This window comes from Rosa chinensis, chromosome 3 (assembly GCF_002994745.2).
Source record: "Rosa chinensis cultivar Old Blush chromosome 3, RchiOBHm-V2, whole genome shotgun sequence".
Lineage (NCBI taxonomy): Eukaryota > Viridiplantae > Streptophyta > Magnoliopsida > Rosales > Rosaceae > Rosa > Rosa chinensis.
In genome coordinates, this window is record NC_037090.1 from 7,563,771 (window position 1) to 7,628,927 (window position 65,157).

The 65,157-nt window shown below is 39.9% G+C and overlaps 6 protein-coding genes across 7 annotated transcripts in view; 1 reads left to right on the forward strand and 5 right to left on the reverse strand.

Moving 5' to 3' along the window:
- The window catches only part of LOC112194942 (phytochrome A-2), a 6,007-nt gene extending 2,133 nt beyond the window's left edge, over positions 1-3,874 (reverse strand). The window contains exons 1-4 of one of the 2 annotated variants that reach the window (XM_024335211.2): positions 3,376-3,874; positions 2,617-2,728; positions 422-2,494; positions 1-101 (exon numbers count right to left, since the gene is read on the reverse strand). The exon at positions 1-101 is cut by the window's left edge and continues 716 nt beyond it. In XM_024335211.2, the coding sequence (XP_024190979.1) occupies positions 1-101; positions 422-2,483 (2,163 nt within the window). In that variant the 5' untranslated portion in view covers positions 2,484-2,494; positions 2,617-2,728; positions 3,376-3,874. The remainder of the gene's footprint in view (positions 102-421; positions 2,495-2,616; positions 2,729-3,375) is intronic. The other variant, XM_024335209.2, reaches the window with a different exon arrangement.
- A 24,537-nt stretch (positions 3,875-28,411) lies between these two features.
- LOC112192761 lies at positions 28,412-29,179 on the reverse strand. The gene has a single exon (XM_024332628.2). It carries the CDS (start codon positions 28,909-28,911, stop codon positions 28,519-28,521), a length of 393 nt encoding a protein of 130 aa, XP_024188396.1. The 5' UTR covers positions 28,912-29,179; the 3' UTR covers positions 28,412-28,518.
- A 1,573-nt stretch (positions 29,180-30,752) lies between these two features.
- On the reverse strand, positions 30,753-36,383 carry LOC112192741 (transmembrane protein 184B). The gene is made up of 8 exons (XM_024332604.2): positions 36,069-36,383; positions 35,844-35,951; positions 35,592-35,762; positions 34,960-35,033; positions 34,154-34,303; positions 32,669-32,954; positions 31,709-31,942; positions 30,753-31,607 (listed from the first exon to the last, which is right to left on the reverse strand). Exons 3-8 carry the CDS (start codon positions 35,751-35,753, stop codon positions 31,236-31,238), a joined length of 1,278 nt encoding a protein of 425 aa, XP_024188372.1. The 5' UTR covers positions 35,754-35,762; positions 35,844-35,951; positions 36,069-36,383; the 3' UTR covers positions 30,753-31,235.
- Positions 36,384-38,047: 1,664 nt separating this feature from the next.
- LOC112192594 (DEAD-box ATP-dependent RNA helicase 3, chloroplastic) lies at positions 38,048-43,366 on the forward strand. The gene is given in 9 exon segments (XM_024332392.2): positions 38,048-38,707; positions 38,972-39,105; positions 39,187-39,601; positions 39,859-39,957; positions 40,531-40,755; positions 40,877-41,254; positions 41,400-41,687; positions 41,893-42,200; positions 42,872-43,366. Coding segments are annotated over 9 exon segments (2,346 nt in total). The 5' UTR covers positions 38,048-38,287; the 3' UTR covers positions 42,951-43,366.
- A 77-nt stretch (positions 43,367-43,443) lies between these two features.
- On the reverse strand, positions 43,444-45,014 carry LOC112192595. Its single transcript, XM_024332393.2, has 2 exons — positions 44,391-45,014; positions 43,444-43,887 (listed from the first exon to the last, which is right to left on the reverse strand). Exons 1-2 carry the CDS (start codon positions 44,605-44,607, stop codon positions 43,694-43,696), a joined length of 411 nt encoding a protein of 136 aa, XP_024188161.1. The 5' UTR covers positions 44,608-45,014; the 3' UTR covers positions 43,444-43,693.
- Positions 45,015-56,581: 11,567 nt separating this feature from the next.
- LOC112195412 (pentatricopeptide repeat-containing protein At5g65560) lies at positions 56,582-58,518 on the reverse strand. Its single transcript, XM_024335844.2, has 2 exons — positions 57,820-58,518; positions 56,582-57,430 (listed from the first exon to the last, which is right to left on the reverse strand). Exons 1-2 carry the CDS (start codon positions 58,469-58,471, stop codon positions 56,850-56,852), a joined length of 1,233 nt encoding a protein of 410 aa, XP_024191612.1. The 5' UTR covers positions 58,472-58,518; the 3' UTR covers positions 56,582-56,849.
- Positions 58,519-65,157: the final 6,639 nt, after the last annotated feature.

Genomic DNA, 65,157 nt, shown 5'->3' on the forward strand with positions numbered 1-65,157 from the left:
ATCTCTGCTTGCACAAGCATTCACAACTAACCTGATGGGACCAAAGTCAGTCCTATCACCGTGTGTTTTTATCTCGAATTGGATGTTTTGTTCCTCTTTGCCTACCAGAAGCAGAAGAAAAAGAATGAACTTAGCAGATCCAATGGGCAACAAAAAAATAAAAAAGAACATCTCTGTTGCAAGATCGGTGAATGAGTCCCCATTTCCACTCTTCACACCCACACGAAAGAGGGTGGAGAAGGGCGAAGGGAGAGGGGGTTGTCTCATGTGTGGAAGATATCTGTGATACTCATGGCAAGGCATATACAGGTGTGCTTGGTTCACACATGAACATTTATAAATACCAATGCATGCAGATGGTCATTGCTAGTAAGCATTGACATTTAAGATACCTAAATTTCAAACAGGGTTCATGACATACCTTGCAATGCCAACTCCAGCATCCTTTCCACCATGCTAGTTGAAGATTCTTCCACAAGTGTGAGTAAATTCTTTCCAATTGCTTCATCAACAGGAAGACCAGTTAACTCGGAAATTTTTGTGTTCCACCCATTAACTGACCCATCAACATCAACTGCCAAAATTGGCACTGTTGCTGTTTCAATCAACCGGACCATCTCACCTGTCACTGCTTCCAGTTCTTGCATACCATCAACTTTCAAGTCACTAAGCCTCATCTGGATTCCACTGTTGTTTACATCCATGGTTCCCACATCCTTGAATGCATTCCTCAGAATAAGCTGCAAAGAATGAATTGCATCCATTTCATAGTCCTTCCAAGGTAAGCTCCTTGTCTTCACAACTTCAAGGAAAGCCTTGAATGATGATCTGGGGTGCATTTTCCAGCCATCGTCCTTCTCATCCGGATCATGTTTTGCACCACCCCATCGGATTTCTGCAGCAGTGTGGGATCGGAACCAAAAAATTGTGTCCTTGGAAGTTATCTTCACAGCTGCCATTCCACACACTACATCACCAAGAGCAAGAGCCCCAGGGAACCCCGCGTCATACAAGCTATCTGTACTCAAACCTGTGGAATCCATATGGCTCTCAGTGAGCCACAAGGATATGTCCTGAATCTGGTAGTCACTTGGAGTTAATCCAAGTCTCCATATCTTGTTCTTGTATAGCAGGGCAGCCCCATCACATTTCACTAGATCCATAATATTAGGGGTTTGTGACACTATACCCAAAGGAGCATCGCGCAAAAGCATATCACACAACAGCGTTTGGGTACGCAGGATGTTCTTTTCAATAATCTGATCCTCCAACTCTAATTCCTTATTCACATGGATGGCAAACACTTGAGCTAGAAACTCACAGGCATATCTGAGAGGGAAAGGGACAAACCTTGGAGTTGTGTTATGACATACTACTAAACCCCACAGTCTCTTTCTCTTTTGAGTCTGCGCAGCATCAGGACCGGCAACCTCATCATCCCCTTCCCCTTCATTGACCACTACTGCCATAACAAGAGAAGCAATGGAATTCATGTTCTCCATATATTGCAAATGGCAACTATGTGGGGCTCTGAGGGTTGAACCACACAATGTTAGATCCAAAGGAAGCTTCTCATCTTGAAGGACCTTGACATTTTTAGCACGACAGTCAACAATCATACGGACCTTATTCTTCATAAACAGGAACCGTGAAGCTTGAGGTATATCAGTGGATGGATAATGCAAACCCAGATATGGCTCCAGGCCAGGCTTCGTAAGCTCTGCAATAACTTCCCCATGATCATCATCATGAAATTTATAGGCCATCACCCTGTCATAACCAGTGAGCTCAAAAACCTCTTGAACCATTGTATCACAAAGCCTCTCCAGGCTCCCACTAGGCAAAGACTGCAATCGTGCAATTGCTTTGGCTGCAAGTTTGTATGATTGCAGAGCTCCAGCAGCAGTCATGGGGACTTCATAAGGCTTCACCGGTTCAAAATCAATGACCAGGCTACCTGTTACCCGGTGGACTATAGCATAGAAAGGCTTTCCAGATGACTTGCAATGGACTAAGATGGGATTTAAGAGAGAAACCTCCCCGAACCCGAGGGCCTTATGCAATGCAGAGGCACTAGGGCCTGTGAAAATTGTTCTCACATCTGTTCCTATGCCAAGAACTGGGTGGTCCCCAACACTTGGGACGGCATGACTAACCATAGTCAGCATTTCAGGGGCATTCTCACTGTATGCAATGACCCTGAAAGTTTTGTCATCTAAGGCTAGCAAGCAGCCAAATGGCTGGATCAACTTCCCTTTCTGTATGTGATGGAGATAAGCAGTGGTCACTTTGTCAGACCTAGGTTGTTGATCCCCAGCAACTGAACTGCTAACACGCACTGAGCTCGAGTAGTCAAAGGAACTGCCCGACTCCTCAAAATCTGCATGAAGCTTTGCATCTACAGTTGTCTGAGCAATAACTCTAGCAGTGTGCCTTGATCTCCCTGAATTGCTGGATGAGTGACTGGGTCTTGAAGACGACATTCTCACATAAACTGCACAGCGGAAACAAAAGTACCAATAATCAAACTAAAGGAAAACATCACTAGAATTAATTCCATAAAACATCGGCTACTGACTGATGTTTGATATTAGTTTGCTCATAACTATTACGTACCACTGCAATCATCATAGTACTAAAAGTAAGAATCAGGAGTAGAGGCAGCGACAGTTTTGCGAATTTCATGATTCTTATAATGTCAATATCCATAAAGCTTAATGTAAAACTCCTGCAGTGAGGAAAACTCACATAACAATTACAATGAAAAGCTCTTGAACGACACCAATTAGCATAACACTAATACAGAAACGAATCGAAACTTTTTCCTGGACGAAGCTCTAGAATCCGTTCTCTTCAAGGAATAACAATCTTACAGGCTACCAAAATCACTAAAACTTCTCCAGAAATGATTATTGCTTTATCTCACTTGTGACTACTCACAAGTCAGTAACACAACCACTAACTAAACTGACAACAATTTCTCAACTAACTCCACCAAACTACAGCTTGCCCACTTGGCAACTCTGACTTGCATAACTCGTGATCAAAGGTTTAAAAGATCGAAAGACAGACATATGGGCACTCAAATTTAGGGATCCTTGGCCTGTTCACCACTATTGACAGAAAGCAATTGAACAACATGAACATGGAGTCAGAAACTTAACTGAAGCCTGGGAAGAAGAAAAAAATCCTAGTTACTCTGATTCTTACACAGCTAATAACGAATCAATTAGTTCATCAATGGAATCCCAGAGAAGAAAAGCTGCTGAGGTTAAAACAACTAGCAAGTATAACAAGAATAACAACTTGGCATAAAAAAAGAACAGAACTTTCAAAAAGAAAAATTGATGAGCAAAGAAATGAAGGCAGACCAACCTTTTTGAGCTGCAGTAAGCAGAAAACTTCAGTAGCTCTCAGATGCAAAAGTGACCTTCACTTATAGAGACTGATACAGCAAAACTTGGTCGTAGCTAAAAATGCAAAGATGGGTCCTCCTCCAAAGTCTCAAACTTCAAAACAGAGCCCCCACTAATCTCGATCACCGTCTCCTCTGTCTCTGCTCACACCCGAGCTTTCAGTACTTACCAGTGTTTGAAGGAACCGCCTTTGCTATTAAATAATGAAGGATAATCCAAATTTAGAAAGCAAAATTCCCAACTGGGTCCACCCAACGACATCCAAGAAATGGATCCAAAGGGAGATGTAGCTGGAAGGGACAAGTGGGTTGGCTCCGATTGGGCTCCTGCTCCTTTCCCTATATAGCAAGATCTTGATGGGTGTGTAAACCCAACACAATATAAAAAAATGGAAGTGGGTAAGCTAATCATGGTTTTACTTTAGAGATTAAACTAATGGGGAAACTGGGTCACAGAGGGGGGACTGTGAGACACAAGCGTTGGGGAATGATGAAGACCATGCCTCTTTGTTTTTTGAAGGATACCAACAAAAGAAGGTGTAAGATAACTTATGGGGGTCACGTGGGGGGGGGGAACCCAATCCTGTTTGCTGTGTATATCAGATTTTCTCAGTCTGGTGTTGGCTGGTCAGATGACGCAGATCCCATGTTTTAAGGGTCAGATCTCCTAGTAAAGGGCATAGAACGCGTACTACTCTATTTGGCCCATACCTTGCACCTAGGATTTTTGCCTTTTTTTTTATCCCCCCGCCCCCTCCCCCTTTTATTTTTATTAGAAGTATCTTATGATCTTATCCTAGACTGTGATGGTCAATTACGAGCAACTCTTTTCCGCAGAACCAGTCAATGACTTGGCTGAAAATTGATATGGATGGCATCACATTCAGCGCCTCGTTTTCAGTTGGAGGGTACTATGAACTTTATAACAAAGCAACTCCACTGCATCTACAGTTTGCTTGAGACCGAAGGTCTCAAAGATGGGAGTATGTTCGCCTCTCGTTTTCACAGAGTATTCGATCATATATTCGCTGTCGATAATAGCGTAAAGATGTACTAATGATCACATTGCTGACCTATTCAATAATCACATTATTGACTGCATCATCTTTCAGTAAGGTGAAAACCGCTTACCTAGGTTAATAACATCTCCGATTATTCAATATTATACCGGTTCATGAAGCAACAGGGATTGCATGTTCTACAGTAACATTCTTATGTAACATTCCCGTATATTCATGGATGTGTCACCTGGGATAGAATCTATAATTTCAAAGTTGCTTACAACTAAGAAGGGAACAAATTTTCATCCATGATGCAATAAATTTCACCATCACTCATTCCATGCTGGGCACGTTCCATGATTTTAGTATCGCTCCTACTTGTCATCTGTATTTTAGTGTATTGGGTTTGACATAATCACACAGATATTTTCTTGAAGCTCGCTACGTATGCTTTTCAGTAATCTAAAATTGTTTTTGCAACAAAGCAGCAATTTGGTTTCTCTTCTTTATAGTTTGATAAGAAACAATACATACAACTACAAGGGAAACCTCCAGGAAACATGACCTAAAGAACTAAAAGTTTAAAGCATGAAGGACATTCAGGGGAGGCCTCTCCCAACTCCTACTCTCACGAAAATCATGGCCAGACATTCAATTCACGAATCATGAGCTTGAAAGAGAAGGTAAACGCTTTTATATCTCTCACAATGGTTTTCAATCTCCATAGAGTGCAACAGAATGAGAAGCTAGCCATTGAAATATGTCACCGTTAAACACAACTGCTCGGCTTTGCCTAGCAATCTAACCAGAATGAAATCATGCCTGTGAACTATGAATTACCTACCAGAAATAAAAATAAGTCTAGTTTCCATGGATTGCCAACCTAGTGATGCACCAAGGAAAATGTACTCATAAGCTGGAAGCCAATACATCCATAATATCAGTCTAGCTAGGATAATTCGTATCTGAATCTCACTTAAGGGTCTAATTCACAAGAAAGATCTTCTATGTGAGGAATTCTAATAAGCATATAGCATTGGAGAAGTCAAGAAGAGGTATTACTTAAAAAGATGGCCCTGTTACTGGAATTGATTAAAAAGATAAATCCTCCAAACTTCAATATGCTTTAAGAGATGATGTAAGATGATATTTTCAGACACTCTTGCAAAGATTTTACAATTCAAAACCCTTTCTGAGAGCAAAATCGCAATCCAGTCTATCACTTGGGAGATAACAAAACCATAAACATATGCATCTTCAATACAAAACCGAATGATCCAAAACTTGACGTGTGGAAAGAGCAAAGACCAGTGTTTCTTTCTTTTCTTTTCTTTTTTCAAAACTTACTCCACTGCTTAACTGCCTGACTTAACTTTAGGTTCCAAATCATTTAGGTGTTTGAAGAAGCATGAAAAAACATGACATTTCAAAAGAGTTCCAGCTCACCACCTCATTTTTGCAGTTTAAATCTGAATTGATGAAGTCCATTCAGAGGACCAAACGCCTATAAAGAAGTAAAGCCAGATATTTCTAGAAAAAAGTCCTCATTGGAGCAAATTTACAATTCTGTACATTCACCAGGAGATTTTTCATAGAAGTATGAATATAAATCTAAAGATTACTTGACAAGTAGATATATTAAGATAGTGGTTTATCAAAGAACATAACTAAGAGCCTAAAATAGTTTCCTGTCCAAACAATAAGCAGCTGCTTGATTCAAGTTTATGCTAAGAACCAGTTAAGTGTTTAGAGAAGCGTATAGAAAAGGAAATGTAGATATAGTCGAAAAGATTCAGCTCCACTCTTCATCATTGCAGTACAGAAGAGATGCACTCACAGGATCCGAGGAATATAAAAGAAAGTAAAGTCAGAAAAATGCATACCGTAGATGATAATTAGGATGACTGCAACATCTTATCCAAGATGCCTCTATGAGGAACTTTGCTCATTAATTCGATTGAGAAAGTTTTAAACTCTATTCTCCACACAATATCAGAAAAGAATACTGCATGTAACTAGGTGCCAATGAATTTACAAATTCGAAAGATTGAAATTTTTTTAACTGTCTTGCACTCCTACAAGTGATCAAAGTAGTCTTTTCATATGTAAATCCTAGTTCACCCCCAAACACACTTGGAGAAAGTTTTGAACTTAGCCACAGAACATCACAAAACAATACCACATAAACCAAAAGGTATGAATGAATTCATAAATTGAAAGAATACAAAGGTTTCAACCTCTTCCACTCCTACAGTTGTTCAATGTAGTATTCATCAGAGGTACATCAAACAAACACTTCAACTTCTCCACTAAGCAATGTAATACTGCATATTTTTACTGAAAAATGTCACAATGCAAACGGTTTTCCATAGACATTGAGTCATATGACAGGCTCAGATTTCTGAAGCATAGTATGACAATAAAAATATGGTATCTGAATTCCCAAAATGAAGAATGGAGATCTTGGTTTCCCATCCATTGTCCAAGGCTTGTTTAGCATACATTCTTGAAACTGACCTGCACTAAATGACTGAACATCTATCACCAGCATTGTCTCAGACTCTCATTCTCACACTGAAACACAAGACAACCAAAACGCCGCAAAAATCTTCATATTCTACTTCAAAAGAATGACTCTTTTTCTTATAAATGCAAGTTCTACAACCTCTTCCATTTGCTCTTGGGAAAATCCTGTAAGGATCACTTCCACACAACAAGAACAACAACAGCATTATCCATTGTGCAAATCAACAACAATATCCTTCAATCTCTAGCATGGCGATTTAGGATCAAAATCCAAATGGTAATTGCACTCTCTAGAATAGAAATCATTCTTTTCAATTAAACTCCTCAACTTCCCATAAGTAAAATTCGGGCTATTCGGATCGCTGGACGGAGACTCAGCAGATGAATCCACAGTTAATGGTTGCATGAAACATAAGTAACAGCCTTGATTACCTCCACTAACTCCAAGCCTCTTACCTGAAGAAAACGGTGAACAAGAAGAAGAAGAACCAGCAGTCCTGTTTCTTCTGGGTAATTGCTTCTTGGCTTTTGTGAATGGAGACAGGACCACCTGTTTGGCCTTTCCCAAATTTCTTGAAAACCTAATTCCACTACTCTGCTTCTTTGCATCCTTGGCTCTGCATCTACATCTGCCATTGACCCCACCACCATTTTCATCCTCGTCCTCATTACCATCATCGTCCCCACAATCTCTACCACTGCTTGATATCTCTTTATCAAGCACAGACATCAATTTTAGACAGATATGTTTGTACAACGGCTAGAAGCAAAAACCCAGAAAGCACCAATAAGAATCATTAAAGATTCGATTTTGATCAGAACTATTGGACCAGAGAACAAAAGGAAACAAACCCAGAAATGAAAGTTTAAATTGAATCAGAGTTCAACACAGGTCTCTATATTGATATAATGACTAGAAGCAAAACCGGAAAAAAAGCACCAACAGGAATCATTAAAATTGCGTTTTGGATAAGAAATGTTGGACCAGAGAAGGAAAAGAAGAAGACCCAGATGAGAATAAGAGTTGGAAGTTAGACTTTATGTGAAGAAAATTGAGATAAGAGACTAATACAGATGAAGGGAAGGTCGGGTTCTCCGGCGAGGTTGTAGGAGAAGGAGTGAAAGTGAAACTCCGTGTTGTGTCGGGTCAGAACTTTCCTCCCCAACTTCTTCTACAGTCCACCAACTGTAGGAATGGGAATTAAAATTTAAAATTAATTTCTCAAATGTCTCTGATTCTTATGTGACTACGTAGAGAACTACGTGTTGGTTTTGTGATGGCTGATAATGGAAAGGTAACGTCTCGTATTTGTATTAGTGTGTAAGTTTAGTAGGCCTAAAGCGCTCTTTACACAGAAGTATGGAGGCTAAGTGCGTTTCTCTAGTCTTCTAACGCCAGAGCCAATGAATGTGAGATCTGTGTAACTTTGTTGATAGTGAAGGGCTAATCTTCCTTAATCATTGATGCCTTTGTTTTCTCTTCAATCTTCGAAAGGGTAGCACGTGCCTCTCATTCAAAATGCTGGATGAAATTGTCCCTGGATTTAGCCAAGCAGTGAGGGAGAGGGTTGCAAAATGAGAATTGAGTAGGAATTATAATAAGGGAAAATAGTATGTACGGTACCTGAATTTTTCCTCCTCATAACTTTTGGTACCTGAACTTGAAAGAATATCAATACGGTACCTGAAGTTCTTTGCCCGACTGAGGATTGGTACATATGTCCGTTAGCTTCGTTACGGAGATTGTCAGGGGGCAATTTTAAATTTAAAATGACCAATTTACCCTTTACTCCCCCCTCCCTCTCTTTCTCTCTCTCTGGTCCTGTGACTCATGTCGCCTTCAACCAGAAAGCCCAAAGCTTGAACTACAAGAACATGAAGAAAAAGAAAAAGAAGAAGAAGAGTCTATGGACAACAAGCCCCAAAACTTAACGACCATTAATTTAGTTGAAATTTTGCAGAGATGATCTATACATTAGTAGTTAAAAATTGAACGGTCGAAATGTAGAAATGCGACCGAAAAGTGACCATAAACCCTAACCTCGCTCTGAAATTTCAGAGCGAGGCATCGCTCTATATATATATATATATATATATATATATAAACACACACACACACTTAATGAAAATACAAGTAAAACAATGCTTTCCTATAAGACTTTAAGTTCATGTTTGAGATTTTGAGGTTACAAATGATGTTTTTAAATAAAACAAATAAATCTCTTTATTTTACTACATAGTCGTTTTTTATTTGTACCATCTAATTCTATATGTGAAACTATCTGTTACGGGTTTCAAATAGACATGGAGCTCCAAATCAAAGGGTTACAAATTTTAGCATTTTTAGATATATTTGTGTTTACTTAACCATTGAAGGTTTACTCAAAAACAGGAAATTAGGCTCTTTCTCTCTCTCTCTCGGAAAACCCTAGAGGACGCCGTTATCTACACCAGTACCTGTCCGGCCGCACCTCGACACCGGCGATGGCCTCTGGCCTAGCCGGCGCATAGTGGGTGAGACCGAACATGTGATTTGTTTCAGGGCTGGGTCTCAAGCTCGAAGGTTTGGATCAAAAGGTGTTTTGTTTCACTCTGTGTCGAAAGGAATGGCTGAGTCGGGGAAGCGAGCTGGGATCAGAGATGGAATAAGCTTCTACTGGGTGGGAGCAACGTTTATTGGCGGTCTAAGGTCGATCGACCGGATTCGAGCAGATCGAAGTTTGGTTGGGATTGATGGCCTATTGATACGATCGATACGGATCCAATTGCAGAAGTTCCAGGTACCGACTGGTGTTGGGTGGTCTGAGATGCTTGCAGTCGTCTGCTGTTGGTTGGAGGCGTGAAGGTGGCCCAACGCCGGTGGTGGGAAGGCAGTCTTGGTGGAGGGGCAACGCAACTATTGTTTTGGGCCGGGGAGGCTGGGCTCTCTGTTGGTGTGGTTGGTGTGGCCTTTTGGGCTTGGATTTTGCTAGTGGGCCCATTTTGGGCTCACTTTGTGGGCCACGCCTAAGCTGTTATTTCTTTTACTGTTTTTACTGTTTTAGTTTATTTAATTGTTTTGCGCATTAAAGTCTCAACGTTTATTGTGTAGGGCTAGTCAGGCTTTTTGCCTGTGTGTGCACTCAAAGTGCCTTGTCTGCTCTAGTGTCAAGGTGAGACTAAGTGTCGTCGGATTAATCCTCCCGGCGGCAACATAGTAGGAAAGTTGTGCGTATGGTAATTATGTTAAGTTGTAATCAGGTTATATCGATCAAGTTATCTTTCTGTTATGTCATTGCTATGTCAAAACAAATAGAGTCGCCAATAGAGCGCTCTTTGCTAGTTGCTGCCTAGTTGAATGCAGTTATTTGGTAGAGACGCATGATAGTATTTTAGGACGTTCTCTAGATGCTTATTGTAATCAGGGGTTTAGGCTTAATGTCCCCCCCCCCCTTGTATTCAATAGTTTCATTAATCAAGGCTTGAGGGCAGCTGTACCAGCCCTTTATTAAAAAAAACCATTGAAGAAACTTTTGGTCGTCTCTTTTTATCAATCATGCAAAGAAACCCAAAAGAGCTAGAAATTATGTGCTTTAGCAACGCATTTAGACAAGTAAATTTCAAGCTAGCAAAAAGTTGTTTTCTTTCATTTTCGTGTCACAAGAAGGATGCTTTTTTTTTTTTGGTATAAAAGAAGGTGACTCATCTAGGACATTTAGAAGATGATCCATCCATGTGTACCAGATCTATTCTAGTGTGCGGATTTATAATTTTTGATATTTTGACATAGCATATATGGGGTGAGCTTTTAATGAATATCTTATAATAAAGACTAAGTGAGGACTTTTTAATGAGCGGTTGAATGACTGTTTTAAACTTTAGTTGATATTTTAAAATCTCAACATGCATGCCATCCAACTGTTCATTCAAAAGTCCTCACTTGGCCCTTATTATAAAGTCTTCATTAGAAGTTTTCCCAACATGTATGTATATATATTTGCAGTGTTCGACAATTGGTTTCTTTAAGGTTAGACATTTTTCTTAGTATCGAGCAGAACAACTCATGAAATTCTACTCCCAACATAATAACTTCATTCTTCATTACCAAATCATTACTAGTATTAGCGTGCATGAGCTTAAGGGTCTCTTGCAAGCCTAGATGTGCTCCACAAATTTTTGAAGTGAATTGGTTTCCTCCTTTAATTGGATGGGTAAAAATGAACACTAATGGAACTTGGAAAAGTGCATCGGGTCAAGTTGGTTATGGTGGTGTATTTTGGGATTATCAAGGTATTTTTCTTAGTTTTTTTTCTTCTAATTTGATATTCCAAGTTCAGGGGCAGCAGAAATAATGGCGGTGATTAAAGCAATTGAAATAACTTGGGTTTGTGATTAGACACATGTGTGGTTTTTTTTTTTTGGGTCTAAATAATAATACTTCATTAATATGCCCAAAGGGATAAACCCAATGAGGGAGCCCAAAGCACCAAAATAAAAGATAAACTTGAATATGTACATCTCTAACCTAATACCACATGGATCAGGACAAAAGAGAGCAACCCTAAAAATTAAAAAGAAAATATCCTAAATCTAAACCACTGTTGCCACCACCCCAGCAATATTGCACAACCATGAACTGCCGCACTATTACCGACCAAGATTTAGCCAGAAGACCCAAATTTGAGGGATATAATCTGTGAAACCGATGCCAATAGAACCCCATAAATCATATCTAATCATACCTAAAATACGCGTTGATACGGAAGGAGAACCAACACCTCAGACTAACCTTCTCGTCTCCACCAGAGCCCAATGATCCAGGAAGGAATTGCAGCCACCAAAAGGTGAAAAAAGTTGGCAGCAAAGAAAAATTACAATGGTGAATAGGGGGTGAAACTGTCACGCCCCTGATTTTTACAAAATAAAAATCGATATATATAATCCCATAATTATACATGCGTGAATATTCAGTCATCAATACAAATACCTGGAACATCTTTCCCTTAAAACAAGTACTTACTGATACACTGAATCATCCAAGATAACATACACTCGTTCCACAGAGTTATATATTATACAAATTTACGAATTTAATTGTCATCACAATAAAACGTAAATGCTCCTCAGAGCCTTACTGCATAGCGGAAGTCATATATTGGCAAAGCCAACAAAAATTGCTTCCTACCCGTTCTGCTGCCAACAAGCTCCTTCAGCTTCAGCCACGATTTTCCTGACCTGCAGGATTAGCCCCTACACCATTTACAATGGTGCACCGGGGTTGCCAAACAACAAACCCGGTAAGCTTCTTCAAGCTCGTATGAGTAACTCATGAACATCAATCAACAACTCACATCAATCTACTTAAGGAAACATGCAGCCATGAATCCTTCTAACGTTTCATATCCTTTCCATAGAAAGGACAACATGAGTCACCACTATGACCATGTCCTATTTGCTAACTTAACCATCAAGTAGCAATTCAAGTCTCATCTAGACAATTAAAGAAGAATGCCATCTGAACTCTCCTTTAAGCCGCGAACCTATGAGTCTCAAGCAACCTCGACTGTTACTCCCATAAGCTATCATGGCAGATAAACTAGAACCCTATTGAAATTGTAATCACTCGTCCTAACCAGAACGTGATTACCTATTTCCTGCCTTGATCACCATCTGTGATCTATCACCATCTGTGATCTGTCACCATCTGAGACATATGATTTTAGACTCCGTCTAGTCAGGAAATCAACATCAAGGTCGCCATCTGCAACCTGTCACCATCTGTGACCTATAAGCATTAGACCCCATCTGGTCTCAGCTCAACCATTGATCACCATCTGTGACTCATGATCTTCAGACTCCGTCTAGTCATGAAGTCAAACATCAAGGTTACCATCTACAACCTGTTACTATCTATGATCTATCACCATCTGTGACGTAAGATCTTCTTAGACCCTATCTGGTCTTAAGGTCAACGTTAAGTAAGTCGCATCTGACCTAAAAACGTTACAAGCACCTAGCTTCGGCTTTCCTAATTCTTACTCACCATCTGTGACCCTTGGTACAAAGACCAATACATCTAAAATGAGTCACGCTTGACTCAAAATGTAACATCAATGCTCAATACTTTTCAAACAATAGAAACATCTTTTCTATAATATCGTTTCCTGAAAAGTTGCATTTAACAATAATATGAACACCATCATGCATATTATTATTCATCACAATCATTCACAAGGATATATATATTTCATCTAAATATATATATGTAGTCATTCGCTCAGGAATGCCTACTAATACCAACTATAGTTTGCAGTTAAATAATTAACGCCAAAACAATAATGGTACTTATGTTCATAAAGGTCCTTGTGAGATTTACTCACCTCGGGTTCCTGCTGCGTCTTCAATACAGAACCGAACCAAAACTATCACCAACCACTCGTCTGAATACTTCGTCAAGTACCTAATCACATATGGTTTCCAACTTAGTAATGATTCATATTTGTTTTAAGTTCGAAACCCCTGTTTTTGAACTAAAAACCCCAAAGTGGTGCCAATCGAGGCAAAACCACATCCGAGACCTCCCAAAGTCTTCGGAATACGTCCATGATCGATGTGACCAAACCACAAGTCGATCGGACGCTCGTATCTTCACGGATTGAATAAATTCACCGATATGAAACGGTAAAAATCATAACAAATCCATACGAACTCCAAAATCTGCATATTATATATCGAAACGCTCGTATCGACGAGTAGAGGACATATAATACCAGAAAAAGTTCCTTAAGTGGCCGGAACGCCGCCGGAACGCCACCACAGACGGTGGTGCACCGCCGCCGGCCAAAACTCAAAATCTCACAAAACTCCCAACATCAAAAAGCTTCATCTAAGCATGCTTGTGAACTTTCATAACTGGATCGAAGTCATATAACAAGCTTAAGGGATCGAAAACTACCTCACAAGCTGTGAATAGTAATCCAATCTGAGTTGATCGAATTTTCACGTAAACCGGTCGAAACAAACACCAAGGATCGACCAAGGAGCTTGTTCTGAACTCAACCCAAGAAGCCTGAAGCCACGAGGTCGCCGGAGTTGTGTTTTCCGGCCGGGTCCGAAAACACAAGGCTGCACCACCTTGCAGCGCCGCCGTGGAGAAGAATCGTCGATAGAGAGCACCAGAGGGACGACCAGACGGCGGAGACGATCCTGTCTGGCCAAGTTTCACGGCCGGAGACCACCGCAGTCGGCCGGAAAAGTCGGGTCGGATCGGCCGGGTTCGGGTCGGGTCAGGCGGAAAACTTTGATACCGAGGGAGCGGACGAGAGAGAAGAGAGAGAGAAAAACTTATTTCCGGAAACGGAAATGAGGAAATGAATATATTTTTTTTTTATTTTTGCTATAAATACCAAAATGGAAACTTCTTCCCATAGCCATAACTTCCTCATACGAACTCCGATTTACGCGTTCCGCGTGTCCACGAACTCGTATCGACGCGCTCTACAACTTTCGTGAAGGAAATTTTCTGAGAATCCCAACATATAAAAAGTCAAACTTCACACGACCCCTAAACTGTGAAATTCAATTATTTATACGTATGAAAATCATTCCACTCCACATAAAACCTACGAATAAAGCATAATAACAATTATTCGTACAACTAGTCCATTATTAATTACCAAAATTACATAACGAAAATCCAGGTCATCACAGAAACACCCATGTGTGAGTACCCATACTCCTCTAGGTAAATGTTTTTCACTTTATAGAGGTAGCCATGAGAACCTCCATGGAAGTCAGTGGTAGAGGGAGGGAAGTTGGTATGCGATATCCAATATTGGGTAGGATGAGTTATGGGGGTTGATCTCAGATCTGAAGAATTTCATAGATAATTGACAAAAATAAAAATACAAGAAGAACGAAGTAAAAGGAGGAACAAAGTTCTCTAAATCTGGACATAGCCAGCACAATCACCACTAGAGGGTGTAATATCTGGACATAGCTAGCAAAATCACCACAAAAAGGTGTAAAGGAATAAAGGATTGTGGTTGGGGATGGAGGTAGATAGGGAGTGAAGCAGATGGATGTGAGTGAGAATGGAGGGTATACTGCTAGTTGACTCTCAATGGAATGGGAAGGGATGAAAATTCTAGAGAGAGTCATGCAACCTCCAATTGTGGAAACATGTGTGGTTAGAAGTGGATTCTTCTAAATTTCCTCAAATCTCCTCATTTGGTGCCTTGGTAATTGCATGTTGAGTGGGGGAATTTTTTGCACCGTATCTCTCAAATACATTTCCACTCCTCACACATTTTTTGAGAAAGAAACCAGGTTGCAGATACTTTTGCAAATTTTGGTCTTTCTTTGGCAGGTTTGATTTGGTGGGATTTGCCTCCTAATTTTGTTTCATCATTGTGTAATAGAGATTATTTGGATCTTCCCAATTTTTATTTTTGTTAGTTGGTATTTGAGTTAGCTTTGGTTTTCGGTGTTGTTTTTTAGAGGTGAGGTTTTTCGTCTCCCATTTCCCCCCTCTCATATATTGTATTTTTTGTTTTGAAATAAAGGGGAGATAGGGAGCAATTGTGCTCTTCTATCTTCAATTTCATTAAATTTTTTTTATTAAATCATTACAGTCAAACAAAATAGTATTGAGAGAATGAATTTTCTTGTATATGATTGCACCCATTTTGTGGTGTATATAAACGGGTTACAATCGTACTACAATGTACTACAAAACACATACAAGGTAAGTAATTACAATGATATATTCCCTTGTAATCTATTCCTAATAGGGAATAAAGACTCACACTAACAACTAACACTCCCCTCAAGTTGGCGCATATACATCAACCATGCCCAACTTGCTTAGTGAGTCATAAAACGCCTTCCTGGAAACTCCTTTGGTAAGTACATCTGCAAGTTGCTCTTCAGTTGGAACAAAAGGAAAGCTAATAATTTTAGCATCTAGTTTCTCCTTTATAAAGTGACGATCAACTTCCACATGTTTAGTACGATCATGCTGTACGGGATTCTGTGATATGTCAATAGCTGCCTTGTTGTCACAATACAACTGCATGGAATTTTTGAGTTTGAAACCCAGATCATGTAACAGATTTCTCAGCCACAACAATTCACACACTCCATGAGCCATATCTCTATACTCAGCTTCAACACTAGAACGTGCCAATACTTTCTGTTTCTTACTCTTCCATGTAACCAAATTACCTCCCACAAAAGTGAAGTAACCTGATGTCGACCTTCTGTCTGTGATATTTCCAGCCCAATCTGCATCTGTGAAGCCACAAACCTCAAGAATGTTGTTGTGTTTAGTAAACAGTACTCCTCTTCCTGGAGCTGACTTCAAGTACTTCAGAATTCGCATAACAGCATCCATGTGACTCTCACTTGGATTATGCATGAACTGACTCACCACACTTACTGCATATGCAACGTCTAGTCTAGTATGAGCCAAATAAATCAAGCGCCCCACTAACCTCTGATAGTGAGCTCGATCAGTAGGTACCTGATCTGGATACTCAGCTAAACAATGGTTCTGCTCAATAGGAGTGTCAATAGGTCTGCAATCCAACAAACCTGTCTCTGTCAGCAAGTCAAGAACATACTTCCTCTGGCACAGATAGATTCCTTCTCTCCCCCTGGCTACCTCAATTCCTAGGAAGTACTTTAGCTCACCCAAGTCCTTCATCTCAAACTCAGAGGCTAGCTGTCTCTGCAGTCTATCCATCTCAACAGTATCATTACCAGTGATTACCATATCATCCACATAAATAATTAGAGCTGTTACCTTCCCTTGTTAATGCTTGAGAAACAAGGTATAGTTTGAGTTGCTCTGCCTATAACCAACCTTCCGCATGAATTGTGAAAATCTTCCAAACCAAGCACGAGGTGACTGTTTGAGACCATACAGAGATTTTCTCAATTTGCATACAAACTCACCAGGGGAAGCAACTACATACCCTGGTGGAAGGCTCATGTACACTTCCTCGGCTAACTCTCCATGAAGAAATGCATTCTTGACATCAAACTGTCGGAGTGGCCAATTTAAACTAGCAGCGAACGAGAGCAGAACCCTAATAATATTCATCTTGGCAACAGGAGCAAAAGTTTCATCATAGTCTATACCATATGTCTGAGTAAATCCTTTTGCTGCAAGCCGTGCTTTATATCGATTCACTAATCTATCTGTATTATGCTTCACGGTAAACACCCAACGACAGCCTACAGCCTTCTTGCCTTATGGTGGAGGCACAAGTTGCCAAGTATTGTTCTTCTGCAACGCCTCCATCTCTTCATTCATAGCCTTCCTCCATTTTGGATCCCCCAACGCATCCTGCACTTTGTTAGGTACTGATACAGCAGATATTTGATTCACAAATGATTCATATGACTTAGACAATCTCCTAGTGGACATATAGTTGGCTACTGGGTATTTTGATTTGGCAGTAAGAATAGGTTCATATCTTTTGGCTGATTGACCTCGAGTGGTCCTATGTGGTAACACATATTCCTCAAAATTAGACTTACTACTACTAGTATCAGTGGATGGGCATACCTCAGATGGGTGATCTTCAATACCAGGAAGCTGTGGGTCAGGGGTAGAAGCGATGACTAGAGGGGCAGTTGTGTCTTCAACCTCATTCTGAGGGATGGAAATGGATCCTTCTGCTGCTGGGGTTGGCAAGCTAATAGTCTCAACCGGATCACTCAAAATACCTCCTGGCTGTGTGGCTTCTCCTTCTCCTTCTCCTGATTCCTCCCCCTCTCTATGATATAGCTCTTCAAAATATGAATTCTCCCCCTGAAGAGCTGTATCGGAAGAGGAGAAATAACTCATGTCTTCAAAGAAAGTAACATCCATAGTGTCATAATACCTTCTGGTTGGTGGATGATAGCACTTGTACCCCTTCTGATAGCCTTCGTAGCCAACAAACACACACTTAAGAGCCCGGGCATCCAACTTAGACCGTTGATTTTTGGGGATATGGATAAAAGCAACACAACCAAATACACGAGCAGGAAGATTATGAAATGATGGTAAGGAGACATGAGAGGCGAGAACCTCAAATGGAATTTTTCCCTGAAGGACACTGGATGGAAGACGATTGATAAGATGAAAGGAAGCATGTATAGCATCGCCCCAAAGATACTTAGGCATATGAGCACTAAAAAGAAGGGCACGAGCCATATCAAGTAAATGTCGGTTTTTTCGTTCGGACACTCCATTCTGCTCTGGTGTTTGTGGACACGTGGTTTGGTGAACAATCCCATGGTTTTTAAAGAATTCTTCGAACACATGGTTAACATACTCCCCCCCCCCCCCATTGTCAGAACGAAGGACTTTAATGGTGCTATGATATTGTGTTTGAACAAGATTACGAAATGTTTGAAAAGCAGGAAAGACTTCATCTTTGGTTTTAAGAAGAGCAACCCATGACAATCTCGTACAATCATCAATAAACGACACAAAGTATCGCATACCCGATACAGTAGGCTCTTTAGAAGGTCCCCAAACATCAGAATGAATCAACTCAAAAGGAATAACACTTTTATTAGAAACATTAGGAGAATAAGTAGCACGATGACTCTTGGCCAAAACACATGTTTCACAACATAAAACTGACTCATCCACACCAATAAACAGAGTAGGCATGGTCTTCTTCATAAGACTAAAAGATGGATGCCCTAAACGGTGATGCCACAACCAAATTTCACTTAGCTTATCAGAATTCGAAGTCAAAGCGGCTCGGGACGGTACCCCTGGTTTCTCTCCTGCATATGTCTGATCCAGATGGAACAACCTGCCCCTCAGATACCCCCGACCGACTATCTCCCTGGTGAGAAGATCCTGAAAAATCACATACATAGGATAAAAGGTTACAGAGCATTTAGACTCAGTGTTCAATTGTGGGACAGATATCAAGTGATGAGATAAATCAGGCACATATAATACATTATGAAGTTCTAAAGTGGGGGTAATACGCATTGACCCTGACCCTAACACAGGAAAAGCCTCACCGTTGGCATTGGTCACATAGGACACTAGTGGGGAAGACAATTTAGTCAAATATGATTTGTCATAAGTCATATGATCGGAGGCACCAGAATCAATAATCCATGTATCAGAACCAACAAAGTTAGAAACCTTTAAAGCCATACCAATTTTACCTCGACCAGCTATAGAGGCTGTAGGAGTAGTTCCACCGGCTGTATGATGATCTTGGCCAGCCACTCCATAGAAATCAGGTTCTTGGACCAATTGGACAGCAGCTGCTTTTGCCTTAGGACGATAACCTTGCTTTTTAGGTTTGAGGTGCGGATTCAGTTTCCAGCAAGTCTCTCGAGTATGCCCAACATCGGTGCAATAAGAACACTGAGGACGAGGACGATTAACATAACCTGGCGAAGGTCCTTGAACTGGGACTGATCTCTGCTGCTGAAGAAAAGGTGCTGGTGCCTGAATAGCTAGGCTGGATACTTCAACTTGTGCCTGTTTGAGACTTTCTTGCTGAGACTCATCCTTACGAATGTATGTAAAAGCCGTGGTCAAGCTAGGAGGATATGACATTCTAAGCAATTCTCCTTTGGCACTGTTATGTTTGGCATCAAGTCCTCGCAAGAATGCATGAACCCGCTCAAGTTCCTTTTTTTTTCTGGTACCATGCAATATCCTCCTGGTTCTTGATCTTGCAAGGACGCTTCTGATCAATTTCAGCCCATACATTCTTCAGCTTGGTAAAAAACACTGACACTGGTTGCTCGTTCTGTTGCATTCCTGCAGCTTTGCACATCAATTCATGAACCTGTATAAAATCAGACTCATTTGTATAGAGATCTCCCAATGTCTTCCATATCGCCTCAGTAATTTCACATTCCTCTACCATCTGTAGCATATCATCAGTCATGGCTCGAAATAGAATCGACATTACAAACCCATCATCATCTTCCCACTTAGCATAGGCCTCCTTATCATCTTCACTAGGAGCCTTGATTGTTTCAGTCACATGCCCCATTTTGTGTATCCCACGGAGATAAACAGACATAATCTTCTTCCATGTTCGGAAATTGGTACTAGTGAGTTTGGTACCCCCAAAAGAGCCACCTTCTGAGCTCTTGACAGAGACTTTAACCCACTGGACCTCATTGGTCTTAGAACTCATACCTTCACTGTCATCACCACCCATTGCAATAATACAAATAGAAACAATACACAAAGCCCAAAATATGCAGCGGAAATAAGAATAGATGTCTCCAAACAAAAAACAAACAGATAGTAACAGTTTTTTTTTTTTTTGGAACCTGTTTGAAGTTGACCGAGTTGAGTTGAGTTGACTCACTGGTCAAGTTGACTCACTGACCAAGTTGACCCAAACTCGAGACGATCTTGGGTGAGGATCGGATCGTTTTCTGGGCTGGAATCGATCGAGGCTGATAGCGATCGATGTTGATGTGAACCGGGCGACGCGGATGGAATCGATTGATGCTGATGTGGGCCGGGCGACGCTGCTGTGCAGCTAGCTGTGGCGGAGCGACGACGCTGAGCGAGGATCGTGGGCGATCTGGAAACCGACCACTGGACGGCGCACGGCGATTCTGATGAAATCTGAGCATACCGGAATTAATTTGAAAGCTGCCGGTCTTGGTGATGAACGATTGCAGGCGAAGATCTGGTCTAAACCGATCTGTGACAAGCCGAAGATCGGTCTTGGAAGAGACGAAGATCGGTCTTGATCGGGCTTGAAAGAGACGAAGATCGGTCTGGTCTTAAACAAAGAATTAAGGAGACAAAGTCCTTTCGGATCTTTGCTCTGATACCAAGTCAAACAAAATAGTATTGAGAGAATGAATTTTCTTGTATATGATTACACCCATTCTGTGGTGTATATAAACGGGTACAATCGTACTACAACGTACTACAAAACACATACAAGGTAAGTAATTACAATGATATATTCCCTTGTAATCTATTCCTAATAGGGAACAAAGACTCACACTAACAACTAACAATTACTATTGTTAACGTTCAATGTATATTTGAGGCCCCTAAACTATGTTTTTTTTTTTTTTGACATAACAACACTGTAATTGTGAGTTGCATTCATCCCGTCGAACTCTTCAAAATCATCAAAATATCTCATTGTAATAACCCAAGAGCTTTTCTTTGGGCTAACTATAGCCCGAGGTTTAGCTTGCATACAATGGCAGTCATGTGAGAATGAGAACCGCACATTATAGGTACTTTAATCAAGTTCAGTTTCATATGTTTATAGTTGGCATTGTACGTTCCACTGTGATATACAGTACAAATAGCATCCACTTTCCAGGGACAAAGGGGCAAGCATGAAAGTTGTAGTAGCAGACATGTCTTTCCTTGTTCATCATCATTTATAATTAGTGGCAGAAAGAAGGAATCAGCAGGATAATATAAACTTCCAACACCAGAAAAACGGATTTCATGTTATCTTCCATATATTAAGGGTTTGGTAGGCTTATAATTAACTTCATTATTACTTCTAAAGGTTATCTAACCAAAACTCAATACTCAATTATAGTTGAACCAAAATCGCTGTAAAGGAGCAAATGTTGTGGCTTTTATGTGCCTTTCCAACTAATACAACCCTATTGTACACACTTTACCTCTCTTTATATATGCACAAGTAGAAGAGCATTGATATTGGTCTGAATCAATTTGCAGTATTACTACCATTACCGGTGCTTAATAGTTAGTGTTCTTCAAGGGAGCTGATCAGGATGAGGATGAAGGCATATCGAAAAATGTGGAGGGTGGTACCTTGCATGAGAAGGAAGTTTCTGAGAACTGATTCCTGGAAAGACATTGAAGAAATACTCAAGAGCAAGCTAGCAACTATCAAGGAAGAGCCCGAGAATTGTGAGGAAAGCCTCACGCCGCCAAGGCTATGGTGCTTGACGAAAAATGAGAAGAAGATTGGATCGAAGCAGATGATCACAAGGCACTTTCCCATGCCAAATTTCAGCCTCAAAGACTCTTATTTGCTCTTCATGACTGGCTTTGCCTCTAAGAGGTAGTTTAATTTGGTGGAGTTCTCCAATACTGATTTTGTTGTGCTTGTAATAACTATAAGAAAGAGGTTGAATAAGGGACCAATTGGTTGCCTATGTTCAACTTATATATGTAACTCTTTTTAACATGTTGTATATAGTCTGTTCCTGCACTAATCAAATTCTACCTTGCCTTGACATGTTAATTAGTAATTTAGTATGTTGGAATGACTATCTATCTCCACAATTTGTGCTGTATACACTTAACTGATGCCTTCACAGCCTTCACATCAATTAAGCAATTAAAACGTATACTTTTATTAACAATCGAATTTGAGCTGAAGGCTAGGCATGAAACATAATAATACTGAAACTGTATTGCAGCTAGCTAGTGATATAAGAAAACCTGTATACACCAGCACGGCAGCAGGTGATAACAGGCTCTCTCTCTCTCTTAAACCCCAAACACCAGCGAGTTGATGAATGGCTTTAATTACAGTAATTCCTCTCTCAGTCTCTCTCTCTCTCTCTCTCTCTCTCTCTCTCTCTCTCTCTCTCTCTCTCTCTCTCTCTAACAAGAAAACAAAGGTCTTTTCCTCTCATAACACTCGGAAGGTTTCGATAAAAGTCATTTCACTGTGTTTATAAAAGTAATGTATAAACATTGTGAAATGATGACTAATGCATGGTTATCATTTTGAGCCAATTACATTTACTTAGTGAACTGTAAATTCTGTTAATTGGAGTATTAAGAATAACAATGGGAATAAATAAGAAAAGCAATTATATTAACTCAGGAAGCTGATATGCAACTCAATTCACATGTAACATGCTATTTGATACAGCTCCTAGCATAGGGAGCCTTCGCTACTGTCTCCCTAAATTTGACTGATGAATGAGATAGAACTGGAAGGCCCCATTGAGTAGAGAAAATAATATTGGGATAAACTCCATCAGTTTTCAATCTCTTCACAACCTCACTGTAAATCCTTGCAATCCTTCTTGGCCACACAACTACTGAGAAAACCTTCAAAGTAAACTTCCTAGAGCGGGATAGCCGAAAACCCTTTAGCTTCCCATTCATCTTCTTCACCCAAATATGCCTTCCACACCTACTCATCTTCTCATTCCTTTTGCTCAGCTTCTCATACTGAAATCCCAAACCTCTCCCAACCATGTCTTGAAAACTCATCTGACCAAAAAGAGAGAAAAGGAATAGAGAGAATTGAGATGATAGGATTTTTGTTTTAAGTGTGTGATATAGATATTTATAGAGGAAGAGTTGGTTGGGAATGAATGGAGGTAATGTATCTATCACCTTTCATATTCTAGCTCAATATACTCTGCATATTTAGAATGAGAGATAGATACATTGGTACAATTCCCTGTATTTCTACTTTTTGACACATGGCTACCACCACATTCATAACCACCTCAGTGATTGTAAGCTTCTGTCCTTCTCTTAGGTTTTTAAATGCAGGAGAGTGCTTGTCTTATGAAGAAAAGGAATATTAGAGGCATGTGCAATGATTATGACCATGTTAGGGTGCAAATCAAAGCCAATCATTTTCTGAAGAAAGTAAGGTTTGCAGTTCTGATCTTTAGCTAAAAGCTGGTTAACTTGTTTGTTTATGTATCTGAGACTGAGCGAGTCATAATCAAGTCAAGGCTATGATCTGTTGGTCTAATTTGTCCTACATTGAAAAAAACAATGGTTGGTACTAGCAATTGTTTAACTATTAGGGGTCATTGTGTGTTTATGTGCACCTTGTTTAGTCTGATTATAAATTCTGCAGCAAAACATTTGTTAAGGATTTCTTCATATTGGGCAGGTCAAATTTCACAATCCACATTGCTTAACATGATTTAAGGAGAAGGAGCCTAAGAAATAAATTGGGTGGTTGCTGAATACACAAAAAAATTTGATCACCACTTCCCCCACCACCGAGAATAGTTTCTGAAATTCAAGATAGATTTAGACTGGGACTGGAGTCAGGAATAGTGGCGGTTTGGTATTGGTGAAAAAAAGAAGGGGGATTTCAGTAAATAACCAAATGCGATACTTGGACTTTAGTTAATAACAAACATATAGAGGTGCCTCATGCCAACTTAATATTTATGAATTTATATTTAGCTAAGGCCTGATTCCTTGTTTCTTTATTCATCTAAGCCAAGTGAGTCCATAATCCAAGTCAAGACCATGATCTGTTGGTCTAATTTGTTTCACATTGAAGAAAACAATGGTTGGCAATTGCAATTGTTAAACTATTGGGGTAATTTTGTATTTGTCTGCAACTTGATTTGCAAAACCTGCAGCAAAAACATTGGTTGAGCCCCTTCTTCATATTGGGCAGGTCAAAACTTCCCGGTCCACAATAGAGGGAAAGAGCCTACAAAAAAAATTAGGGAGTTGCTAAATACACTCAAGAATATGATGACCACACCCACCACTTAAAAAAAGGTTCAGAATTCAGGTATCTGAAAGTGTATAAAGGTAAAACAAGTAAGGCGACTATTTGCACCCTACTAAATACTTTGTTCACTCTACCATCAAAATTTTTCTTTAAAATCCCAAAATTGTCCTTAACTACAATTATTAAAAGAAAAAATAAGGGAAAATGATCATTTACCCGATTTTAGGCTAAATATTACCCACTTGCTCCACCAACTGTTTTTTAACCCAATTTACCCAAAACACTCTAAGGGATTATTTCCCCTTTACCTAATTAATTCTTTTTTTTTTTTGGAGATTTTTTTGCCCTCTCCTTCTTTCTCACTTAGAGAGAGAAGCCATCTTCCACCTTGCTGTGCTCCGATGACCAGTGGCCGGCGCGGTCTCCGGCGAACGGTGACCGGATTCCGGCGACCGGATTCAGGGAACCGGTAATCGAAATCCGGCGACAGATGACTGGAATCCGGAATCCGGCTATTATTGCCCCCCAGTAATCATATTATTGCCTCCCAAAAATCATATTATTGCCGTCCAGTGAATTGTATGAACTCCCAAAACCAAAATGAATACACTACAGGAACAATAGATCAATTTATAATCATATTACTGCCCCACAGTAATCATATTATTGCCCCCCAATATAAAGTCCAATGTTTCTACTGCCTCCCAATAGACCACCAAAAATGCACATTTTTGTAGGATTCACATATAATTTGACTTTAATACACAGAAAACAACATGTAACTTATCAAAACACCACACTATAGTGATCCCTGTCCCTCATATCAAAGTCTACTGGGGGCCAATAATGTGTCTACTGCCCCCCAGTAGACCATCAAACAAACCCCAGACGGGAAGAGTTGGCGAAACAAGGTTGATGGGACCGGACCACCGACCTCAACCTCAACCACCGTACGTCTTCGTCGCTGTGGGTTCCCTAGTTAAGACCCGGCCAAGATCCGGATCGAGAAACAGAGACTAGATGGCCCAGAATCCGCCGGATCGATTGAGTTGTTGGCCCGAATCCGAAGGTGGAGCGCCGGAGCAGCCATGGCAGAGAGAGAGAGAGTCTGGGGGAGAGAGAGTATGGTTCGGGTGACGGCGGCGCTCGGAGGTTGAGGTCGAATCCGGATGCAGTGCTCCTATCTTCTCTGATGGCGGAGGAGACTTGATGGAGGTGGTGGGCCGAAGCTGCCGGAGTAACCATGGCACAGAGAGAGAGAGAGAGAGAGAGAGAGAGAGAGAGAGAGAGAGAGAGAGAGAGAGAGAGAGAGAGAGAGAGAGAGAGAGAGAGAGAGAGAGCGAAGCCGGAGGTGGGGAGCGGCAGAGAGAGAGTCTGAGAGGATAGAGTTTAATAGGGAGCAAAACTGTCACTATAGGTTAGATTGGGTAAATGAGGTCAAAAAACTCTTGGTGGAGTAAGTGGGCAATTTTTTGGCTAAAATGGGGTAGGTGGTCACGACCCCAAAAAATAATTGTAGTAAATAAAACTTCACCCAACAGACATCCCTATTATCATCTCTGCTTTTTGTACCCAAAAAAAAAAATTATCATCTCAGCTTCTTCATCACTAGTCTACCAAACATTTTGTTAGATGGAATTTTCAAGCTATAGCAATAAGTGAAAAGAATTGTTGGTTAGTATTATTTTGTTCTACTTCATCTAACTCGTGTTTGATTATATGTGATAGTAGCTGATGAAGGGAGATGATAAAGAAGAGGAAAAAAACCAAAAAAAAAAAACTAGAAAGCGTGGGGTTGCAACACGATGATATGTTTTTTTTTCTTTTATCGTATCCAGTTTAAATTTCAATGGTGATATATATTTTTTTCTTTTCTAAATTATTTAAGGGTAAAATTTGAAGTTTCAAGATAAAGATTTAATTTTAGGGTAAACAAAGCATTTTGTAGGGTGGAAATAGCCTCACCCTTAAGAATTTAGATTCCTGAATTCTGAATTCCACCACAACCACAAGAACATGTCCAACATAAACGTTCCAACAATTCCAGTGGTTCTCCTCCCCACTTTAGCCACTCAGAAGGCAAATGGGCATAAAGTTCTCCAAAAGGCCTATAGATGATTTTTCACTTTTTCAACGTGAGACTCCAAAAGCTCTAATGTAAGCTATTCTTTCCAACATCGCTAAATACACTCGAGAATTTGATCACCACACCAACGACCAAAAAAGTTTCTGAATTCATTAGTTTTAGATGGGGGACTGAACTGAGGAACATTGCTACCGGTGAAGCAAGTATAAAGACTTTGTCTCAAACCTCATGTTTCATGCCTTCTTAATACATGTGAATTCAACTTAATCTTAACTTTCTACTGTAAGAAACTGCAGACTCCTTCTAGTTAGATCTACTCTCGGAGTCAAAGAAATATATAAACCTTTTCCACATCTCATTTTGCTTAGCGAGTATGTTACCGTTGCCATGCATTCAGTTCTTTAATCTGGTTGACTTTGCAGGCTAACATTAATATATGTGTTCACAGCTAGTCGTACAATCTGATATTATGGAACCAAAAATATCTTGATCGGCAAACACATGCCGGAAACTCAGAAAGAGATCAACTTTTTCTTGCGTAGCTCTTGGACAATCTCAGAAGTAACCAATGAAGTATTATTAAAAGTCTAAGCAGCTAAGCACTGCTGGTTTCTGTAGAGCCACACATCCTTTTCTTGCGCCAAGTTATTTAGAAAAAATGTCAACTAGGCAGTGTCATCTTCATGAGTTGTGCTAAAAAACAACATTTTTCATTCATTTAATTTGTATTTTATTTCAAAAAAAGAGTTGTATCTTCCCTTATAAGATTTTATCACAAAGAACAGATTATGGGATCTGTCTATGTCAGCTTATAATATCAAAGCCGATCAAAGAAAGAAAAGAAATCCTCTGAAAGTAGAGATGCTCCACTCTCCCAGCCAACCCATAAAGATGAAAAAAGATGCCCACTTTTGATGAAGCTCTTTTATTCTACTACGTCTGTCATGTTACTGCAGAATGTAGCTGAATATTGAATAATCGAGCCGACCTGGTTTTATATTCATCAATTAATTCTACCTATATCCGACGTTGGGTTTTTAATGAAAACCCTGCCATGAGGGCCATGCCTCCTTGTTTATATTTATATCAAGGGCAGAGTTTGCTCTACCATGCCGCTTTGTATGGTAAAGCAATATATAATGTGATCCTTTTATAAAGATGAGATCTTTAATAACATCATGCATAAAAAGCAAGGGTTAATGCAAGTCTTATTTGATTCGGTGTCTGAAAATGGTAAAGCTTAGATTTTAATGGAAAGTAAAAATGTTAAAAGTGTGGTTTGCTATTGCATTTTCATTCCGTGAACCAAACGGACAATGGTTGAACATTAAGAAGAGCAATTAGCAGGGAATGTTTCATGTTTTAAATGTAAATGCGGAGCCTGTGATACAAAGTTTGGATGGTTGAGAATGGCAGTGCTGAGTCAATCACTAAGAAAAAGGGGTTAAAGTGACAAAGTGCAACAACCAAACTTAGAAATAAATGGCCAAAAGAGTTCTTGGGTATGTGACTCAACTGTATCAACAGTCACAAGCGCATGCAATGTGTGAAAGTCTCAGTTGCCCAATAAAGACTTTCTGCTCTCTCATCTTCCACTCCTTTACCTTTCATTCAATTCAAACTTGGATCTCTGGAATGCTTGACTTTTTTAGGGTTCCTCCTCCCTCCCTTGAGAGTTCAAACCTTGAACTTGTTTTCCACACCTTTAATTTCTCCCCATTTGGCAAAGGCCAACAGCTAACAGCTATTTCAGGTACCAAAATGGACCTCAAACTTTGTGTAACCCAGAAAACATGGTCTGGCTCCAGTCCAATTTCCACTTTGAAACTCTCAATTTCATAGATATATACACTTCTATTATTTTGGGATTCTCACATCAATTCTATCGGAAATAACATGTACAAGATTCTAAATATATATATATATATATATATATATATATATATATATATATCACCAAATCACCATCATGTATATTAATAATTAACTCATGGAAATAACATCAAATTTCGTGGAAGAAACAACTAATAAAGCAAATAATTAACATGGAGTTGTGTTCTACCAGAAGCAATACGAGTTATCGCATTTCCTGTTATGGCGGTAGTAATTCAAGAGTCTGCATATTCTTCTTCTCCGGAAAGAAAATCCATACCGGAATCTGAAGCAAACCGATTTCCTAAGCTTTTTAGCATTACGCAGCCTCAAGCATATGACCCTTTTCACTTTAACCAAAGACCCTTTAATCTTCTCGGCCAGACTCTTCTTCCTGCAGAACTGGTAGCTTCTAAGAAAAAGCTGCCTCTTCTCCATCTTCTCCATCATCACGTAGTTATAAGCGCCGTGAGTATTGCTCTGATGATCCATGAAGAACCCACCAAAGCTACTAGTACTACTCGATGAAGTGGTTCTGCTGAGAGTTGGGTTCGGATGCGGCTCCCACAGGCCGGCCATGAAGTACAAACTTTAAGAAACAGAGAGGGAGACAGAGAGGGTATGTAGGTTTTGGCTTTTGGGTTGTGTTTGATATGAGATTGGAGGAATAAGAAAGAAGAAAGAGGAAATATTATAAAGGGTTTGGGATTTGTATAAGTTCTAAGAACAAGTGCTGGTTAAGTCATTGGCGAGTGTTTGCTTTACATGGCAAGCGAGCAAACCGCCGCCAGAGGAGCCAAGACAGACTAGCTTCTTAGCTAGCTATAAGAAAAATCTTCTTCTCTGCTTCTCTATTAGTCCGATCTTATATAATAGTCCAGCTTTAACACGTGGTATGATGGACGGTCATGTGACTCTGGTGTTTCATTTTCATCTTTTCTTCTAGACTTTCTCCATGGTCTTTAACTCTTTATCTACTTTGGACAATGCCATGGGAAGTTGGGAACCATGGTAATTAGGAAGTTTAGTCTTTGATGAGACCATCATTCTTTAATATCTTGGCTAAATGTGGATTTACTACCTCCATTATTATGATTAGTTGTTAGTCTTCTTACTTTTGAGTTAAATGTAAATTTACTATAATTACCACTAAATTTGAGCTGTAAAATTCATAATAAGCAACTAAAGATGTAATATTTCTCTAAAAGATTATCGATCTTGTATTATCTATGCTCTATCGTTGTGTTATGTGATAATCTAAGGTGCCATCGATTCATTAGCACCTAATGTTGGTTCTCATTCATCTCAGATAATAGGCTCAAACAGGGTTTGGTGGGATTCTACACGATGTCCATTCCATAGCTTGGTTGGAAAAATCACTAAAATATCTTCTACATTTAAGAATGATTATTGTAGCTCTAGCTGATTATTGTAGCTCTAGCCTAGCTTTAGTGGCCAAGAGCATTACCCCTATAGCACGCTCGAAATTAATTCTGTAGATAAAATTCAAAATCTAACCATGAGTCATTTATTAGATCCTTAATAGATATTTACGAGCTTGAGTTCAATAATAGATATTTACGAACTTGAGTTCAATTCCAATTATAAAACTAGGGTCGAGTTGTTTGGAGAAGCAGCAAGAACAATACAGATAAGCAAGGGCTGCTAGGCGACTTGCGTAAGATGAGAAAATTGTATAACAATCTGAAAGGTCAATACCAAATATAGTTCAGATTAACTGCACCATACTTATTCCAAGTAGCTAATACCACTTAGAGAAAGAACTAAGCAGATAGTCTTAACCAACCCGTACATTATGTAAGTTTCACCCATTAGTACGTGTATCATCATGCATCTCATACAGTCTTCGTGTAAACATAGGTTCTCAGATTCTCAAGGTTCAAAGCAGATGCACCAAGAGTTACGATGATGAGACTTGACCTTCAAGAAATTCAATAAGAAAATTCTTCTCCAACTCAGCAAACCGAGTAACCAAAATTCAAAACCATTTTCAGCAAACTTGAAAATAGAGTCATCGACTCTTCTCAACCCAGAAGCTTTTGACTTTCATTGGAAGGGAAAGGCCCAATAGTCCTGGAGTTGTAATCAGAAATTTATGAGCATCAGCCTGCATCATCATCTGATTATCTTATTATAACATCACCAATGTCTCATCAACTAATCAATCATTTCACTAACAAAGGAAAATCAAATGTGCACGCTTCAAAGACCCTGCATAGCAGTATGGATATGGTTTGCTCAAATCATTCATTAGATAGAGTTGCTTATAAGGCATCGGAAGAGGTGGATTATGAAATACAGACTCACATTTCTTAATGACGTAAACGGGAATCGGAAATGATGCTAGCAAACAGTATTTCAGAAATATATTTCCCTATCTTTTCAAATATAGCAGAACATCCTTCAATTGCACTGGCACAAGTAGGTAAAACAAGTGTTTGAGAGTAAAACAAAACACTGCACCTTCCTATGCTTCTTGTGTGAAGTTCCATTGCTTGAAAAAAGTAGATTACAAACCGGACCAAATGGTGACTTAAGAAATACTCAAGTATCAAGACGATGAAATCCAATGGGCACCCTTCAATGTGAAACAAAAAGGGGAAAAAATAAAATCAATTTCATGTTTCCTATTGTGATCTAACAAGTATGACAATTAGAATTCCATATCTACAATGCACACTGAACTAACAGGCCATTAAAACAGCTTTCAGTGGGAAGCCTAATATTTGTGACTACAGTGCATAAAACTGAAGAGAGGTATACCAACACTTGCATCACCACACAATTAAGCACATGAGGCTTTCCCAAAGGCCCCGAAACCCTTTAACACTTCTTTCCTAGGGAGAACATTCTTCAAACCTTTCTACTACACAGTGTTCTAGTCACCTAGTGCCATGTTCGTTTGCTGGAGGGACCTTTGTGGGGTAACTGGACAAGTCCAAGTCAATAAGTGACATGTCATATGGCACTGATGAGGAATTTGAGGTATCAATGAGCAGGGAAGACTTCATTGCATCTGAATTTGCAGAATCAGGTACAGGCTGGGGGCCAGATTTTTCCGGAGTGCTTGCACTAGAAGATGATAGACTGGAAAGTTGTATGTCATCTATCTTGTTGCCAAAGATGTTCTTGTTCCTTCTGACAGCATCCATCTCTGGACCAGTTGGCACAAAGGTACGTGACCGATACTTCCTCTTTCCCTCATCACCCTCAGTAGAGTTGTAGAGTACATAATCATGGTAAGTCGGGGCAAACTGAACAGAGTTAAATATACTCATCAGGAAGGTTGATCAGATCTAAAAGTGAAAGACAACCATCTATGATAACCATTGCAGAAAAACAATTTGCAACTCACCTGGTGGACAGTATCATGGTAAAAGTCATTCAATTTTAAGGCATGAGAGAGGCTTCCGGTCAGATCTCGAGAGGCACCAATATTTGCACCAGCATACTCCTTGTAAGGAAATGCATATAGATGACCGACAGCAGCAAGTAGCATCTCCACACATATTATGAAATTTTGATATTGAGCAGCATCTTCTGCATTCTTTATCAATCCAGTTTTTGCAGCAAGGAAAACTAACACACCCTAAAAGGCAGACAAAAAGAAGCAAAAACATATGGAATCAGTTTGCAAGTTGGTAACTGTTGATATGGAGTGAATATGATGATCCATTTTTATAAATTTCGGCAGTAATATCAGATAATATAATCCAAAGATTTTCAGTTATAAACTGCAATAATTTTTAATTATAGGCAAAAGCGGTTCTCAGATGTAAAAATATGATAAAAGGACTGCCGTGCGCACCAATTTCAGCAAAGACCTTCAAAAACAACAAGCTGCAAATTTTTTTTGAGACGGACAACTTTCATGTATCCATAAAGCATTTATAGAAATGCAATACATCAACTTCTATTCTACAGCAGTTATCAAAAACAAATATTCACATAAAATAGAATGCAGACTGACTCAAGCCATCCTCTGCAAGTATTTGATTCTGCAATCCCTGCAATTACAGAATATATAGTATACACTAGACTATCCAAGCCTCCTAATAGCTATTTCGTAGTAAAGTCTACAGACTTCGAAGTTCCAAGCAGCATCTGGTGAGCAAATAGAAGTTTGAAAGGAAAATTGATAATACATGGCCATGGCAATCATCCATACTCAAATTGCTTCTCGACAGAATAATGAATTATCTTTTCTTCATGCATAACCATGATCTACAATCATGTGCAAATTGCTAAAAACACATACCAAAAAAATAAGTAGTTGACAACATTCAATTTTCAAAGTAGTAAGAAGAAAATTTACCTGCCAATAAGTAAGGAAAACGACAGACTTGATTATGATGAACTTTGGAACAGGGTTGAAAGGCTGAAGCAGATCTCTGCAAGCCACATAGAACAATGCCAACGCATAAAGAGCCATCGAGTATGAAACTGTATAGATAATAGTGAGATACAGGTATGACTGGTTTGGACTGAAATTTCCATCTGCATATTTCCCTTTTGCGTAAAGTATGAGAGTAACAGCAGCTAATGCAGGCTTCAGAAACACAAACTGCAAACAACCTTGCTTGCACCTACGGATAAAACGCCTGCATTCACAGTTTCATACGTATGAGTTCATCAAATGAACACAATCCTATGATTCTATGACATATGTTAGTTAGAGAAGACATCAAAATCCCCATATTTGCCAGAGATATCCTTAGCAATGCAGGGCCTCCGCCAAATATATACAGAGGCCTGATTTGATGCATGCAAGTTGTAAATTGTAAGATGGGTTAATTACACCAATGATCCAAAGCTTTGGGTTGTACTTGTGTCTCATTTTGGACCCACAACTCAAAAAGTTGTATATGGCCTTTTGAATGTTGCATGTAGTAAGGTCAAAATCCACTCTTTCATACTTGTGCCTCAATTTGCAAAGGGATATGAATACTTCTTTGGGGTCATTTTCGTTGCTTCAGGCATAATCAACCTCCCTCACCCAATTCTTCTCTTTCTTCCTCTCCCTTGTTTCTCCTCCTTCGCTATCTCTCCCTCCGGCAGATGGCTCCCATGGCATCCACGCAGAACACCTGCTGATGAAGCCAAGTCCCTGGTCAATCTGTAAGCTAATATTGGACAGCAAGATGGCCCTTACTCTGGGCGGGGTTGGTGGGATCGATTATGAATCGAAGCGTCTTCATTCTTGGCATTGGCAATGTCATGGATACTTCTTCATATCCCTAAATCAAGTTCAATGAATGAAGCATTTTTATGCATGGCTTGCCACATGGGTAGGAGTCCTTGAAAAGTACAAAGTTTCTTGAATGCTTTTCCAATTGCAATTGACAAACTTGTTACCACCAAGTTTCTATGGATACTATTCAACCTCTTATCTGAAGCTGAAGCCCCAGAAGCAGGACAGGTGTCCTTACTCAGTGAAGTAGCTTATTCTTCTACATAGTAACTGCTTCAGGGCTGCCATGGCACCCGTCTTGGGGAGGAGAGATAGGCAAGCAGGAGAAACAAATTATGCGGAATAAAAAGAAATTAGGGGTGCTGAGTTTTGTCTTAACCAAACAGACAACCCCATCTTTGGGACCACCAAGCAACTTTTTGTAGTTAAGGGACCAAAATGAGACATCGCCCGAAGCTCAGGCCATTGGTGTAGTCAACATTTGTAAAAATGCATCTAAGAAAATTTTAATGCTACTAATTTCAAAGTTAGTACTTAGACATTTGAACCAGAGCAAGACAAATCCTGAAAGAAATAGATTAGAAAATTAAGTATAGATTGTGAACTCACCCGTCCAGGGGTATGGGAGGGAAGCAGCATGTCATCAGAGCCCACGAAGGCTTTATAACCCTACCAGTTAAACTTACGACAACAGACCCTGGCCCACCAACCCATGCCAAGCACAGCGATAGAAAATTGTAAATGACCCAAGCTTCATAGCTGAAAAAAGAAAAGAAAAAAAAGAATAATAATATGAGAACAAACAATATAGATTGTGAAAACTCAGCCACTAATACCTTTACCAGCATTGTCAAATCAACTATTGATTCCAGACCATTTAATTTGACAAGATATTGTTTGTCACAAAGAAGCTTTATTCACAATCAACCTAATGAATAGGAAGAAGTGCAATACAATGGTAGTACTTAGTACCACAACTACTGTGATTGTTGCTGCATGAATGTTGGTCGGATTCGACATAAAATTGTGCATTACAATGGCATAAGTATTGGAACTAGCATTAAACAAAAAAGCTTTTCAACCTCAAGTCTCCAAAAGTTACTACAGATATGCATCCTTGGTGGAACAGAATACCTAAGAATCTACTTCAAAGCTGATGGATAATGTGAAAGTTAAAAAGTAATACGCTGCAACTCTAAGAGATTTCTAGACACGTGGAACAGATTGCCAGCCTTGATTTGATGTGTCAATAACACAATCTCAACTCACACTGATAATTAATATACATCCACAAATAATTCACATGTGCAGGTAAAGTTGAGACCAATACATTTAGTGACAGTTTCCTCCTTTTCTCATGAACAGAATTTTAACAACATGCTGTGAATTATTCACATAAATGAAGATATACTTACACTTCCCTGATGGAACTAAAGTAGATGGAGCCCGCAGGTATAACAAGGGATAAGAACGACATTAATGCGTATACCTGCCAATGAAACAAAGGTCACGCTGGTTATGCAGGTCCAAATTCAAAAGATACTAGCATTATGAAAGAGTGACATCTGAAAGATCTGAAGTCCAAAGCAGGAAGAAATAAGATGAAGTGAAACTGAAAGGTGAACAAAGGCCATAGAAAATGAAGTATAGAATAGATAAAACAAACAGAGAAGCAAATCAGATACTTGATCCTCATGAAAACCCTAACGGAATTGCAGATCCCCAATTTGTCCATTTATGATGTGTATTACCATTATCTTACAATTATGCGAAGGTTTTCTTTAAAAACTCATTCCTACACAATTTGAAGATGGCAGATACAAGCCGTAACGGATAGCAATGCAAGGGAATTAAAAACCAGCAACAGATGCCAACACTAAGATTACTCCACCACCACCTTCGTCAGCAACAAAGTCGCCATTGATTATGGCAACTTGTCACAAAACTACAACGAAATAATGAAATTACTATGCAAATCTAGTTGTACATCAAATATAATAAACAAATTATAGCACTTCAGAGCAAGCTTATGGGATCGAATACTCACCGGGACCATAAAAATGATGCGAACAATGTATCTCTGATAAGTCGGTTCGGTGTAATTCATGAGGTGCCTGTAGATGTGCATAACTGCCAGAGCAATAGCTCCAACAGTGCAAACAAAGGCAACAATGCTCAGGTAGATTGGGACCGATTCCGATTCCGCCATTCTGAAAACCTAGAAATCCAAAACAAGCTCTATTCAACATCAATAACCACAAAAATAATAGCACAAGAGAGCTATGTAATGATGGAAAACCTGATAGGAATCAGCAGCGGCGATTGTTCGCAACTATTAGCTTCAGCTTTGGCTCTTTTGGAATTAGAGAAATTCCATGAAAGCGAGGGAGGGAGAAATTCGCAAAACCTGAGAGTAAAATTGAAATTGAAATAGTAAAAACCTGAATTTCAATTGGCTAGAGAACGAGAACGAGGGTTTTGACCGAGAAACGAAACTTCGTTTCAGTTTCGGCTGAGACTTTACCTTTAAAATTGGGACCCTTTGGGGTCTGGAAAATCTAGAAGAATCGGGAAAAAAAAATCGAGGGAACCAAATCGGAAACCGATCTGCCAGCGTAAGATGTGAAACCGTCGGGAACGATAAGATCAAAGGCGGAAGAAGGAAGTTGAGAGGAAATGGTTGAGTGGCTTGACAAGGCAATAATGGCGGCTCTCTCTCTCTCTCTCTCTCAGTCTCGCTGTACACAACAACTGATTAACAGATACGAGTGCCTCAATTTTTAATCTTTGCAAATCCTGAAATTTTATCTTAGAGACGACGGTAATGGTGAGTTCAGAGTTAGTTGGAAAAGGCTAACTATATATTTATTCAGTGGTGTTCACCTGGTCAGTTGCTGACCCAAAAATTTATGCTCAATAATCCTTAGATTTACATCTAAGGGTGGAAAACAAAACATCTCAACTTAATAATAATTCTCTCTACCCTTAAATTTACATCTAAGGGTAGTTGAGCATTATTTTCTTGGACAGCAACTGATCAGGTGAACATTTTCGTATATTTATTTATTCCAATTAGAGGATTCGAGTGCCATCAAAGAATAATTACGGGTTCGGTCGTTCGGTCGGTTATTTTGCAAGTCTGTAACGTTGGTTATTCAAGTTCGATTCTCATTGATTTCAAATTTTTTTGTATTTGCAGCATTAATAAATTCTGATTGATAGGACGATTATAAAATGAGCTGTACAATTATGTTATACGAATCACTTAAATTATTGCCAGCTATACTAGTCTTAATTTACTTGGAATACAAAGTTGAGCTAACTTAAACCTATCGATTTTGAAACTCTAACATTTCTTATTCTGTGCTCAAAAAAAAAAACATTTCTTATTCTGTGTGATAGACTTAAACATCAATCAATTAAATCATGTCTTAATTTATTTGTTGAATCCTTTACCAATTTTGTGACTCTTAATTTATTTGTTGCACAAATTAGAAATCTTGAATTGATCGTTGCATTTATTTGTTTTTTTTAGACTTCATTTGGTTGGTGAATTTGAGAGTTTAGAACAAGAAACTCTTTCCTTTACTGTGTTTGGTAAGCACAAGGATATGAATAAGCTTCTCATATGAGAGGAAGGGAAAAAGTGGGGAAAATGTTCTCTCATATCCCCAAGAATTTCATTTTCCTTCACTATTTCTTTACATTAGTTAATCACTTATTATTATTTTAATGCATTAATTACGTATTTTCTAACAACTTTATGGACAATTTTCAAGTGTTTTCAAACAATGGAAAGCAAAAATCATGGAAATGTTAGGGCTTGTCCGGTAACGTTTTTAAAAATGATTTTTCAAAAACAGATTTTGAAAATAAAAACGAGAAAACAAGATTGGATTTTTGAGATCTGAAAATGTGTCCGATAGCTTATTCTGAAAACAATTTTAAAAAACGAGAGAAGATTGCGACTAGAGATGAGAGAGACACCTGAGAAGAAGATAGCGACGTGAGAATATGGAAGAAGAGAGAACATACTTTTTTTTCTTTGTTTTGGAAAAAATATCTCCGTGTTTTCTAAAATATGAGAATGAAAAAGTGAAAACGTCTATTTGTCGTTTTCCTGTTTTACGAGTAAAATAAAAAATTATTTTCAAAAATTATTTTCTGCATTTTTGAAAACAGACCAACGAACGCATTTTCAAGCAATTTTCATTTTATAAAATGAAAAAGATGACTTGAAAACGTTACCGAACGCCACCTTAGTTTCCCATCTCATAGAAAAGATAAAGAACACAATTCTTTTTCCGCAAACCTAACGAGACTTTAGTAGAGCTTAGTGCAACACCGTTTTGGAATTGCTCGAAGTTTGGAGAGTAGAACTAAACCCGACCCGGTGAGGCGGGCATTCAGGTCGAACCTGAATTGATTTCGGGTAGGGAAGACCCGAGAGGGAAATATCCGATTCCGAGAGAAATATGACCGAGGTGGAAGTTTGGGAGGCCATACATTCGTGTTCTGGCCTTATCTTCCCTCTCACTCTCAGTCTCTCAGTCTCTCAGAGTCTCTATATAAACCTAGAGCCCCTCACCCTTCACCGGCTCTGTCTATCATTTCAAACCTAGAATATCTTCAAGCCGCTTCTATCTCATTTTCTTCTACCCCTATCTTCTTCTCTACGAGCTTTTTGCAGAGGAGGAGGAAGGAGTGTGGAAGCGAATTGAGTAAAGCCCAAGCCATCATCCAATGGCTTCGATTATCGGAGTTTCCTCTATATACTACCAGACTCCATGTGAGTTGTATAAAAGAGCTGCCGCGCCTGTAGCTTCCACGACGGCCCCGGCGACGAGCAGTGGCGGCGGCGGCGGTGTTTCGTTGGCGTTTCCGGAGAGGCAGAGGGCGCACTTCAACAGTGTTTTGAGAGCGAGGAGTGTTTTCGCTACTCAGGCGATTGCGACGCCTAATTCTGTGCTCAGTGAAGAGGCCTTCAAGGGGCTAGGGGACTTTTCCAAGGGGGAGCTGGACTCGGAGTCGGAGTATGAGTCGGAGAGTGATGTGGTTGAGCCGGTTAGTAAAGACGAGCTGGCTCTTTCGAAATTGGGCCTGCCTCAGAGGCTTGCGGATAGTCTTGAGAGGCGTGGCATTTCTTCGCTTTTTCCCATTCAGGTAGTCTCTTATCTCTTTAAAGTTTTGTTCTTTATATCAAGAGCTTGCAAATTAGTCCGAGTCGGAACACTTTCGAGTATTAGCCTACAGATTATGTGTTGTTTTGTGTGTAAAACTTTTCTGCAGATGAAAACAATTGGCAGATGTTCATATAATGTGGCTTAAGTTTTGAATATTTTGTTGAATTTTGTTTACACTCATATACGTGTGTAATGTTGTTTCTGTGATGGTTAATGCTCACTTATTTTCGCTTGAAACGTTTAGAGAGCTGTGCTAGTGCCGGCACTGGAAGGTCGAGACATCATAGCTCGTGCAAAGACTGGGACTGGGAAGACATTGGCCTTTGGGATTCCCATACTTAAACGCCTTACAGAAGATGATGAACAGAGAGGTTCAAGGTACTAGTTATATTTCAAATCTTGGTAACTTTGAAGTTTGGAGCTTTTAAATGGAAGATTTTGATGAGTGTCTTTTTGTAGGCGGTCTGGTTATCTTCCTAGAGTTCTGGTCCTTGCACCAACTCGGGAGTTAGCGAAGCAAGTGGACAAGGAGATTAAAGAATCTGCACCTTATCTGAACACTGTTTGCGTCTATGGAGGAGTTTCATACGTAACGCAACAGAGTGCTCTTTCTCGTGGGGTTGACGTAGTGGTTGGAACTCCTGGTCGGCTTATTGACCTGATAAACGGCGGCAGCCTCAAGTTGGGTGAAGTTCAATATTTGGTACTTGATGAAGCTGATCAGATGCTTGCTGTTGGATTTGAGGAAGATGTGGAAACAATTCTACAAAGGCTCCCAGCTCAGAGGCAGAGCATGCTTTTTTCTGCAACTATGCCCACTTGGGTGAAAAAACTAGCACGAAAATATTTGGACAATCCATTGACGATTGATTTGGTAATTTGTTATTTTGGCTTCTTTCTGTGTTTTGTTAAGTTCAGAACTTTTCACTATTTGCATGAAAATCTGTGTATCAAATAGATAACCATTTAGAATTTTTAGTTTGTTGAAGTTATGTGTTAGGTGTGTACGTCCTAAGTCATAATAGGAAATACTAATTAATAAGTTTGTGTTTCTGATGTTTATATGAAGCTAACATAATTGTAGAGTGGAAAGTGAATCTTGCTACATTTTCTGTTTCTTATTTCTCGAAGGTTGGTGATCAAGATGAGAAGCTTGCAGAAGGGATCAAACTCTATGCTCTATCAACCACAAACTCTTCAAAGCGGACTATTCTTAGTGATCTTATAACAGTAAGAGTCGGAACTCATTACCTTGGTCTTGTTTTGGTTCATTTTGAGTAACTTCTGAAGTGCATAAATCTCTGCCGGCCATGTCCACTACTTCCTGCTATGTGAATTGAAATCTTATATGGCTATAACTATTGTTTAGTGGTTGTAATATATTTTATAAATTAGATGAATAAAGCTTGACCAGTTTCACTATCATCATTGTACTTCAACATCAATTTGTTTGCTAGCACGAACACATGCTAGATAAGTTTGTCCAGGAAATGATAATAATGGGGTAGATAGCTTGTAGGTAGCTCCTACACCTGACACACTAATTTTTGAATATGGACCTTCATGTCATCATGGTGTGTGTATATATATATATATTTTCAAAAGTGGTGCAGTTTTAATGAATTTGTTGCTCTTGATCCTTTTGAAAAGTTGAGTAAATGATGATAGTTTCATACGCATAGCCTTCTGATAATCTTAAATATTGCCAGGGGTAAACATTACCTTTTATAATATGATTCTTTAGAGCTGTTGTAAATTATTTGAAGGACCATTTTTCAATGGAACTAACTGTCTTATCTTCAGGTTTATGCAAAGGGTGGGAAGACCATTGTTTTTACACAAACAAAACGTGATGCTGATGAAGTGTCAATGTCATTGACGACTAGCATAGCTTCTGAGGCATTGCATGGAGATATATCACAACATCAAAGGGAGAGAACCCTTAATGGTTTTCGGCAAGGAAAATTCACTGTGCTCGTTGCCACTGATGTTGCATCCCGTGGACTTGATATTCCCAACGTTGACTTGGTAAGCGATAATGATTCCAAATTTTTATGTATCCTGGTTCTGTATGGCACCATGACAAGTTTGCCAATACTAGAGCCCAGGTCGAAACACGTTGGTGACCTCAATAATCTTTTTTCTCCAGGTTATCCACTATGAACTTCCCAATGATTCAGAGACATTTGTACATCGCTCTGGTCGTACTGGACGTGCAGGGAAACTCGGTAATGCCGTTCTGATGTTTACTAATAACCAGAGGAGAACAGTCAAAACTCTTGAGCGTGATGTGGGATGCAGGTTTGAGTTTGTTACTCCGCCAACCGTTGAGGAGGTTTTGGAGTCATCTGCTTCACATGTGGTTGCTACTCTCAATGGGGTTCATCCTGAATCCATACAGTTTTTTACACCAACGGCACAGAGACTGATTGAAGAACAGGGAACAACTGCTCTTGCTGCTGCACTGGCACAGCTAAGTGGATTTTCCCGACCTCCGTCATCCCGGTCTCTAATCAGTCATGAGCCGGTATTAATTGAACCCAACAAATACTTTATTTTCTGTAAAGGCTATTTATGCTCTCTCTCTCTCACACACACACACACACACACACACATATTCAAGCCAAATATATCCTCTAGGCTTCCTCTGATGTCTTGTTGTACTATTGCAGGGGTGGACGACATTGCAAATAATTCGGGATCCAGCTTTTGCCAGAGGTTACCTGTCTGCTAGATCTGTCACTGGGTTTCTTTCAGATGTTTATTCTGCAGCTGCTGATGAACTTGGAAAAATATATTTAATTGCAGATGAAAGGGTTTGTTTCTACTATATCTCATAGTTCATTCCAGTGCCATACTTTATTCAATGTGAACTTTGTGATGCAGTTCCAGAGGAGATTGCAAAAGAGTTGCTGAAGAGGCAAATACCTCCTGGAAACAGTATTTCCAAGATCAGCAAGGTTGACTTTTGCATTTGGTTTCTTTCTCATAGTTGCAGCTTTTGTGTTTTTTTTTTTTTTTTTTGGGTAAGATCAGCTTTTGGATGGGAATACATACTGATTTGTTACATTTGCAGTTTTCTATATATTTATGTAGCCCAAATCTCTAAATATGTCACAAGAGCGACTAACTGAGCCTTTATGTGTGTTTGTTTTGTGTTGCCAGTTGCCTTCTCTGCAAGATGACGGGCCAGTGAGTGACAACTATGGCAGGTTTTCAGCTAGGGATCGGAGTAGTCGACGGGGAAGTTTTAGTAGTGGACGGGGAGGTAGTGGTGGACGGGGAGGTTTTAGAAGTAGCTCTAGGGGTGGATGGGGAGGCGGCCGAGGTTCTAGTGATGGTGATGATGATTTTAGGAGTAGCAGAGGAAGTTTTAATAGATCTAGCAGCAGCCGACCTCGGATGACAAGAAGTATGGATGATGATTGGCTTATTGGAGGTACACGAACAGGCAGAATACCACCACGAGACAGGTATGTCATCTGCAAGTCAAATAATTTTCTTGCAATTGAAGGTGCTTTCAGAATTTCAAACTCATCAATCAATTTACATTGAAAGAGTACAAATCAAAAATTAATTTGGTACAGGCAGATATTTTATTCTCAAGTAGAAGAATCTGCTATCACTTTGAGAGTATTGTTTGGGATATACAAGTACAGAATAATCCGGAGTTATGAACTTATGAGCCAGCAATACCAGTTTTTATAGTAGATTGATGTTGGGAAGTTCGGGACTGGTTTTCTCTGTATGTTTAATATCTGAAGGGTAGTCGCCTTTCTAAATTTTGGCTTCCAACTTTAATTCACTTTCTGAATAGTCCAGAGTTATGAACTTATGAGTCAGCAATAGTAGTTTTTCGTGTACATTATTGTTGGCAATTCGGGAACTTTTTTTATCTTTATGTTTTATATCTGAAGGGCCATCCCCTTTCTAAATTTTGGCTCCTAATTTTCATTCTTTTTGCTAAGAATCAAAATTTTGTGTTGGCCACTAACTCAGATGGGCACAGATTAGGTGCATTGGCCACTAATGAACTTATTGATTGGAATACCTTATTGTTTGATATTCAAATCTTTAGGGTAGTAATTCCTCGTTGATTGATTTTCATCTGTATAAAGCTGAAATTTCTGAACTTGCATTGCAGAAGCTTTGGAGGTTCCTGTTTCAATTGTGGGCAGTCTGGGCACAGGGCATCAGAGTGTCCTCAGAAACAAGGATATTAGATGTGCATCCTTAAACATCAGTTTTCCAGCACCATTGGTGGGTTAAAGGTGGCTGCTACGGGTGCTCTGTGCATTGCTTTGTACTATTTTGTGTTTGTGGACGGTTGTGAGATTGGGAGATGTTCGTTCCTCCAGGGTCACAAGAATCAGATTTAACCATACTTTGAAAAGAGTTATAGGAATTAGTTTTGAACTGCTCTTCTCTCCGTCTCCCACATGTATTTTGTTTGACAATATAGTTTTACCTATGCATTAAAAGTAGGCGTGCATTTTAAACTTAAATAGGAACAATTGATGTCTTCGAAAGTTTGGAATTGCTGTTAAGGGTATTATTATTCTTTAGACAGTTTGACATGTTATTTTGTCACACTGATTTCAAACAAGAATATACAACATCCGATCTCTTGGTTTCATTACATCTTTTGGTAGTTTCAAAACAGATTGCATCGGGATTTGATCCCTCTCCAATGTAACAGAAAAACAGGCAGGTTGCATCAGTTTGATTGGAACATATGGTTATTGTTGGCACTCTAATTGGGTTGCCACTATAACGTGGATTAGTTGCTTCAAGACAGTTTTTAGAAAAGATCTTCAAAAGCAGCTAAGATTGTATGAACAAAAGTTACTGCCATAATGGTAATTTAGCTTGTTCCAGAGGTGCGGAATTAATTATGAATTGAGACAAAATAAGGAAAAAACCAAGAAAAAGATCCAGCAAAAACGCATTTATTTGCATTAATGTATTATTTGCATAAATTTTGGTAGACTTCTACTTGGCATAAATTTTGGTAGTCTTCCACCAAACCGTTGAACATGTTCATGGCCGCGCAATGGTGTCTAAAGGGGAACAATGTCTTGATATTCTTATAGAAGAACGTTTCCATACCTTCGAAATGTTCTGGTATCGTGTTGTCCTCATTTTCATCGTCTGAATCATCTGTATCAGGAAAAGAAAAAACATTGCATGAGTCAAATCATAAGCAAAAACATTGCAAAGAGAGAATTTAAGACGGCAAAAACAATTCCATTATATTGCAAAGTTATTATCTTTCAGCACTAATCACACACTATTTGCTCCACACTACACCAAAGCACAGCAGCTAGGATATGCATCGGATACATTCACCAATTCATGCACTCAATATTCCAAGCAATCGTAATTAGTCATACTCGCAGCAACATTCTACATCAAAGCTAGCTGGAACATCAAATGCATTAGCAAACTCACTTAATAGTTTTACCAGCAACCCAATTCATACCCACACAACAGCACCAAACCGAATTAGCAACACATAATTGTGCATCCCCACAACATTAATAGCTAGCTAAAACATCAGAAATACAGCAATTCGAATTCAAGTTGTGAACTTGCAAAACTAATGAAACACAATAGAGCAAAGGATATTTTCAGTGAGAAAGATTCAATCTTCCTTAACATACCCAAGACAGTGTCAAGGACACTTTGAACCTCTGATTCTTCTTGGCTCTTGAGAGCCTCCCTCAATGCTTTTTCTTGAGCTCCCCACAAGCCCTTGGCCTTAATCTCCTTCAGAAACTCCTTCCCCTCCTCTGCCTTGCCCTGCTTCACAAAACCCACATGCACGGGCATGTATGAGATTTCACTGACATGAATAATGCAGGGTCCATCGCGCACCATGTCCAGCACGCACTGCTTGGCAGCCTCAATAGAATCTGGGTCTTCCAAGAGTGCCTTAACCAGAGCATTGTAATCTTGGCTTTCTGGGATGATGCCAGCCGCTATGAAGCTCCGAAAGGCGGCCAGAGCCTCCTTGGGCCGGCCGGCGTAGGCGAGCTAGTGAACTATGCTCAAGTACTACTGGGGTGAGTGGGAAAGGTTGGAGATGATGAAAACGGAAAAAGAAGGCGCTCCTTTGGTGATGGTTGGTGTGATTAGTGAGGAAGAAGAAGAAGAAGCAGAGATGGGTATGTGACGATCGACTAGGCTTCTGGTTGAAGGAGGAGGACTTACAGGCAAGCGAACGAGAGGCCCGGAATAACAACCTTGCCGCTCTAAACTCAAGAACAGCCCTCCTACTCTCCTACTGTAGAAAAATGGTGGTCTCAACGGAAATTGATGTTCTTCCTCTTTTACTTTATGGAGTATTTTCTCTATTTTTGTTATCATTTTTTACATAATCAAATCCTAATTATTTTACTATGGAGAGACATTAGCAGCTCAATTGAACCATCAGAAGCTCCACTTTGGTTTTGAAATGTCTCTATTAACGAGTTTTATTAGAACAGTGTATCTTCCTTCTCGATATACAAGCTTTAACCCGGCCATACATACATATATTGCTGATTATATCAACCAAGTGTATAGACACACGGCCAATGCCAATGCTAAGTTCCAAGAGGCTCAAACTCACCCTATGAGATAGCTAGTCAAGGATCCAAGCATCGAGACAAGTATGACTGCTGGCGAAATTTTTCTGAAAATAGAAATTTTAAAGTTTGAAGAACCTCAATCGTATATTGGTGGATTGCCTCGTTATAAATGGGTGGATTGTAAATTTTTCTGAAGTTTGAAGAACCTCAGTCGTATATTTTTCTGAAAATATAAATTTTGTGAAATTTTACATTTATTCAACCAAATTAATATGCATAATCATTCTTTTTTGGTGAAAACATGCATAAATTAAAACTTCATTCTCACCCTAATTCTATGAATTTGGCTTTTACATGCAACTAGTCATACTATTATGGTATATGTTCATGCATTAGAGTACGTAAAAATATTTAAATAACAAAATATGACTTGCGAATAAGATCTGTGTGACATTTAATATGTTAGAACATAAATTACAAAATGTGGATTGATGCATGTTAATTTTCTTGTAGTTACTTCCATTATAACGAGGATACAACTTATCAAAATATACAATCCACCAATTTTTTGTTTGGCAAATCCTACCATCCACCATTTAGAATAACTGTCATTTAGATTTATGTATGATAAGATGTTGGAGAAAACCTTAAGGATAACTTGTACATTACTTTCATTTCATTTTGCATTCTCAAACAGCATTCATTTCAATTTATAACGAGGATACAACTGATCAAAATATACAATCCACCAATTTTTTGTTTGGCAAATCCTACTATCCACCATTTAGAATAACTGTCATTTAGATTTATGTTTGATAAGATGTTGGAGAAAACCTTAAGGATAACATGTACAGTACTTTCATTTCATTTTGCATTCTCAAACAGCATTCATCACCTTGTTACCGGCGGATTTTACTCAAGACGGAGCAAAGTTGTCAACTAGCATCGTAATCCACGCGGCTGCAAAGTTCTTTATATGTTGTATGCCAGTAGTAATAAGGTAGTAGATCTATAGATGTATAATCACTGTCATATATGTCAGGAGAAGATTATGTGAAATGGTGAAACGTTTAGTCAGTCTGTTGAAGTCATCGATCATAAGTGTTCATATATATGAACTTGTTTGCGTAATAAAATTTTGAGTCTTTGACAGCACCATCCTGCTGTCCTTGCAAATTTGTGTGCTTCTTGACTAATGCAGCATGCTATTTAGCCGGCGAGGCAACACCACGCCTTACTAGATAGTGAACATAGGATTTTGGTAACTTCATTTAGCTGAGGAACCTCTCTAGAAAAACTTGTAAATGTAACTTATTTTTCATGACCTGAATGTATTTGACAACCATGCCATATCACTTGCAAATCTGGGATGTGATTCGGGTAAAATTTTTGTATACTCGATGAAAAACGCCATTGGCATGATGAAGGAAAAGTAGGCATCAACACCTAAATAATGTCATGTTTTATCAATGGTGAGATTATGACATGTAAAAATTTCAAGAAATAAAATTCTTGACATTGTTTGACACTTCTTCACTCATGGTATGCCATAGTATGTCAAACGTCGTGAAGATTTTTTTTAATTTTTTTTTATTGAAATTCTCCTAATCTATAATATACCAAAATTGGTAAAACATGATTTGAGTTTCTCTAAATGACAAACCTCAAAAATCTTGACATGTTTTAGGGAATCAGAAATTGAGAGATAATCGCTGTGTATTCTCATTGATAATAGGGGTCTCTTTATATAGAGGATTACAATACATAGAGTTAGAATCATACAAGGAAAGATAATCTCTAGATTCTTCTAATTAAACCCTATTACCACTAGGTCAAGTAACCTAGAGTTTGGACCAAACACAAATAGAGATATCCTTAAACACTCCCCCTTGTGTTGTCCAAACGCGGTGCTTCTCTCTTTGCCTCGTTAAAAACCTTGCCGAGTAACAAAAACCCAGTGGGACAAAAATAACCTCGGTCGAAGGGGAAAAAGAGCACAACACACCCTTCACGTTTCGAGGTGAACATGTAGACATCTCCCCCTAATGTCTGCGCCTCCCCCTGATGACTACGATCATGGGAGTTCAGATAATTTCTGCAAGCCAATTCTTGCCACATGTTTCTCGAATGTGGATTTGGGTAATGACTTAGTAAACAAGTTTGCCTTACTGTCCTAAGATTGGATCTAGTTCACTTTGATCTCGAGGAGAGTCTGTTGTTGCTGATTATGCTTGGTGTTATCGTTTTTGATGTAGCCTTGCCTCATTTGTTCAAAACAAGCAACATTATCCTAAATGCTCGTAGGCTCATCTGTGGTAGACTTCAAACCACAATTGCTTCGAACATGCGTAATTATGGATCCAATCCATATACATTCACGAACCACTTCGTGAAGAGCAATGATCTCTGCATTGTTCGAAGATATAGCGACTATGGTCTATTCTATAGACCTCCAAGATATCATGGTCTTTTCCCATGGTGAACACTTAACCAGATTGGGAATGGCCTTTGTGTGAGTCAGAGAGATACCCAACATCAGAAAAACCTTCCAAAACACATGTTGTTTTGGGATGGGGATAATGGACGCAGGCCAGTGTTGGCGGCGTTCCTGGTGTGTGATGGGTCCGAATCCATCATCTCTTTGTAGGGATAGAACAAGCCCATATCACTCATACATCTCAAGTATTGAAAGATATCTTTTACACCAATCCAATGGCGTCGCGTTGGCGTAGAGCCATATCTAGCTAACAAGTTCACAACATATGAGATGTCTGGTCTTGTGCATTGGGATGAGTACAATAATGCGTCTATTGTCCTAAGTAAAGCACTTCTGCCTCTAGCACATCTTCGTCATCATCCTTTCGCCGAAGAGGATCATTTTCAGGATCAAGACTACGGACGATCATGGGGGTGCTTGAAGGTTTGACCTTGTCAAATGCCTAAGCATCTATCAACACGATGCTCAAGTTCTAAACCGAGACATAATCGTGTTCTCCCAAAATCCTTCATCTCAAACTACGGATTTCAAGTGTTCAGCGGTTTCCCTTAACTCTTTAAGGGCTTCTAATAAAGATCATGTCCAACATGAACCGCGATAGAATCCGAAACTTGTCATAGAAACGCGTGGGCATATCCCTTCCCAATCAAGTAGTCACTTTAGTGAGCGTTTCAACCTCATTGGAAACGCCCTCCATCGTCTGGAGCCACTTGACTTGGGTAAATGAAGTTCACCATGAACCTTCATGTATATTCCGTATCTAGATCCCTATAGAGATACGTAGTGACCACATTTGTAAGCTGCATGTTCAGTTATTCGAAAACTACCAAACTGACAGGGTAGTGGAGTGTAATGACATCTATTAAGAGAGAATATGTCTCATCGTAGTCGATTCCAGGGCGTTTTGAAAGAAGCCTTGCGCCATAAGGTGAGATTACCATCTCTTTTTCTCACTACGCTTTCTAACGAATACCCCATTAGTCAACAGGTTTTATGTTAGGAGGTGTTGGCATCTCTAGCTCGAAAACCTTCCTATTCGTTAGAGAATCCATCTTAACCTGGATCGCATATTTCCATTTAGGTCAAATCTCTCTACGTTGGTGTTCATTCATCAACGAAGTGTGGTTCGATATCATCTGACTCAACAAACTCATGTGCAACGAAGCGCGGGACTACTTCATCAATTATGATGGAGTTTCTATCCCACATCTCATGTACACTAGTGTAAGTTTCATAGAGCTCTATATTCTCAAGAATAGGTTCTAACGTTGAGGCGTCCCCCAACGATAACCATAACCCGGAAGATACTCATAAGACGGATTTTGAGTCTTGATGATAAAAGGATTGGAATGTGTCAAAGTATCCTTCGAACCCACGGACCTCCCACGCATCCTAGCTGGGGCCATGGCCTGTAACGCCAGAGTGCCACTCTCTTTAGAAGTGGCGCCATGCCTACCTCCGTGTAGGGTGGTGCTACATCCTCTCGTAGGGACGTCCTTCTTTGCAGGCATGTTTGCAGCATATTTGTGTGATCTCGTCACTTTAATAGGGATCAAGATGAGACATAGTGGGGACAGACCACGACAATTCCTGTCGTTCCTGTTGAACATCTGTGTTCTTATCTTCCCAGAACGACGGGAAGACTGTCTCATCAAAGTGACAACCCGCAAATCTAGCTGTAATGAGATCGCCTTGCAAGGGCATTAAGTGGCGGACGATTGTTGGAGTCTTAAATCCAACATAGTTGCCCATTCGTCTGTAAGGACCTATCATAGAGCGCTGTGGCGGCACAATTGGCACATAAATGACACACTCAAATATGCGTAAGTACGATATTTGTACCCAGTTACTAGCTGTAATGCAGAGGTACATTGAGTGACGGTGGGTCGTAGACGAATTAGAATAGCTATATGCGATATTGCAATACCCCAAGCGGATATAAGGAGATTGGTGCGCATTACCAATGTCCGGACTATCATCGTAGTTGTTTCCGCAAGACTATTTAGGTGTGTAAATGGGAATGTGATGTCCAACATCAAGCTCATTGCAATATCCATCGAAAGTCTTTCGATGTAAACTCTCTAGCATAGTTAAATCCAATTGACTGAATAGGATGATCTGGGGAGTGAGCCCGTTGTCGTATGATATGTGCTAGGAGTGTAGCGTAAGAAGCATTTATAGGTGGACAATGGCACAACACGTGACCAGCGTGTTTGCGTGTCAACCAATATCCTGAAATATTTAAGCATCCGCAAGTTGGTTAAATCAATCCATAAAATCCCTACGGATTCTTTGTAAGAACAGAATGAGCATTGTCATATCCTTTGCATAGGACGGTCTTAGTCCTAATTTCCCTAAGGAACGGGCTTTGTAAAACGAGCGAGAGGCCTTACAAGCAACCATTGAGTATTTTGGTTAGGCCTGAGCATCTAAAACTCTATTTGAAGCAAGTTGGTGATTGCAGCATCACCTGGGGCGCCATCACCATGATGGACGCCATCCATGGCATCATGGATAGGGACTGCGCCAGCCTTAGGCTGGTGGTGGACGGAGGCAGTGCCATAGGCAGCAGCGTCGGTCACACTTAGTCCAGGAATCAACTTTTGATTCATGCTTCATTTCGCTCGAGAGAAAAGATGTCCATGTGAAGTCTTTGTAGACTGATCATCAAATCATGACTAGGATGATCTATCCTGTCGTGACAAAGCCAATATGTGTCTAAATCCAAGAGATCTTCTCTCATAACTGTATTGGATTAATAGCTCGAATAGGGACATAGAATTCACTAGAGAGACACATAAACTTCTCTAAGATGCGTCTTTGTTCGCAATCATTAGAGGTAATGCAAAGGAACTCATTTCCGTTCTCTACATGCATTTTCGCATGGAATTCGTTGGCTATTCATAGGGTACGATTTGCCCTAAGAGCGTAGAGAGTTTTTATGACAGCTGTAATCAAGGTGCCATTTGGCAAGTGGAACTTGGGCTATTCCATGTCCTTGAATTAATATTGATGGCCCAGCCATCGTAGTCACAAAGTAATATGCTCAGAATCAAAATTGAGTCATAATGAAAAGAACTCGAAATTTTGTTCATAATCCAACGGAGTACATCATTGTTTCTTTGATCAAAGAAAATCTAATCCAATAAAAAGTAATATGGCAATCACCTACATCTCTTGGAAAATAAAAAGATTTAACTAAAATCGCCAGTTTCTTGGTCTTGATCCTTGTAGTCTTCCACCCTTAGATCTAGATCGCCATTTTGATCTTCTTGTTCCATGTAATTTGCTTCCCTTGCTTCACAATACATCTTGTATGCGTTTGCAACATTCTGGGGTGCTGTACATGTTTTGGCCCAATGTTCAGTTGATCTATAACGTCCCGAACTTGAAAATACTGTTTTACTAGTCATTTGGATTGTAAACGACTTTTACTCTTACTTTTATTGTCGTTTTGGTACTTTTAGTGGCCCTAAAGTTGATTTTTTGTTCGGGCCAAAATTTGAGGAAATGTTCTTCATGAAAGTTGTAGGGGACGTTAAACCGAGTCCGTGGAAATGTGGTACACTTAAATCGGAGTTCATATGTGAAAATTATAGCTTAAAATGTGAAATTTACTGTTCATAATAATATATATATATATGGAAAGTTACCACTGTAGGTTTCCATTTACGGAAACCCACGGTAACTCTCTCTTTCCTCTTTCCCCGACCTCTCTCCCTCTTCTTTCGGTCTCCCTCTGTCTCCGTCGAGATCGGCGTCGTCCGGTCACCAGAAGGCGAGCCCCGGTAAGTGGTCGGCGCGGCTTCTCCCCCTCTACACGACTGTGGCCGTGGGTGGTGATGTTTTGGTCGGAAAAGTGAGATCGAAGCCTAAAGGCCCGACGGTCCCATTTGACGAATTCCGGCGATTTCTTCCGATTCCGGCCGTATCCAGCCACAATACTGACGTCGAATGAGCGGTTTTCCCCAAGGATCATTTTCCCCCTAGCCTTGAGCCACGATTTGCAGTGTGGAGGGAGAATCGAACAAAACCCGATCCTAGGGTTCTTGAATTTTCTGGGTTTTGCTTCACCGGCCAATTTCGTGCAGTTAAAGGTAAAATTGGATTGTGTTGCAATTGAGAAAATTGTTGGGTCTGTTGAGTAGGTTGTGCTGCCAATTTTTGGTGGTCATCGGAAGTGGTTGCAGGCGACGTGTGGGCCCCACGCGCTGCCACTGTAGATGGCGCGTGGAGGCGCGTAAGTCAGGTGTTTGGCTTTGGTTTTTAGCCTGTTAAATTCTATAATTGCAGTAGAGCTTGAAATTGTGATTTTGATGAAGATTGGAGAAGTTTGGAATTTGTTTCCAAATATTCCGAAGTTTAGGGTTTCGATTAATGAATTACGAGAATCGACCGTCGGATATCTCTCGGTTCTGACTTAGAACCTTTAAGATAATGAATTGGTATTAGTGGTATAATTTGGGTTGAATCCGAGAATAAGTGGAGAGTTGATTTGTGAGGTTTTGATTATGGAATTCGTATTAAATTGTCGAATTGTCGCTTACGGAATATAATCGTGTACATGGCGACGTACCGAGCTCTGGCTCGATGAAGGAACTCGTATACGTGATCGTCGGAATAGTACTGTGAGTGGACTTTTGTTTTTAAATAAATGATGCATGCATTTATTTCTTTAAGTATGCTCTATTTAATTAATATATTACCTTTCGAGCATATGATTTAAAATTTCGGAGGTTGATTCGTTTTATCTCGTGGTTTTACTTCAATAATGATTTTCAGAGGTTGATTATGATTTATAATATTATTTGACGAATTATTTATTTCAGAGGTGACTTCCGGAAAATTTTACTTTTTAATCATATTCTATTCGTCGAGTTGAGATTTTAAAAAATTTTCGAAATGGGATTTCGATGGAATATTAGTTTATTATTGAACTTCCTTCCTTAATCATTATTGATCCGAGAATATTTTTGGCGTGTGGGACACGCCGTTGATCTATCGATTTATCTCTTTTATATTTATCGACTTTCGGTTTCGGCATTGGGAATGCCTTAATGATGATTTTGAGATTTTCTGGAATATTATCGGAAATGGGATTTCCTAAGGAAATTATAATGATTTATTATTTCTCGCCCATTTGTTTATGACTTCGAGACTATTTTGGCGTGCGGGGTCACGTCGTTGAATACATGGATTTTATCTTGTGAGAAATGTGGGGAAGCTATATGGCTTTACTGGTTTTCGATGATTTTTCCTCACTATACGCGGGTCATGTGATTAGGTCTCCTCCTCACTGACTTTGTGTCTGTGAGTGGCAGTTGAGGTAGTTTATTCTCCTCCTCACGTGGGTGGCAGTCGAGGTAATGTTATCCTCCTCACACAATCTATGTGTGAGTGGAAGTCGAGGTTATTAGTTCCTCCTCGCACAATCTATGTGTGAGCGGCAGTCGAGGGTAGGTAGAGCCTGGGAGGCTCCATTCCCGTATGGTGAAATCTCTTCCCCATATCCTTTATTTGTTGTTCTTGACTAGCGGGGCTAGTCCGATTTCCGTTTAACCAGCGGAGCTGGTCCTATTTCTCGAGCATCGGAATTTCAATTCTTCTTTGTGGTTATTTGTGACTAGCGGGGCTAGTCGGTTTTTCTTGAGCGGAGCTTTTCGTGGTTTATTTTCTTAATTATTGCATGCATCGAAAGTTTTTAATGAAATAATTGTGGGAAAGTATAAAAATCCATTATGTCTAAAATTGTTTATTTTTGTCCACTCACGCTAACGTGTTTTAAATTACTTTTCCCCTGGGCCCTTCGGTTTCAAATGCCCAGTTTGCACGCGAAATTAGTTGAGGTCGGACGTACATGGAGTTGAGGCATAGTCAACAACATGGCTTCCGCGTCTGCCTCTGAATTAGGTTTTCCTTATATACCTTTCTGTTAGAATTGCTCTGATTACCTATGGGATTTATGTTATTCAAGTTGTGGTTGGTGTTATATGAATTGGGATGATGTTGATTTGGGGAGCAGGGTGGCTCCAGGAGCATAAGGATGAATTGATTTACAAGTGTAAATATTTTCTACAGGTTTTGGATAGTCCATTTTAGAGGAAGTTCCGCCAAATTTTTTGGTAGAATTTCTTTTAAAGTGGGCCCAGCAGGGCTACCCCGGATTTCGGGGTGAAATCCGAGGCGGGTCCTGTCATGATCCACATCGAAAACAAACATCATTATGGTCAGGCTCCCTTGATCGAGGCGCCATTGGGGCGCGATTTGGACGACCTATGCTCTTGGTGGCGTTACCACCATGGTCGGAGGCTCCGCCTCTCTCTCTCTTCACACGTTGACCTCCACTGTTCCGTGCATGCCTCTCTCGGCTATTTCCTTCCTCTTTAGGGCGAACATATGGACCAGAATGTCCAAAATTGTCCCTACTCTTAGGGTTTCACTCCTTGCGTCCTCCATTGGGGGTGCGACTATGGTTAGACTCTGGAATAGGCTTAGTTCCCACGGGTCTAGCATTATAGTTCTTCACAAGAATATTGTCGTGCTTTTTAGCTACATTCATGGCGCCAATGAGCTCATGAAACCTTGTGATACGTCCTGCATTTACATCAATCCGATAATTCTTTGAAATCATCAGTGCAGAGATGGGGAAGGTAGAGAGAGTCATCTCGATCAACATCGTATCAGTTATGGCTTGGCCACAAAACTCCATCACAGACTTGAAATCACAAAAGCGGAGGCTATGCCATCGCACTTCTAGATCAGGAAGCAGGGAGTCACGAACGTTGCCAAATCGCTGCTCAAGTTCCACCCATAGCTTTCTTGGGTCTTCATCATTGAGGTAGTCATTTTGGAGCGCGTCATTCATGTGTCTTGTCATGAGAATTATGGCTTTAGCTTGTTTTGCTTCAAAAGCAGTAGCTTGCTCAATGGAGAGCACGTTCTGACTAGGCTCTTGGATGGCTTCCAGAAGTCCATCAGCCTTAAGATGTTGGCGCACATCCCGGACCCATCTATGGTATCCTACACCAGTTGTCTCTAGTGGAACAAAGTTCAACTTGTTCAGGTAACTCATCCTGAAAAACAACACAAGATTAGGGTTAGTTTCGGAGCGAAAAGGGCTACCACGAAAAACTATTAAATTTCTGAGCGTAGTCGCTTCCAAGAAATTAGGAATTTTATGAGCGTAGTCACTTCCAAGAAAATCCGATTCCAAGAGGGGTTTTGGATTAGATCCAAACAACGATGTATGTGGTCGATCGTTTTCTTCTTAACAAACTCTAAGTTTGGAGGACTCTACAAGCTCCAAGCTTGGAGTGAGCACGAACCCCCACAGTTCGGCTTTTGGTCTCCCCTTAAAAAATGGCCGGAAAACTTGATCGAAAAGTTGGCCTGAAAAATGTCGCCGAAAGTGGCCGGAAAAGTGTTGACCCGCCGTTGACCGAAGGGTTGACCAGCGTTGACTGACCGTTGACCAGGGGTGCTGACGTGGCAGTCCGGATGATGACGTGGCAGCTGACTAGACGCCTGCGTGTATGCTGACGTGGCAGGGGATTCTGCGGCTCGGCGGCTCGACTGATTCACGTGGGCTCCTCTTGGGCCTGCTGCACGTAGGCTCGACTTGGGCTTCAGCAGTTGGGCTTGGGCTGCACAGGTTTCTTCCTTTTTTTTCTTTCTGCCGGTTCAGGTTATTTGGACGCCAGTGGCCGGTTCGGTTGAATTTTGGCCGGTTCCGGTGGTGATTTTTCAGATTCCGGATTCTGGGGAAGAGGTGTAGCTACTGACAAAAGGTGGTCGTGAATGGTGGACGGGAAAACGGCGAACCGCACAGTAGATCTTTGGATTTTTCTTGGGAGGCCGGTTTGAACACTTCCGGTGGCCGGTTCAGGTTGATTCCGGCCGGTTTGGGTCTGGTGCTGCCTGTTCTGGTTTCCTGGGATTTAGAGCTTCAAGGTGGGCGGCGGATGTTTCTGGGATTTGAAGGCTACGAATTTAGGGTTTCAGGGTTAGAACTTCGTGCTGATAACGTGTTTTAGGGAATCAGAAATTGAGAGATAATCGCTGTGTATTCTCATTGATAATAGGGACATCTTTATATAGAGGATTACAATGCATAGAGTTAGAATCATACAAGGAAAGATAATCTCTAGATTCTTCTAATTAAACCCTATTACCACTAGGTCAAGTAACCTAGAGTTTGGACCAAACACAAATAGAGATATCCTTAAACATGACATTATTTTTTTTAATGATTTTTTTAGTTTTTCGACTATGGAAAATCTTTAAAAAAAAAAAAATCGAGATTTTTGAGGTTCGCTCCTTCTAGAATTTCTTTAAAATGTTATTTTCTTAAAACAAAAACATAAGATTTTGACAAAAAAACCTGTGTTATGTCCCACTATTTTGATGGAAATCATGATTCTGGACAATTTTCTTTTTTTTTCAAAGAAATTTTGAGGCGGCTCCCACGAGGTTAGAAATCACACCGCATTTTACGTGTAATTAGTCCTGTTTGAATCGGCGCGCCTCTCTTGCTTACATTAGAGAGGCAGGCCAGCTTGAATGGGCGGGCCTCTCTAGCATGAGCGTAGACATTGTTAGCTAGCCTGGCTAGCTTAATTGGGACTTGTTCTCCTCGCTAGTTCGCTGATCCGGCCTTCCCAATAAATGACCGTATTTCTCTTAATTGTTTAATCATCAATAATTCAATATTCACACTTAAACCTCATTATTCCCAGGACTAGCAATTCAGCGCAACAAAAATGAACCAAACAAAGGAAGAGCACAATACAAAGTCAAATAGCGTAAATCAGGGCAGAAAACCCATGGAACAACTCCACCTGAAAATCATATTTATGGTACGCAACACACAGTAGCTAGACATCAGAGACATTTCACCACAACACTAAAGCTACAGGAGTTCATCACAATTAGAACAGAGTTTAGAAACTTGAAATTTAAAGGAAATGCCTCTAATAGCTTGTCTTTTGTGTTGCCTAATACGTAGTTTGCAACATAACACTATTGTGATGACATAAACTATTATGAAAGGAGCATTAATCTAGCTCAATGCCCTTGGCCTTCATCTGCTTCATTAATTCCCAGCATTCCTCCATCCTGTCCGCCCCAGCAAACGCCTCAACCACAGATTTGTAAGTCTTGGCATTGGGCCGCATTCCATTGTTCACCATTTCCAGCAAGTACTTCTTGGCATCGCCAATGAATTTGGGGTCTTTGGTGAGTACCTTGATTAGAACAGTATAAGTGTATGCACTGGGCTCGGTTCCGACTGATAACATCCGCTGGAACACCTCAATAGCCTCCTCTGTTCTCCCTGGAACAAGGCTGATGGAGTTAATCCAGCCGGAGAAGAAGACCACACCAGGTACTTTACCCGTGTCTAGGATGGAGGCCCTGATCTCCATAGCCTCTTCGGTGAGGCCGTCTTGTATCAAAGCATCAAACATCATATTGCACTCACATCGCATAATAAACGTGAACGCTATCTTTGCATTCTCTAAGAAGTCTTCGTCGCTCTGCAAATCTTCATGTGTGTTGTTCTTGAAATGGGCGTCCACCGTTTTGTAAGTCTCATACAAAGACTCTAGGGGTCTGGTGCTCTTGCCAATCTTGTCATCTGAATCAGAAAAAGAGAAGTTAAGTAAAGCAGAAGCAATTCGATTACATTAACACTAACCAAACAACAATAGAGGTCCTATTTGCACACAAAAGACAAAAGCAGCTAGCACATCAGATAGATATACAGATCTCCCTTAATAGTTAACCGGCCAGCAAGGCAGCAATCCCAATTCATATCCATCCTTGAACACAAAAGCTACGACATCATATCTGGCAAACCGATTTACCAAATAGTTTAACTAGTAATCCTAATCCACACCCACTATAAAAGTATAAAACGGTAAAACCTAAGCAGGACATCATAAACAATCCAACTATATTTAAAGTATTGAACTTTAAGCACAACAAACTAGTTATATCAGAAAGATTTAATCTTGCTTAACTCACCCATCAGAATGTCAATGACCCCTTGAACCTCATCATCTGCTTTGTCCTTGAGAGCCTCCCTCACAGACTCCACATCAACTCCACGCAAGCGCTTAGCTTTAATCTCTTTCAGAAACCGCTTCCCCTCGTCGGAGTTGCCCTGCTTCACAAACCCGTCGTACACGGCCAAGTAAGCACCGACATCTGGGTGGTTGCGGATACCGTTGGTCATCATGTGCAGCACACACTCCCTGGCATCCCCAACAAATTTTGGGTCTGCGGCGAGTGCCGTGATCAGGGCATTGTAAGTGTCATATTCTGGGAATATTCCGGCGGCGATGAATTTCTTATAGACATTGAGAGCGTCCTTAGTCCGGCCGGCCTCGGCGTGCTCGTGGATGATGCTGGTGAGGGTGACAGCTTTGGGGTTGGGTTGGTCTGAAACGTTGTTTTTCAGCTTGTGGCTGGGTTGGGAGCTGAAGAGCCTAATGCTAGTGAAACTGGGGTGACTCAGAGAGGTGGGACACGGTGAGGAGGGAAAAAGAAGGTTCCTTTTGTGAAGCTTTGGTTGAATCAGAGAGGAAGCAGAAGAAGCAGAGATGGGTATATGAGAAGTAGCTTGGTTTTTGGAGGCAAGAGAACGCAGGGGCCGAGATAACAACCTTGACGCCATTGTTAAGGAAAGGTGTCTGAATACTCAATTGCTCCAGCTAGTGTGTCAAGCGTTCATCTTTATAGTAGTACAATATTTACATAATAAAGAAAACAATATTTACATAATAAGGAAAATTAAATCCCTAGTAAATCTGGGATACATCTCCAGTCTCCAGAGTCCAGATTTGAGGAAATCTACTTAAATCAGGAAATTTACTCTTAATTAATTACATAATATTTATTTAATCAGTATTTATTATATAATACAATAATTATTCATAACTTTTTTTTGGCTGAATAGAAGGTTAAGAAAGATAATGAACCTCTTTAACGCCTCAAAATTTATTTAAAGAAGTTAAAAGAGATACAAGGAGAGAGGGACTAAGCCAAAACTTCTCTAGTAAATATCAAATACATAAGAAACAAACTAGCGAATGCGAAACTGTGGAAAACCTAAACGGTCACTATTACATGATGATAGCATGAATGGAGAAGTCAAATCCCACCAAACCAAGGCTGTGGAACTGTTTATCAATCTCAGATATTTGTTTCTATCATATACAATTTGTTTTTTTCAATTTCAATAGCTACTAGTTTTCATAATTTTATGCAATAATATTTGTCCGTGTAACTAAGATAACAACTGTAACGCCCTAAGCTGCACCTCACCAGCTTAAGCACGTCACAGTGCCGCGAGTCTCTAAAACATAAACCGAACGCTCGATTTATATCCTAGAGAACCGCTAGGCATTTTGTTTGAAAAACTTTTTGTAAAACACAACGGAAGCTACCAAAAATTTTGAGGTGAAAACTTGGATTGCTAGGAACTACTTTGTTTGTTCAGAACTTGGATAAAGACGCACACGGGATACGGATTTCAATGAAAGAGAAATAAACTGAATTTAACCCGAGGCTAGATAACAACAAGCTCCGAAGCACAAAGTTTGAGAAATGAGATTTAGCACAACTCCAGACAAGGGTTTACCGAACTTGTTATGCACACCCAGCTCCATCCGCTATTGTCCCGTCACCAGTGCACAGTACCTGCATTCATACTGTTGTAGGGGTGAGCTTTCGTCCTCGCTGCTCAACAGGAACTCTAACTCGACTAGGCATGAAACCAATAAATAGATTTTGGAGCTCCAGTATGAAAATAGGCTTAAACCAAGTATTTAAAAATGAACGACAAACTTTAATATTTTCAACTTGAAAACTGATGCATGATGCTTAAATAAATACGGCGCCAAATCCAAGTGTTACCTGATGGCCGGTCCCATAGACCCACTACACGACCTTACCTCAAATTTATTCATCACCAGGTAAGCGTAGCGAGAACGTCCACTACCTAGCTATACACACACGTACCGAGTCCGTGATTGCAGATACTCGGACGACCGGCATAGCTAACCCTCCGGAGGTTTAGGGGATCGAACCCAAGGAAGTCAGTGCCCCTTTCGCTCTCAAGCCATCACATCTCTCACAATTTGGTTAGTGTGCATTGCATTTTAACATAACCAAACCGTACCACCCATCATGCATATTTTAACACAAGATATAAAGAAACAACTAACCGAGGAGAGTCCTGAATCCCTACCTGGATTCCGATGCTTTCTCTCACGTACTCCGAGAGTCGCGAACCTTCTGTTCCTCGGGTAACTGGAGTCCTGAGTTCCGACATTTCGATAGTTACTATCTTTTGAACAATTTATGTGAAATATCGACGATTACTAAATCGTCCAACCAGCCTTTCCTGGGTTGACTAGGAGTTAACCAATTTGACCATGTTTGACCAACATTGACTAGTTTGACCACATTTGACCAATCGAGATAGGTTCGATAATTAACTTAGATTATCGAACATTCACTTGAAATTACGATATTCACCAAACGTATATTGAGTGCACCCGAATACTAAGGCCACCCAATATATATGCTTATATATCAATTTCTTTCACTTTATTTCTTTCACTTTCTATCCATTTATCTCAATTTTACTTAACAATTTCGTCGCATAGTAATTCGATGGAATTTACTATGGACACCCAATACTTTCCGATTTTCATACAAGGTGTACCCAAAATTAGTAAGGACACCCAAGCTTCTTAACTTGACCATTTTTCGATTATTCCACAACCAATTCACAATTACTTATCACAACAGCCACAATTCAAACACGCAACTGAATGAAATTTCAAAACCATACAAAGCCTTCAACATTTAATTAAGGAATCAACAAGACTTTACTTCTACCATTATCCAAGTAAGGTCTAGCTCACCTGGATATCCAAGTAAGGTCTAGCTTACCCAGATATTCAAGTATACCTTCAGACAACGTTTCTGCAAGTTTATACCCATAATTGAACCAATCATCATAGCACCACAATTGTCAACAAGCAACTAAACCAACTAAACTTGTTCCAAGATTCTCACAAAGACGTCGCCACCTCAACATGCATGAACCATAAACCATGAACATGATTACATCTTGACAGCTTACCTCCTCGATCAAACTAGTGAGCGGGATCACTGCTGCCCAAAGCTCTTTTTAAATTCCAATTCCGACTCCGAGCACCCACAGCCACTTCCAAATCCTATTTCTTCTTCTGTCCAACCTCAACTATGAATCAAGACCCATAATCAACAAACTTATACAACTTAATTTCAAACTCTCCAAGAACGAGAATCTAGGTCATGGAAGCTTACCTGGGTTAATTCATCTCCAAAGTCTTAATCAACTAATCTCATCTGCCAGATAACTCTTCCATGATCTCCTTTAAGGTTGTAGCCACGGGTATCATCTGCGGTGCTCAACGAGAACTATCAAAGGAGAAGTTTGAGATTGATGGAGTTGGTTGATCAGGTGATAGTAGCTCTGATCTGAATTGTGCTGTGTTGTTGGTGGATGTCTAGGTGTCGTTAAGAGAGTCTAAAAAGGAAGGAAAAGGTTGGTCGACGTGTTGGTGTAAGATTTAGCCTCTAGGCACGTGGTTAAGTCTCAGACACACACCTCAAGCAGCTCATGCAGTCTTAATTGAGCTACTGTTCTAACCCAACCACTCACCAAGTTTAATAACGTGGGCTAACTCAAAACCTTGATAAACTCAACTTGAACCAGATACTAAAGCCCAACAAGAATCTTTTATTTCAAACTTAACCTAAAATTTTCACGAACTCATCGTGCCGTATACTTTACCATCCACCTCCTAAATTGAGGATTTCACTTTGTGCAAAATTCTGAAAATATTCTTGAGCACTTTGACAATTACCGAAATCGTAAATATGTAACTTGTCAAACGATCTCAATTTAAGCTCGATGAATTTTCTGGGGCTCACAACAACCAACAAACTTACAAACATAAATCATATATAGAAATTCTATAGAGAATTACCTTATTTGGAGCAGAGACGAACTCGAGAAATTTAGGTGGCGTTCGGTAACGTTTTCAAGTCATCTTTTTCATTTTATAAAATGAAAATTGCTTAAAAATGCGTTCGTTGGTCTGTTTTCAAAAATGCAGAAAATAATTTTTGAAAATAATTTTTTATTTTACTCGTAAAACAGGAAAACGACAAATAGACGTTTTCACTTTTTCATTCTCATATTTTAGAAAACACGGAGATATATTTTCCAAAACAAAGAAAAAAAAGTATGTTCTCTCTTCTTCCATATTCTCACGTCGCTATCTTCTTCTCAGGTCTCTCTCTCATCTCTAGTCGCAATCTTCTCTCGTTTTTGAAATTTGTTTTCAGAATAAGCTATCGGACACATTTTCGGATCTCAAAAATCCAATCTTGTTTTCTCGTTTTTATTTTCAAAATCTGTTTTGGAAAAATCATTTTTAAAAACGTTACCGGACAAGCCCTACTCTTTTCGTTGTGTTTTTACTTTTTGTGGTCTGAAGTCTGAACGTAGCAGAGTAGCTCATTTACTACATTTTATAATATAAAAACTGGAGAATTACAATATTGGTCAGAGAGCAATATATAATGCATGTCTTTTTTTTTTGGGTCAAAATGTTACAAGGGTTGTTACAAAGCTTGGCCAGTGTCCCTCGGTTACCTTGATTTAAACTTTTTTTTTTTTTGAGAATGACCTTGATTTAAAATTTTAAATTTGTAATTGCATAAGCAAAGAAGATATGGTGCTCCTCAGTTTCACAAGTTTTTATAATCACTCCCAGAAATTAGGGTCACAACAAGTTGAAATTAAGTTGGAGTATAAAGTGAATGGAACCCCATTAGATTGCCCACACAACACAAAAGCAGCTATGAGATACATTTTCATACAACACAAAGCCTACTGCATCAGAATAGAGATCAGGAACTTTACGATTTGATTTCAGGTTTAAACTATTAGCACGTATTAACCTAAAAATGGAATGAGAAGTACATCTACTTGGCAAAGAGAATGTTGATGACCGTCTTAACTACAGGTCCCTTTCTGCCCTTCAAAACCTCCATAACAGCCTTCTTGTTAGGAACAAACCCCCTTGCTTTCATCTCCTTCAGAAACTCTTTGCCCTTCTCCACCTTGAAATCCTTCAGTTCAGCCGGGCAAAGGCCTTGAACACGGCAGTGTAGGTCCTGGCATTCGGCCGCATTCCCTTGTCCATCATTTCTAGAGTGTACATCTTGACATCACCAAGGAAATTGGGGTCTTTTGCAAGTGCCTTAATGAGAACACTGTTAGTGTATGCGTTGGGAGCGACTCCAAGAGATAGCATGCGCATGAACACTTTGAGAACCTCCTTGACCTCATCGGCCTTGGCATAGATCCCCATGATGCCGGTGTGTGTCACTACATCAGGTATTTTGTTAGTCGATTCCAGCTCAGATATATAATACCTCCTGGACCTGGCAGAAGAACCCATCTTTCTTTAGCATGATGATCATCTTGGTGAAAATAAATATTGATGACAGGTCTTCCTTTGCGCATCTTATGGAAGACTTGTTGCAAATCTTTGGGGTTTTCTGGGTCATCCTCGATGACATGTTTCTTGCTGAAAGATAAATAACTATCCGGAGGGAACCTCGATTCCATCTCTTCGCTGTAGTTCTGTATTTCATCATCATCATCTGAGTCGTCTGAGTAGTCTTCTAACTCATCTGAGAAGAGAATGTCGGTGATGCTTTTGATCACAGCTCCTTTGCCCTTAAGAACCAGTCTCATAGCCCTCATTGCCTTGTTGTCAGCCACAAACCCCTTGGCTTTCATCTCCCCAAGAAACTGCTTGGCCTCCTCCATTTTCTCTTGCCGAGAAAACGCCTCATACACGGCAGTGTATGAGCTGGCACTGGGCTGCAGTCCCTTGCCCATCATCTCCATGACACACTCCTTGGCAACCCCAAGAAAACTAGGGTCAGAGTCGGCAACCAGTGCCTTGATGATAACAGTATTAAGTGTAAGGGTTGCAATGTTCCGAATTCGAAAAAATCTGAAACACATGGAGAGCCTCCTTGGTCTTGCCGGCATCGGTGTACTCTTCAATAATGCCAGTAGCAATAACCACCTTGGGCATGTCAAGCTCTTCCGTAACCTTATTCACAATCTCCGTAGCCAAGTCATTGTAGCCGTCTGTAAACAAGTTGTCGACCATCTTAATGAAACTCTTGATTAAGCCTTGGCCAGTGTTCATATATACTTTATTGAAAACTTCTGGCAGGTCCTCTGGATCTCCTGGGCCGGCACCGATTATGGTCTCTTCACCAGGTTTGCATACATGAGGAGTTGGTCTATCAAAAAACACCACATTAGTCACACGCGGGCTGTTAACCTCGATGGTAGCCTTGATATTTCGGGAGGAGCTTGTACTTGCCATTGTTAATTAATTTCAGTTTGTATCAAATAGAAGACCGAGTGCAAAGCAGACTTCGTCAAGCTGAGTTTCAATGTTAGGTTGTAGGTGTGCAATGGTCGCAAGTTTCAATAGTTGTGCTCTCTCCCTTTGTTGATTGAGATCCCCTTTTTATATAGACTCTTAAGACTCAGCGAATGAGCAAGTACTAAATCAATCACAAGAAAGTCCGAGCAAGATTTGTTAAGGAAATACTAGCAAGTATGAAAAGTTCAACATTTGGTAATAAAAGTTCAAGAATCTATCAAATCTAGGAAGTAATGCCTTTGAAAAGCCTATTCCTGGAAGGTAAAAGGTAAAATAGAAATAGAGCCCCTTTTCCAGGATGAAGTAGGACAGTTTTCTATATTGGACCTCTTTGCTGGTCAAGTAATAACCGAAAGCATAAATCCTAAACCTAAAACAAGAATCAATAGTAAACATCATTTAGTCTTTTGAGAGTGTTCAAGAATTAAACATTGGCTTATCAATGGTATTTCTAGAACCAAACATTACAAAGAACAATGGCCCACTATGTCACCAAAGTCATCAGACAACAGCCGATATCTGTCGTCTGATTCAGAAAATTTCTGTTGTCTACTGGCCTGATGTCTCTTAGGCCTTCAGACGACAGATATAACCCGTGGTCTATATTTCACTCAAACAACATAGGCATGCCAATAATCTGTTGTCTGATTATGTCGAGATATGGTGAATTGTGACATTCTGTGGTTGCAGATATAACAAAACGACAGTTATATGTTGATATAAAGGATTATGCACAACATATTTTCATAAAACTCTATCGTATGTATTGAATTAAGACGACAGAAATCTGTTGTTTGAATATATGGAGATTTGAACTATCCTA

Coding starts and splice junctions, on each gene's coding strand:
- LOC112192761 (XM_024332628.2), bottom strand. CDS start 28,911: ATGGCCGGCCTGTGGGAGCCGCATCCGAACCCAACTCTCAGCAGAACC.
- LOC112192741 (XM_024332604.2), bottom strand. CDS start 35,753: ATGGCGGAATCGGAATCGGTCCCAATCTACCTGAGCATTGTTGCCTTT. Junction 34,304..34,959: donor TTTAGTTCCATCAGGGAAGT/GTAAGTATATCT, acceptor TTCTTTTTTCAG/CTATGAAGCTTGGGTCATTT. Junction 32,955..34,153: donor CCTCCCATACCCCTGGACGG/GTGAGTTCACAA, acceptor CTGTGAATGCAG/GCGTTTTATCCGTAGGTGCA.
- LOC112192595 (XM_024332393.2), bottom strand. CDS start 44,607: ATGGTGCGCGATGGACCCTGCATTATTCATGTCAGTGAAATCTCATAC. Junction 43,888..44,390: donor TGTCCTTGACACTGTCTTGG/GTATGTTAAGGA, acceptor TTCCTGATACAG/ATGATTCAGACGATGAAAAT.
- LOC112195412 (XM_024335844.2), bottom strand. CDS start 58,471: ATGGCGTCAAGGTTGTTATCTCGGCCCCTGCGTTCTCTTGCCTCCAAA. Junction 57,431..57,819: donor GGTCATTGACATTCTGATGG/GTGAGTTAAGCA, acceptor TTTCTGATTCAG/ATGACAAGATTGGCAAGAGC.